Raw genomic sequence first — 72,089 nt, forward strand, 5'->3', positions numbered from 1 at the left:
GCTGACAGTATAGGGCTTCTCCATCTTTGGCTGCAAAGTATATAATCAATCCGATTTTAGTATTGACCATCTGGTGATGTCCATGTCAAGTCGTCCCTTGTGTTGTTGGAAGATAGTGTTTTCCATGAACAGTGCATTCTCTTGGTAAAACCTTGTTATCCTTTGCCCTACTTCATTTTGTACTCCAAGGCCAAATTTGCCTGTTATTCCAGATATCTCTTGACTCCTACTTTTGCATGCCAGTCCTCTATGATGAAAATGATATCTTTTTTTGGTGTTAGTTCTAGAAGGTCTTGTAGGTCTTCATAGAACTGTTCAACTTCAGCTTCTTTGACATTTCTAGCTGGGGCATAGACTTGGATTACTGTGATATTGAATAGAAATGAACAGAGATCATTCTGCCATTGTTGAGATTGCACCCAAGTACTACATTTAGTGGCCACAGCATTGGAAAAGGTCAGTTTTCACTCCAAACCCAAAGAAAGGTAATGCCAAAGAAGGCTCAAACTACCAGACAATTCCACTCATCTCACACACTAGTAAAGTAATGCTCAAAATTCTCCAAGCCAGGCTTCAGCATTACGTGAACCATGAACTTCCAGATGTTGAAGCTGGTTTTAGAAAAGGCAGTGGAACAAGAGATCAAATTGCCAACATCCACTGGATCATCTAAAGAGCAAGAGACTTCCAGAAAAACATCTATTTCTGCTTTATTGACTATGCCAAAGCCTTTGACTGTGTGGATCACAATAAACTGTGGAAAAATTCTGAAAGAGATAGGAATACTAGACCACTTGACCTGCCTGTTGAGAAACCTGTATGCAGGTCAGGAAGCAACAGTTAGAAATGGACATGGAACAACAGACTGGTTCCAAATAGGAAAAGGAGTATGTCAAGGTTGTATATTGTCACTCTGCTTGTTTAAATTATATTCAGAGTACATCATAAGAAATGCTGGGCTGGAGGAGCACAAGCTGGAATCAAGATTGCTGGGAGAAATATCAAGAACCTCAGATATGCAGATGACACCACCCTTATGGCAGAAACTGAAGAAGAACTAAACAACCTCTGATGAAAGTGAAAGAGGAGAGTGAAAAAGTTGGCTTAAATCTCAACATTCAGAAAATGAAGATCATGGCATCCGGTCCCATCACTTCATGGTAAATAGATGGGGAAAGAGTGGAAACAGTGGCTGATTTTGTTTTTTTGGGCTCCAAAATCACTGCAGATGGTGATTACAGCCATGACATTAAAAAACACTTACTCCTTGAAAGGAAAGTTATGACCAACCTAGAGAGCATATTAGAAAGCAGAGACATTACTTTGTCAACAAAGGTCCATCTAGTCAAGGCTATGGTTTTTCCAGTGGTCATGTATGGACCTGAGAGTTGGGCTATAAAGAAAGCTCAGGGCAGAAGAATTGATGCTTTTGAACTGTGGTGTTGGAGAAGAGTTTTGAGAGTCCCATGGACTGCAAGGAGATCCAACCAGTCCATCCTAAAGGAAATCAGTCCTGGGTGTTCATTGGTGGGACTGATGTTGAAGCTGAAACTCCAACACTTTGGCCACCTGATGCAAAGAACTGACTCTTTTGAAAAGACCCTGATGCTAGGAGGGATTGGGGGCAGGAGGAGAAGGGGATGACAGAGGATGAGAGGGCTGGATGGCATCACCAACTCAATGGACATGGGTTTGGGTGGACTCCGAGAGTTGGTGATGAACAGGGAGGCCTGGCATGCTGCAATTCATGGGGTCGCAAATAGTCGGACATGACTGCATGACTTAACCGAACTGAATTCAGACTCTTTTGTTGACTGTGAGGGTTACTCCATTTCTTTTATGGGATTATTGCCCACCGTAGTATAAATAATGGTCCTCTGAATTAAACTCACCCATCAGGTCCAATTTAGTTCACTGATTCTTAAAATGTCGACGTTTATTCTTGCCATTTCCTGTTTCACCACTTTCAATTCACCTTGATTCATGGATCTAAGGTTCCAGGTTCCTATGTAATATTGTTCTTTATAGCGTCAGACTTACTTCCATCACCAGTCACATCCACAACTGGGTGCTGTTTTGGTCTGGCTCCATCTCTTCATTCTTTCTGGAGTTATTTTCCCACTCTTCTCTAGTAGTATATTGGGCATCTACCAACCTGGAGAGTTCATCTTTCAGTGTCTTATCTTTTTGACTTTTCATAATATTCATGGGGTTCTCAAGGCAAGAGTATGAAGTGGTTTGCCTTTGCTAGGAAACTTGGAAGACCACAAATCAAACTGCTAAGACTTGTTACAACTAAAAGACTGAGGTGTGGAAAAACTGATCATTTTTATGTTAGTGTCTCTGTAATTCTTATAGTTTTAATATAGAGTACAAGAAAAACAATTGCATAGACCTTGTTGGAGAGGACTCTTGAGAGTCCCTTGGACTGCAAGGAGATCCAACCAGTCCATTCTGAAGGAGATCAACCCTGGGATTTCTTTGGAAGGAATGATGCTAAAGCTGAAATTCCAGTACTTGGGCCACCTCATGTGAAGAGTTGACTCATTGGAAAAGACTCTGATGCTGGGAGGGATTGGAGGCAGGAGGAGAGGGGGACGACGGAGGGTGAGATGGCTGGATGGCATCACTGACTCGATGGACATGAGTCTGAGTGAACTCCAGGAGTTGGTGATGGACAGGGAGGCCTGGCATGCTGCAATTCATGGGGTCGCAAAGAGTCGGACATGACTGAGTGACTGAACTGAACTGAACTGAAGATGAGTATTATGCTGTCCAAATTGAAAATGAGGTGACTTTTTCTGGGATAGTAAGAGCAACTTTAAGCAATAAGAGATTAGAATAACAGACATAATATAGTTTTCAAACCTAAATTGTACTACTTTGAGAATTAAGAAATGATTCTTTGATGCCATATAATATACTTCATCAGCAATTCATAATTGCCTTTGGTTTCATCCAAAACAAGTAATTATGAATCTCTTGAATATACATTCCCCCCAAATATACATACTTATAAACCATTTCCTCAAGGTGTCACAACTGCTTGGTTTTATCAGACTTTAAATCTTTAACAGTCTGAGGGATGAAAAGTTGAGATATCATTGTTGATTAAAATTTTATTCCCTTATTAATAAGGTTGGACACATTTGCTATTTACTGACTGGGCAATATGATGCTAAGTCACTTCAGTCGTGTCTGACTCTGTGCGACCCCATAGATGGCAGCCCACCAGGCTCCCCCATCCCTGGGATTCTCCAGGCAAGAACACTGGAGTGGGCTGCCATTGCATTCTCCAATGCATGAAAGTCAAAAGTGAAAGAGAAGTTGCTCAGTCGCATCCGACTCAGCATGGACTGCAGCTTACCAGGCTCCTCCATCAATGGGATTTTCCAGGCAAGAGTACTGGAGTGGGGTGCCATTGCCTTCTCCTGACTGGGCAATATAATAGTGGGTAATTAAAAGTGGGAGTTATAAAGCAGTAGTCTTCAATCATTTTGGCTCTAATACTCCCTAAAATTTTTGAAAACAGCTTTGTATTATTTATATTTTATGTTGTCATTTATATTTTTCATTGCACATCTAAATGGATATAAAATATGTTATTTTGTAATATTTTATTGCATATGTGATTTAAATATATTTCTGCTAAATCTTTGGATCTGCAGTGGAAAAATGCTAAATGCATACCCATTTTACAGCATTTAGTTCTCATTGTAGAAACCAGATTGACATTGTCAGAAAAAGTCTGAATTTATTCTTTAAGTCAAACATGTTGATATGCCCTCGAGATTTATGACCACTTTACAATTTTTTAAATTTTTTAATTGAAAGATAATTGCTTTACAGAATTTTGCTGTTTTCTATCAACATATGTCCTCTCCCTCTTGAAGCTCCCTTCCATCTCCCTCCCCATCCCACTCCCAGGTTGGTACAGAGCCCCTGTTTGAATTCCTTGAGACATATAGCAAATTCCCATTGGCTATCCTAAAGGTAATCAGTTCTGAATATTCACTGGAAGGACTGATGCTAAAGCTGAAGCTCCAATTCTTTGGCCACCTGATGTGAAGAACTGACTCATTTGAAAAGACCCTGATGCTGGGAAAGATTGAGGGCAGGAGGAGAGGGGCCAAAAAGGATGAAATGGTTGGATGGCATCAGTGAATTGATGCACGTGAGTTTGAGCAAGCTCCAGGAGTTGGTGATGGACAGGAAGGCCTGTTGTGGTACAGTCTATGGAGTCACAAAGGGTCAGACACGACTAGGTGACTTACCTGAACTGTATTGAATCTGTTTTACATCAGTTCAGTTCAGGTCACTCAGTAGTGTCTGACTTTGCAACCACATGAACACGCCAGGCCTCCCTGTCCATCACCATCTCCCAGAGTTCACTCAAACTCACGTCCATCAAGTCAGTGATGCCATCCAGCCATCTCTTCCTCTGTTGTCCCCTTTTCCTCCTGCCCCCAATCCATCCCAGCATCAGGGTCTTTTCCAGTGAATCAACTTTTCACATGAGGTGGCCCAAGTACTGGAGTTTCAGCTTTAGCATCATTCCTTCCAAAGAAATCCCAAGGTTGATCTTCTTTAGAATGGACTGGTTGGGTCTCCTTGCAGCCCAAGGGACTCTCAAGAGTCTTCTCCAACACCACAGTTCAAAAGCATCAATTCTTTGGTGCTCAGCTTTCTTCATAGTCCAACTCTCACATCCATACATGACCACTGGAAAAACCATAGCCTTGACTAGACGGACCTTTGTTGGCAAAGTAATGTCTCTGCTTTTGAATATGCTATCTAGGTTGTGTTTTGCCCAGAGTCCGAGTCCCCAAAACTGAGAGAATAAGACGTCCACAGGAATGCAAAAGCATGAAGGGGTTTTATTTCTAGCTCGAGCTAGGGCTCCTGCCACATCCAACGCAATGGAGTGGAGCAAGAGCCCCGAGCCCAGATTTACAGCAGTATTTATAGGTTTTAGAACAAAGACAGAGAGTTGGCAAGGGCTGATTGGCTGCAGGAGTTTCCTAGTATTTACTAATTGGCTAATCTTTATTGGCTACAGGGGTTTCCTGGTATTTACTAATTGGCTATTGGCTGCAGGGGGATGTCTTTTACGTCCTGATAAACTCAAACCATGTTACGGGGAGTATGCTGATTAGACAAGTCCTGGCATCCGCGGGGATGACCTCACTGGGCAATGACTCAGCTTTTCCCGTGAGTCCTACCTTAGTCCCTGAAGCCTATCATGGCGTTTGTTAGGTCCCAGTAGGTTGGTCATAACTTTCCTTCCAAGGAGTAAGTGTCTTTTAATTTCATGGCTGCAATCACCATCTGCAGTGGTTTTGGAGCCCAAAAATATAGTCTGACACTGTTTCCACTGTTTCTCCATCTATTTCCCATGAAGTGATGGGACCAGTTGCCATGATCTTCGTTTCCTGAATGTTGAGCTTTAAGCCAACTTTTTCATTCTCCTCTTTCACTTTCATCAAGAGGCTCTTTAGTTCTTCAGTTTCTGCCATAAGGGTGGTGTCATCTGCATATCTGAGGTTATTGATATTTCCCTGCCAATCTTGATTCCAGCTTGTGCTTCCTCCAGCCCAGTGTTTCTCATAATGTATTCTGCATATAAGTTAAATAAGCAGAGTGACAATATACAGCCTTGACGTACTCCTTTTCCTATTTGGAACCAGTCTGTTATTCCATGTCCAGTTCTAACTGTTGCTTCCTGACCTGCACACAGATTTCTCAGGAGGCAGGTCAGGTGGTCTGGTATTCCGATCTCTTTCAGAATTTTCCACAGTTTATTGTGATCCACACAGTCAAAGGCTTTGGCATAGTCAATAAAGCAGAAACAGATGATATTTTTCTGAAACTCTCTTGCTTTTTTGATGATTCAGTGGATGTTGGCAATTAGATCTCTGGTTCCTCTGCTTTTTCTAAAACCAGCTTGAACATCTGGAAGTTCATGGTTCACGTATTGCTGAAGCCTGGCTTGGAGAATTTTGAGCATTACTTTACTAGTGTGTGAGATGAGTGGAATTGTCTGGTAGTTTGAGCCTTCTTTGGCATTGCCTTTCTTTGGGATTGGAATGAAAACTGACCTTTTCCCATCCCATGGCCACTGTTGAGTTTTCCAAATTTGCTGGCATATTAAGTGCTGCACTTTCACAGCATCATCTTTCAGGATTTGAAATAGCTCAACTGGAGTTCCATCACCTCCACTGGCTTTGTTCATAGTGATGCTTCCTAAAGTCAACTTGACTTTGCATTCCAGGATGTCTGGCTCTAGGTAAGTGATTACACCAGCATGATTATCTGGGTCGTGAAGATTTTATTTTGTAAAGTTCTTCTGTCTATTCATGCCACCTCTTCTTAATATCTTCTGCTTCTGTTAGGTCAATACCATTTCTGTCCTTTACTGAGCCCATCTTTGCATGAAGTATTCCCTTGGTATCTCTTATTTTCTTGAGGAGATTTCCAGTCTTTCCCATTCTCTTTTTTTCCTCTATTTATTTGCACTGATCACTGAGGAAAGCTTTCTTATCTCTCTTTGCTGTTCTTTGGAACTCTGCATTCAAATTGGTATATCTTTCCTTTTCCCCTTTGATTTTTGCTTCTCTTCTTTTCACAGCTATTTGTAAGGCATCCCTGGGCAGCCATTTTGCTTTTTTGGATTTCTTTTCCTTGGGGATGCTCTTGATCCCTATCTCCTATACAATGTCATGAATCTCCATCCATAGTTCATGAGACACTCTATCAGATCTAGTCCCTTAAATCTATTTCTCACTTCTACTACATAATAAAAGGGATTTGATTTAAGTCATACCTGAATTGTTTAGTGATTTTCCCTACTTTCTTCAATTTAGTTCTGAATTTGGTAACAAGGAGTTCATGATCTGAGCCACAGTCAGCTCCTGTCCTTGTTTTTGCTGACTATATAGTTTCTCCATCTTTGGCTGCAAAGAATATAATCAATCTGATTTTGGTGTTGATCATCTGGTGATGTCCACGTGTAGAGTTTTCTCTTGTGTTGTTGGAAGAGGGTGTTTGCTATGACCAGTGTGTTCTCCTGGCAAAACTCTATTAGCCTATGCTCTGCTTCATTCTGTACTCCAAGGCCAAATTTGCCTGTTACTCTTGGTATTTCCTGACTTCCTACTTTTGCATTCCAGTCCCCTATAATAAAAAGGACATCTTTTGGGGGTGTTAGTTCTAGAAGGTCTTGTAGGTCTTCATAAAACCGTTCAACTTCAGCTTCTTCAGAATTATGGGGGCATAGACTTGGATTATCATGATATTGAATGTTTTGCCTTGGAAATGAACAGAGATCATTCTGTCGTTTCTGAGACTGCATCCAAGTACTGCATTTTGGATTCTTTGGTTGACTATGATGGCTACTTTATTTCTTCTAAGGGATTCTTTCCCACAGGAGTAGATATATTGGTCATCTGATTTAAATTTACCCATTCCAGTCCATTTTAGTTCACTGATTCCTAGAATGTCGACGTTCACTCTTGCCATCTCTTGTTTGACCACTTCCAATTTTCCTTGATTCATGGACCTAACATTCCAGGTTCCTATAAAATATTGTTCTTTACAGCACCGGGCTTCACTTCCGTCACCAGTCACATCCACAACTGGGTGTTGTTTTTGCTTTGGCTCCATCTCTTATTCTTTCTGGAGTTATTTCTCCACTGATCTCCAGTACCATATTGGGCACCTACTGACCTGTGGAATTCTTCTTTCAGTGCCTCCTCTTTTTGCCTTTTCATACTGTTCATGGGGTTCTCAATGCAAGAATACTGAAGTTGTTTGCCATTCCCTTCTCTAGTAGGCCGTATTTTGTCAGAACACTTCACCATTACCCATCCATCTTGGGTGGCCCTACACAGCATAGCTCATAGTTTCATTGAGTTAGACAAGGCTGTGATCCATGTGATTACATTGGTTAGTTTTCTGTGATTGTGGTTTACATTATAGTTATATATGCATTAGTATACAATATTTATCTTTCTCTTTCTATGTCCACTTTTAATTCTTAGATAGAAATAAGGAATGCAAGAAGAAGAGAGAAATGAGGGTTATGAATTAGGGAAAGAGAAATAAGGCAAGAAGGATATTAGTTTATGAGCAGAGCTTTGCTGAAAGCCCAACACTTTCTATCATCTTTTTCCTAATCTTGCCATCAGAGAAGAGATCCATGTTCATGAATTGTGCCTTTGTTAAGCATACTAGAGATTTTCACAACCTGGGACAATGTGCCATGATCTTGTTAAGAAGAAGAAGGATACTGGGATATTGTGTAGAGAGGAAGCAAAAGTGGTTGTAACATATGGATGACAATATCACCCTACCACATTGGATCTTTGTAGGGACTGAACATAAAAATACTTTAAGTGTCTGGCACATAATAAAAATTTATAACATGTCTAAAAATATGTTAAAATTTTGCCTTTATATATATATTATTTTGGGGCTTCCCAGGTGGTGCTAGTGGCAAAGAACTCACTTGCCAATTCAGTAAACATAAGAGACACAGGTTTGATCCCTTGGTAAGGTAGATCCCTTGGGGAAGGAAATGGCAACCCACTCCATTATTCTTGCCTGGAGAATCCCATGGACAGAGGAGCCTGGTAGATTATAGTCTATAGGGTCACAAAGCACAGATACTCACTCATGTGATGTTTTATGGTTTCAAATTTGCTATTTGTCAACAATCGCAGAGGGAAGCAAATCTGACTCATCTGCATAAGAAACACTACAATCAATTCCTGCCTGGTTATATTGAGAGAAACTTCTTTGATCAGGCTCTATGAGATGGAATCAGTCAATGCTGAAGAATGAGAGTAGTCAATACACACCGGAACAGAGCTCAAAGTAAATCACATTCTACCTGATTATCTGAGTACTGCCCGTGAATAATAAATATTTTATCCGAATAAATAAAATCTTATATACTGAGAGAATTTATTGTGTTCAGAGTCAAAGTCTGAGTTAATAGTCCATCTCAATCCCATATCAACTCTGTGAATTTAAGGAAGTAGCAGGACTTTCAGAGCCTTTGTGAAATCATTCCTTAAACAGTGTCTCTTGATAATTATGAGGGTAATAGATTACAGTACAAATGCACTTCTTGCCTTTTTTAAAAGATTACCATTGATGTTTACATTACATTCTTCTATTAATAGCATTAGGATCCATGCTGTGCTGTGCTCAGCTGTGTCCAATTCCTTGTGACCCCATGGATGGTAACCTGCAAGGTTCCTCTGTCCATGAAATTTCCCCAGGCAAGCATACTGGAGGTGCCACCATTTCCTTCTCCAGGGGATCTTCCTAACCCAGGAATTAAACCCTTGTCTTTTGTGCCTCTTGTATTGCAGATGGGTTCTTTACCACTAAGCCACCTGGGAAGCCCAAATAGCATATGTTAAATGACTTTCATTCAAATTTAATCACTTGTAAAGAGGACAACAATTATGAATAAATGTGAAAAAATTAGGTATGTGCCATGCATAATGAAAAGGTCATTAAGAATCTGTATGTTCTCCATACAGTTCCACCTGATCCTTTGAATGAAGGGGTGGAGGAGACTAATTTCTTCCTAATTTCTGAGGCCCCATCCTTCCAACACTATGGCTGCTCCTTTCATAATGGCCGACAGTCTGTCATGTCTCTCTATTGCCTGACCCCCTCCTTCCATATTCTTTCTGCTTTATAAACCTCTTCTAGATTCAAACAAAAAGGCCCAGTTATCTCAATTTTTAGCATAGACTAGCCTTGCTAATTGGAAAGTCCATTCCTAGTCTAACATGTAATAGTCTGTGATCAAACACCAAATAAACAGTAGAGTTTTCCAGGCCTTGCTGTTTTCTGATAAATATGGTTTAACCCATTTTATTTTTCAATTCCCAGAGCAGTCACACTGAAGCCAACAACTCTAGTAACAGTAAAGGGCAGTAACACCAGACTCAGATATACTGACAGGGATGAAGCAATATACACAAATTTTTCACAACTGACACATTAAAAAAAAATCACCACAGTATACAACCAAAACAAAACTCATCTCAAACTATGAGTGACATATTCTGTGATCAATCTGTGTCTCCTCATAAGTCATATATAGAAGCCTTACCTCCCAATATGATGGTCATTGGAGATGGGACCTTTGATAATTAATTAGGTTTAGTTGATGTCATAAGGGTGAGGTCTGAATGACAGAATTAGTGACCTCATGAGAAGAAAAACCAGAAAGGTTAAAGTAAAAATTTAAAAATTACTACTACATTTTAATAAAAAATTCACAGTAGAATACATGATCAGAAACAAACAAACAAAAAAAAAAAAAACCATAAAATTGGAAGAGGGAAAGGATGGAAATCATACAGGCTAATGAAGATAAGATGCTATCACAGAAAATAGTACTAATTTACCAAAGAGACATTTTATACAGATCTCATGGTTTAAACAAATTACAAATCTAGAAAAGAGACACAAAATTGAAAAAAAAAAAAAAGAAAGAAAGAAAGAAAAGAAACAGAAACATTAAAGAAAACCATGAATCTGTAGTGGCAGAGAAAAAACAAGGAAAAAAAATGTAGATCTAGAGCAACCAGAAAACAAAAATGATAAAATGGCATTACTAAGTCCTCATTTGTCAATTTTCACCATAAATAAAAGTGGATTGAATTCAGTCAAGAGATGCAGCCTGGTTGGATGGACTAAATATAGGATGGAATTATATATTTCTGACAGGAAACTTAGCTCTAAAGACAGAAGTTGGCTAAAGTGAAGGGATGGAAGATGATACTCCAAAGAAATGGCAGTCTAAAGAAAACAGCTTTTATTATACTCACATCGGACAATATAGACTTCAAACCAAAAAAGGTAACAAGAGCAAAAGATAGACATTATATACAGGGTAAAATTCATCACAATAACCTGAGTTAATAATACCTAATGTGGGAGCACCAAAATATATAAAGGAATTATTAAAAGACCTAAAGAGAAAAAACAATATCACCACATAATAGTAGAGGTCTTTATCACTTATAGCAATGGATATGTCACATTGACAGAGAATCACAAAGACAGGAAATAATGGCCTTAAATAAAACTTTAGACCAGATGGATTTATTAGGTTTGAGCAAATTATGCTCTCCAAAAGTAACAGAACACATTCTCAAGTGCATGAGCAATTTTCTCAAGCATAGAACATAATTTGAGATGCAAAATAAGGCTCCATCATTTTATGAAGATTTAAACCAACCATATCAAGCATCCTTTCTCACCATAATCATATGAAACCAGAAACAAAAATAAGCTACAAGAAAACTGGAAAAAATACTTGGAGACTAAACAACATGCTATTGAACAGCTAATCTATTAATGAAGAAGTCAAAAGAAAAATTTCAAAAATACCTGAAGATAAATGAGGCTGAAAAGATAAATGATAAAAGTCTGTGGGATGCAGCAGAAATAGTACTAAAATGGAAGTTTATAGCAACACAGGTCCACTTCAGGAAACAGGAAAGTATAAAAGATCAACAAAAAGACAATATAAAAGGTCAACAAAACTGAGAATAGATACTTTAAAAAGATAAACAAAATTAACAAACCATTACCTAGACTCACTAAGAAGGAAAGAAAGCTTAGATAAATGAAATAAGAAAGAAAAGAGGTGAAATTATAATGACATCACAGAAATACTATAAACAGCTATATGCCATCAAATTGACAACCTAGAAGAAATGAATCCATTTTCAGAACCATTCAGTTTGAAGACTGTATCATGAAGAAATAGAAAATCTGAATAGATTGATCACTAGTAAAGAGTTAGAAATGTTAATTAAAAATCCACACCTCCTCCCCAACAGAAGTTCAGGACCAGAGAACTTCACAGTTGAATTCTATCAAAACATTCAAAGTCAATTTAACAGCTATCTTTAGCAAGCTTTTCTAAAATATTAGAGGAGAAAATGGTTTCTAAATTATTTTATTATTGCCAATATTTCCCTGAAACCAAATATTAATAGAAAAGGGTACTAAAATAAAGAAAAATTAAAAGCCAAAAACTCATGAATTTGAATGGAAAATCCTCAAAACAAAATATAATCAAACTAAATGATATGTTGAAAATATCATATATCATGATCAAAAGGAGCCTCCTGCCTACCTTCCCACTATATCCTTCTAGGTTATTGGAGAGCATGGATCTGAGCTCCCTGGGTTATATAGCAGCTTCCCTCTAGCTATCTAATTTACTCATGGTAGTGTATATGTCTGGCAAAGGCAATGACACCCCACTCCAGTACTCTTGCCTGGAAAATCCCATGGATGGAGGAGCCTGGTAGGCTGCAGTCCATGGGGTCACTAAGAGTCAGATACAACTGAGCGACTTCACTTTCACTTTTCACTTTCATGCATTGGAGAAGGAAATGGCAACCCACTCCAGTGTTCCTGCCTGGAGAATCCCAGGGACAGGGGAGCCTGGTGGGCTGGCGTCTATGGGGTCACACAGAGTCGGACACGACTGAAGCAACTTAGCAGCAGCAGCAGTGTATATGCCAGTGGCGGTGGTTGTTTAGTTGCTAACTCATGTCTGCCTCTTGCAACCGTATGGACTGTAGCCCATCAGTCTCTGTCCATGGAATTCTCCAAGCAAGAATACTGGAGTGGGAAGCCACTCCCTTCTCCAGGGGATCCTCCTGACCCAGGGATTGAACCTGGGTCTCCTGCCTTGCAGGCAGATTCTTTACTATCTGAGTCACCAAGGAAGCCCATTTATGTCAATATCACTGTCTCAATTTGCCCCACTTTATTCTTCCACCCTGTGTCCACAAGTCCATTTTATACATCAGCATCTCTATTCCTATCTCTCAAATAGGTTCATCAGTACCATTTCTCCAGGTTCAGAAACTAACACAAGACTGTAAAGCAATTATTTTTTAATTGAAAATGAAATAATGAAAAATAAATAAAAGAGAGGAACACAAAAATTAAAAAGAAGAGAATAAAAGAGAAACTAGGAAATACTGGTAAACAGTGGCAACATCTAACACAAGTGTAGACAATCTGCTGTGTTTTCATCAGAGTACATCCCGAGAAGAATGAATCTTCTGAACATTATGTGACATTTCAAGCTACATTTATTGTCACCTCTGTTCTATCACCCATTCACTCAGTATTCTTCTTCCTATGAAATTGATGTGTGACAATTTAATAGTCTCTCAGTTCAGTTCAGTTCAGTCGTGTCCGACTCTTTGCGACCCCATGAAGTGCAGCACATCAGGCCTCCCTTTCCATCACCATCTCCCAGAGTTCACTCAAACTCATGTCCATCGAGTCTGTGATGCCATCCAGCCATCTCATCCTCTGTTGTCCCCTTTTTCTCCTGTCCCCAATCCCTCCCAGCATCAGAGTCTTTTCCAATGAGTCAACTCTTTGCATGAGTTGGCCATAGTACTGGAGTTTCAGCTTTAGCATCATTCCTTCCAAAGAACACTTGGGGCTGATGTCCTCCAGAATGGACTGGCTGGATCTCCCTGCAGTCCAAGGGACTCTCAAGAGTCTTCTCCAACACCACATTCAAAAGCATCAATTCTTCAGCGCTCAGCTGTCTTCACAGTCCAACTCTGGACATGGAACAACAGACTGGTTCCAAATAGAAATGTATCCATACATGACCACTGGAAAAACCATAGCCTTGACTAGACGGACATTTGTTGGCAAAGTAATGTCTCTGCTTTTCAATAGTCTCTACTTGCCTGGAAAATCCCATGGACAGAGAAGCCTAGTAGGCTACAGTCCATGGGGTTGCAAAGAGTCAGACACGACTGAATGACTTCACATCTCTTATTTACTGATTAACCTATGTGTGTGTGTGTGTTCAGTCAATTCAGTTGTGTACAACTCTTTGCGACCCTATGGACTGTAGCCCACTAGATTCCTTTCTCCATGAGGTTCTCCAGGCAAGAATACTGGAGTGAGTTGCCATTCCCTTCTTCAGGGGATTATCCCAACCTAGGGATTGTACCCCTGTCTCCTGTGTCTCTTGCATCTCTGGTGCATTCTTTACTCACTGAGTCACCTGAGAGCCTCCTTCAATTTCTAACAGGAAAAGAGGAAATACTCTGTCAAAAGTTTATTAAACTTGATTTCAATATGAGATGCTATATCTGGCACAGAGAAAACATGATGCCAAAATTATGCTTTTCCTCCGAATCTGAAATAATTAAAATACTTATTAGGGTAGAAATGTTATAGAAACAAAAGAGACTAAATATAGAACAGTAGAGACTAGGGAAGCCTGAGCAATGGAAGAGTTTTCCTGTACAAAAAAGGCAGAAACTTGGCTGTTCCAGCCAACTCTTAGCTTTCAGGAATAAAAGTCCTGTGTTAACGTGTTTTCAAACAAAACTACATATGTAAAATTTTAGGCTATTAAGAATAATAACAATATGATTATTTGAATAAATCTCTAGCATATGCTAACATTCTTATTCTTCTTGTGGAAATACTAAAAATGGGAATGCTGGGGCTTTATTGACTATGCCAAAGCCTTTGACTGTGTGGATCACAATAAACTGTGGAAAATTCTGAAAGAGATCGGAATACCAGACCACCTGACCTGCCTCCTGAGAAATCTGTATGCAGGTCAGGAAGCAACAGTTAGAAGTGGACACAGAACAACAGACTGGTTCCAAATAGAAAAGGAGTACGTCAAGGCTGTATATTGTCACCCTGCTTATTTAACTTCTATGCAGTGTACATCATGAGAAACACTGGACTGGAAGAAACACAAGCTGGATTCAAGATTGCCGGGAGAAATATCAATAACCTCAGATATGCAGATGAAACCACCCTTATGGCATAAAATGAAGAGGAACTAACAAGCCTCTTGATGAAAGTGAAAGAGGAGAGTGAAAAAGTTGGCTTAAATCTAAACATTCAGAAAATGAAGATCATAGCATCTGATCCCATCACTTCATGGGAAATAGATGGCAAAACAGTGGAAACAGTGTCAGAATTTTTTTTTTTGGGGGGGGGCTCCAAAATCACTGCGGATGGTGACTGCAGCCATGAAATTAAAAGACACTTACTCCTTGGAAGAAAAGTTATGACCAACCTAGATAGTATGTTCAAAAGCAGAGACATTACTTTGCCGACTAAGGTCGGTCTAGTCAAGGCTATGGTTTTTCCTGTGGTCATGTATGGATGTGAGAGTTGGACTGCGAAGAAGGCTGAGTGCCAAAGAATTGATGCATTTGAACTGTGGTGTTGGAAAAGACTCTTGAGAGTCCCTTGGACTGCAAGGAGATCCAATCAGTCCATTCTGAAGGAGATCAGCCCTGGGATTTCTTTGGAAGGAATGATGCTAATGCTGAAACTCCAGTACTTTGGCCACCTCATGCAAAGAGTTGACTCATTGGAAAAGACTCTGATGCTGGGAGGGATTGGGGGCAGGAGGAGAAGTGGATGACAGAGAATGAGATGGCTGGATGGCATCATGGACTCGATGGCCGTGAGTCTGAGTGAACTCCGGGAGTTGGTGATGGACAGGGAGGCCTGGCGTGCTGCGATTCATGGGGTTGCAAAGAGTCGAACACAACTGAGCGACTGAACTGAACTGAACTGAAGGTTAAATTTAAAACAAATTTCAAACTTCTCTCACTAATGGCCAAACAATTTTACACTCCCATCAGCAGTGTATGAGAGTTCTGGATGTTCCTCATTATCCCCAGGGATTGACAATGTCAATCTTTCAATCTTCATTTATTGTAGTTGATGAGTAATTATATCTGATCGTAATTTTAATTTACATCATCTAACAGATGCTGTGATTCTTTACATGTGCTTATGTGCTATATGTATCTTTTTGTGTATTTATGTGAAGTAACTTAAAAATCTCTGTAACATATTTTTAGAAATATTCCCCAATATTTCTTAATGTACTAATATTTCTGAGTCTATATGTATTTTAGTTAGTTTTCTATCTAATAATGATTATAACTTTACACTCTACTGTCTTCTGTGCTGCTGCCATCATCTCACGAAGGGTGAAACCTTTAAGAGTTACTAAAAAGAATTATTTTTAATGAGTTTTTTATTGTTGTGAATGTTTGTGCATTTCCTAAATAAAAAAATTTTGGCAATGTATTTTGCAAATATTTCCTCCCAGTAGCTGGTTTTAACTTAATCTAATAGCATGTTAACAGATATTTTTGATTTTCATGAAGCCTGCTGCTGCTTAGTCACTTCAGTTGTGTCTGACTCTGTGTGACCCCATAGACAGCAGCCCACCAGGCTCCCCCAACCCTAGGATTCTCCAGGCAAGAACACTGGAGTGGGTTGCCATTTTCCTTCTCCAACGCATGGAAGTGAAAAGTGAAAGTGAAGTTGCTCAATCATGTCCAACTCTTAGCGACCCTAATTTATCTCTTTATGTTCTCAGATTATGCTTTTTCATCCTTTCTAGGAAATCTTTGCCTAATATGGTAACAAAAGTGTTCTTATGTTTAGCTTTATAATCCATTTCAAGTTATTTTATTATCATTTGTTAAAAACAAAGCTAATTTTTTTAAATGGCTATCCTGTTGTTTAAATATTATTTGTATAAAAGACCTATTTTCCATTGAATTATCTCAACATTGTTTTTGAGAATCAATTGATTTTTTATGTAGCAATTAATACTGACCTCATATTTTGTATGTTTTTTGGCAGTTTAACAGATTTTGGAGATAGAAGTCATTCAATGACTCATATTATTAAAATAAGAGATGGACAGAAAACAGTTCTTAGGTCTTACTCTGCTAATGACCTAGATTGCAAGACTGACGTTTGCTTCATAATGAGTACATATCTGTAATCATGGTAAACAAATTAAAATTGATGATGTTCTATGTTAAACAATATTTAATAACTTTTCTAAAAAAATGAACAAGAAAAATAGAAGGGAAAAAGAAAGAAAGGAAGGAAAATCCAACAAGCATAAGGATTGATTTAGGTATGAAGGTATTTTTAAATGTTAAAATAAAGAAAAAGTAAATTTATCCTTCTGGGAGCAAAATTAACTGGGGACAGTTTTGCAAATATATTCACATGAACTGAAATCTGAATAAGATATGCTAGCCTTCTATAATAGAGAAGGCGATGGCACCCCACTCCAGTACTCTTGCATGGAAAATCCCATGGACAGAGGAGCCTGGTAGGCTGCAGTCCATAGGGTTTCGAAGAGTCGGACACGACTGAGTGACTTCACTTTCACTTTTCACTTCCATGCGTTGGAGAAGGAAATGGCAACCCACTCCAGTGTTCTTGCCTGGAGAACCCCAGGGATGGGGGAGCCTGGTGGGCTGCTGTCTATGGGGTCGCACAGAACTGGACACAACTGAAGTGACAACAGCAGTAGCAGCAGAAGCAGCCTTCTTTAATGGGAACAGAGTGAAGAAAATGAAAAAAAAAATTGTGTTGGAGTATTGTTCTAGTAGATGACATGTTGAAGGTAACTGATTTATTTTAAGTAGATTAAAATTGCCAACATATTTGTATAATTTGAGCAAAAGGACTCAGGTAAGAACTTGGGGAAACATCAAAATTTATACTCAATTGACTGCAAGGAGATCCAATCAGTCCATTCTAAAGGATATCAGTCCTGGGTGTTCTTTGGAAAGAATGATGCTAAAACTGAAACTCCAGTACTTTGGCCAACTCATGCGAAGAGTTGACTCATTGGAAAAGACTCTGATGCTGGGAGGGATTAGGGGCAGGAGAAAAAGGGGACGACAGAGAATGAGATGGCTGGATGGCATCACGGACTCAATGGAGGTGAGTTTGAGTGAACTCCAGGAGATGGTGATGGACAGCGAGGCCTGGTGTGCTGCAATTCATGGGGTCGCAAAGAGTTGGACACGACTGAGCAACCGAACTGAACTGAACTGAACTGAATTGAGAGAGAACAGGTGATAAATGAAATGGTATATCAGCAAATAAAAGATAGGCTGAAGAGAAGTACAGATGTCCGTTGGACCTCTGAATCAATTCCATTCAACATGAATCAGTATAATGTTTTTGTTCTCCTCCACAGAAGAATTTCTGGAAAGAAAATTTAGGATCTTTTTCTTTTCATCATATCTCTTAATCACCCTGAAATCCATTGGAAATAACCTCCTTCAGCCCACAGAAAAGATTTCTCCTAAATTTGCCAACATGTCTAAGCTACATCAAGTATATCTAAAATTTAGTTACATTTAAGAAAGTCTAAAAACTGGGTAAAATGTCAAAGAGAAAGGTATCATGTGTCTAAAACTTTCTTAGAATTTATTTGCACTCATGATAAAAGATATCTTAATTTGTCTCTCTTTATTTCCCAAAACTTGAAGATATATTTTCTTAATTAAAAGCACATGGAATGATACCGTCATATATCTGACACACATAATACCTTCTTTATGAAGGAAGAGAGGAAGAAAAGAGGGAAAATTGTAAAGTGAGCGATGGAAAATTTTATTCATGTGTACAATTTAGTCAGAACTCTCTCTAGTAGGATTTATAAATGTCAACCACTATTGGTCACTCTAAGAAATAAACAAAAAAAGTACTGAATATACAAAAATAGCCTCAATAAAATACAAATCAAAGGAGTGAAATGAGGAAATGAGAAGTGCATAATAAAATAGCATATGGATACAGATTTTTCCTCTAAAAATGCTTCATTGAAAGAAAGTGTCACAGGTTATTTATTCAAGTAGAAATCATTGGCAAAGAAATTTCTATATTTAAGTAGAGCTTAGATTTTTTGGCAAATTAGGAGATCCAGAAAAACAACTGAGATATAAAAAGAACACTGGTATATATAAATATCTCTTATTCATTTTATGCAAGAGAAAAATAGCAGAGAAGGGATGTGTCTCTAAGTATAATAATAATTTCAGGGATATTAGGTGTGGATGAACCCAAGGGGACATAATTATAATTTGCTGGGTCCCTTGTGGTTTAACTGATGGCTAATAAACCCCTCACTTTATGTTTATAAATCCTCCTTCTCCACACATTCATTATAGAACATAAACTGATGGGTAGCAGCTTTCTTATTCAATTCAAACTAAATAAATTGGTGTTATGCCTCCAAGTAATATAGATCTTGCCCTGGCTTTTATTAGAAAATGAACACCAATATATGATTTAAAACAGACTTACAAAATATGTAGAATGTCTGTTATAGAGACCAGAGAAAAGCATGAAAGGCTGTCCCAGAGATGTTTCCCCATTGCAGATGACTCCATACAAAATGGATTCGTGTTCCTGATGTTGAATGAGTGTTGTTACAGAGGGTCCAAATAGAATGAAGAGGAACTGAGAACATGTAACACAAACAAGAAGGGGCAGTGTGTTATAAGAGCTGAGTGATGTTAATATGAAGAACTGACAATACTTTTCTGACAATCTAGTGAAAGCAGAACCAGCACCCAACAATTAGCAAGTAAGTTTCACTATTCCCAAGTTTACCTCCATAATGTTTCATTGCCATATTTTTCAATAATAATCATTCTATTCCATCAACCCTGTGCTTAATTATGTATTTTCCACCTGACATTCCACTGTCTGTACTTATCAGATCAAACTCAAATATTGCTCCTACATCTTAAAAAACTCAGAAACTGTGGTTGTTTTTAAAGGATTTCTATTTTAATTCTTATTATGTTTTAGAAAGAAAAATGATTATTATTTGCCAGTGAGGTATGGATTGATCATAAAATTAGTCATTGAGGAGCAAACCTATGGATATCTAACTGCTTCTTTTAGTGACTAGTCTATCATAGGTAATTGTCAACTGATACAGGCTACAGAATTAAAATGACTTATTGATTCCTTCATTTGTGGTTTAGCAACAGGAACCATAGCGGCTTCCTGTGTTACTGCCCTATTTGTTGACATTCATTGTAGGGCTAGCTGATCATCAGTTTACTCATATGAAGCAACTTTATCAAAGAATCTATAAAAAAAAACTTATCCCTATTTTGACAGAATTACAAATATCTCTCTAATGTATGGTTTGAGGATTTTTTTTTTTTTGCTTCAAAATATGCAATGTATGCAATGCAAAATATGCAATAGGAAATGCTTTTGATCAGATAACAGCTTTCATATAATGGATAAGCTCCAAAGTTTTCACAAAAAGTCAATGAATTGAGTAATGATTACTTTTTTTAAGTTGTTCTAAATTTCTCATCTTAAATATTTCTGAAATTCCAAGGTCAGTTCTCTGTCTTCTCTGTTTAGTTCTATATTTGAATTCTTTTAGGGAACACATCCTTCCACCACTTCATTTTCTAATAATTTCTTAAGCCTCAGCTCAGAAAAAATGACTAAAGTGTTACAGACTTTCTGTTTTTCATGAAAAATTAATGAGCCTAAATTAGTCAAATCTTATGCTAATGATAGCTCTGAAAATTTTAAACCCAAGAATCAGTCATTCATGCCCGACTCTTTGTGAACCAATGGATAGCAGCAGCCCAGGCTCCCCTGTCCATCACCAACTCCTGGAGTTTACTCAAAGAATGTCCATTGAGTCGGTGATGCCATCCAACCATCTCATCTTCTGTTGTCCCCTTCTTCTCCCACCTTCAATCTCTCCCAGCATCTGGGTCTTTTCAAATGAGTCAGACCTTCACATCAGGTGGCTAAAGTGTTGGAGTTTCAGATTCAACATTAGTCCTTCCAGTGAATATTCAGGACTGATTTCCTTTAGGATGGACTGGTGGGATCTCCTTGCTGTCCAAGGGACTCTCAAGAGTCTTCTCCAACAACACAGTTCAAAAGCATCAATTCTTCGGTGCTCAGCTTTGTTCACAGTCCAACTCTCGCATCCATACATGACCACTGGACAAACCATAGCCTTGACTAGATGGACCTTTGTTGGCAAAGTAATGTTTCTGCATTTTAATATGCTGTCTAAGTTGGTCATAGCTTTTCTTCCAAGGACCAAGTGTCTTTTAATTTCATGGCTTCAGTCACCATCTGCAGTGATTTTGGAGCCCCAAAAAATTTGCCTTGAAGTGATGGATGCCATGATCTCAGTTTTCGGAATGTTGAGTTTTAAGCCAACATTTTCACTCTCCTTTTTCACTTTCAACATGAGGCTCTTTAGTTCTTCTTCACTTTCTGCCATAAGAGTGGTGTCATCTGCATATCTGAGGTTATTGATATTTCTCCCAGCAATCTTGATTACAGCTTGTGCTTCATCCATTCCAGGATTTCTCATGAGGTATCCTGCATATAAGCTAAAATAAGCAGGGTGACCATATACAGCCTTGACGTACTCCTTTCCCAATTTGGAACCAGTCTGTTGTTCCATGTCCAGTTCTAACTGTTTCTTCTTGACCCGCATACAGATTTCTCAAGAGGCAAGTCAGGTGGTCCGGTATTACCATCTCTTTCAAAATTTTCCACAGTTGGTGATCCACACAGTCAAAGGCTTTGGCATAGTCAATAAAGCAGAAATAGATGTTTTTCTGGAACTCTCTTGCTTTTCAATGATCCAGCAAATGTTGGCAATTCAATCTCTGGTTCCTCTGTCTTTCTGAAAATGAGTTTGAACATCTGGAAGTTCACAGTTCACGTACTGCTGAAGCTTGGCTTGGAGCATGTTGAGCATTACTTTACTAGCATATGAGATGAGTGCAATTGTGCAGTCATTTTAACATTCTTTGGCATTACTTGTCTTTGGGACTGGAATGAAAACTGACCTTTTCCAGTCCTGTGGCCACTGCTGAGTTTTCCAAATTTGCTGGCATATTGAGTATAGCATTTTCACAGAATCATCTTTCAGGATTTGAAATAGCTCAACTGGAATTCCATAACCTTCTCTAGCTTTGTTCCTGGTGATGCTTCCTAAGGCCCACTTGACCTCACATTCCCGGATGTCTTGCTCTAGGTGAGTAGTCAAACCATCGTGATTATCTGGGCCATGAAGATCTTTTTTGTATAGTTATATTGTGTATTCTTGTCACCTCTTCTTAATATCTTCTGCTTCTGTTAGGTTCATACCATCTCTGTCCTTTATTGTGCCCATCTTGGCATGAATTGTTCCCTTGGTATCTCTAATTTTCTTGAAGAGATCTCCAGTCTTTCCCATTCTATTGTTTTCCTCTATTTCTTTGCATTTTTCACTTAGGAAGGCTTTTTTATCTCTACTTGCTATTCTTTGGAACTATGCATTCAAATGGGTATATCTTTCCTTTTCTCCTTTGCTTTTTCTCTTCTCTTCTTTTCACAGCAACCAAGACGGATGGGTCATGGTGGAGAGTTCTGACAAACTGTGGTCCACTGGAGAAGGGAAGAGCAAACCACTTCAGTATTCTTGCCTTGAGAACCCCGTGAACAGTATGAACAGGCAAAAAGATAAGACACTGAAAGATGAACTCTCTGCTACTGGAGATCAGTGGAGAAATAACTCCAGAAAGAATGAAGAGATGGAGCCAAACCAAAAACAACACCCAATTGTGGATGTGACTGGTGATGAAAGTAAAGTCTGATGCTGTTAGAGCAATATTGTGTAGGAACCTGGAATGTTATGTTCATGAATCAAGGCAAATTAGAAATGGTCAAAGAGGAAATGGCAAGAGTGAACATTGACATTTTAGGAATCAGCAAACTAAGATGGACTGGAATGGGTGAATTTACAAATGACAATTATATCTACTACTGTGGGAAAGAATCCCTTAGAAGAAATGAAGTAGCCATCATAGTCAACAAAAGACCCAAAATGCAGTACTTGGATGCACTTCAAAAATGACAGAATGATCTCTGTTCCTTTCCAAGGCAAACCATTCAATATCACAGAATCCAAGTTTTTCCCAGACCAGTAATGATGAACAAGCTGAAGGTGACCGATTCTATGAAGACCTTCTAGAACTAACACCCAAAAAAGATGTCCTTTTCATTGTAGGGGACTGTAATGCAAAAGTAGGAAGTCAAGAAACACCTGGAGTAACAGGCAAATTTGGCCTTGGAGTACTGAATGAAACAGGGCATAGGCTAATAGAGTTTTGCCAAAAGAACCCACTGGTCATGGCAAACACCTGCTTCCAACAACACAAGAGAAGACTCTACACATAGATATCACCAGATGGTCAACACCAAAATCAGATTGATTATATTCTTTGAAGCCAAAGATGGAGAAGTTTTATATAGTCAGAAAAAAACAAGACTGGGAGCTGGCTGTGGCTCAGATCATGAACTCCTTATTGCCAAATTCAGACTTAAATTGAAGAAAGTAGGGAAAAACACTAGACCATTCAGGTATGATCTGAATCAAATCCCTTATGATTATACAGTGGAAGTGACAAATCAATTCAAGGAATTAGATCTGATAGACAGAGTGCCTAAAGAACTATGGACAGAGGTTCGTGACATTGTACAGGAGGCAGTGATCAAGCCCATCCCCGAGAAAAAGAAATTCAAAAAGGCAAAATGGTTGTCTGAGGAGGCCTTACTAGTAGTTGTGAAAGGAAGAGAAACAAAAGGTGAAAACCCAAGAGTGAAGCCTCTATTTCAATTACCCATGTTCCTATATCCATCAGTCATTAAGAATGAGTCCTCATACCTACATATTTTGCTACTGTTGCCAACATTGCTTTCTTGAGTTTTCTTGACTCTAACATTTTGTAATGTGTATTACAGAATATATTTTATTTTAAGCAGGAAAATGAAGCATTTCAGCTATTAGAAATATAGGCAAAACAGTTCAGTTTTACTAGGAACATAAAACAGTACCCAGAAACTTTGGTCCAGACTTACCAAATGTACACAGATTTGAATGATCTTTTCTAAAACTCTTCCTTCAAGTTCTTCTGAAAAGACATCTAGTTTTATACAGAGATAGATAATATATGTCATCAATACATGGACAAATATATTTTGCTTTTAGGTGACAAGTGTTCCTGTGTTTATTCTCTTTTTTAGAGAGCAACCTGCACTAATATATTATCAGACTCTCAATGTCCAAACCGAATGGCTTTGACTGAGAGACAACTGAGAATAATGAGAATGCTGAAGCAGTAAATGAAATGTGGAATATGAAGAGAATCATTAACTTCCGATTAAAATATAATTGCCAACCAAAATAAACAACTTTTTTGTTTTCACAGCTTTGAAGTGAAATGACAGACACATGAGCAGTTGAGTAAGCAGTCCTTGTGTGTTCTTGTGCGTATGTACTAAGCCACTTCAGTCGTGTCCGACTTTTTGCAACCCCATGGACTGTAGTCCACCAGGCTCCTCTGTCTGTGGGATTTTCCAAGCAAGAATACTGGAGTGAGTTGCCCTGTCCTCCTCCAGGGTACTGTCCCAACCCAGGGATTGAACCTGTGTCTCTTATGACTCCTGCATGGGCAGGTGGGTTCTTTACCACTAGTGCCGTCTGGGAACTCAGGTATTTGGTTGGCTCCAATGCAGTCGCACTGCCATGCCAATACAATTTTTATGATGGTACAGGACTTATGCATGCCATTGTTAAAAACACAATGTGTCCTTGTGGATCTTTCACCTTTTATATGATATGGATGATATGATATTTTATATGATATTATATGAGGTGGATGATATGATCTGAGAGATGACTCAATATGATGACTCAATATGAACACTCAATATGATGACTTTGGATGAAAATAAGAAGTCAAAGAGGAAGTAGCATGGACTGAGATATGTCTTTTGTTTGATTCATGAGACCCAAGGACACTATGTCCATTTAGAACACCACAGTCTTCATGCCTTCTGAGTTCACACTAATAGGGATCCCAGGCCTAGAGTCTGTGCATTGCTGGGTTGGGATTCCATTTTGTGCCATGTATCTCATGGCTATGATTGGAAACTCCTTGCTTCTCATCATCATCAAATCAGAACACAGTCTCCATCAGCCCATGTACATTTTTCTAGGCATGCTAGGAGTCACAGATATTGCTCTCAGCACAAGCACTGTGCCCAAGATGCTTGGAATCTTCTGGTTTCATGTACCAGAAATACATTTTGATTGTTGCCTGCTTCAAATGTGGCTCATCCACACATTTCAGGGCATAGAGTCAGGCATCTTGCTGGCCATGGCCTTGGACCGCTATGTAGCCATCTGTCATCCACTCAGACATGCTGCCATCTTCTCTCACCAGTTAGTCACTCAAATAGCAGTAATGGTAACACTCAGGGCTGCCATTCTTGTAGCACCATGCCTAATACTGATAAAGATTCGATTACAATTTTACCATACAACAGTCATCTCTCATTCCTACTGTGAACATATGGCTGTTGTGAAACTAGCTGCAGAAGATATCAGGGTCAACAAAATCTATGGTTTGTTTGTGGCCTTCACTGTTGCTGGGCTTGACATTGTGTTAATCACGTTGTCCTACATACAGATATTCGTCACAGTTTTTCGTTTGCCTCAGAAGGAGGCTAGGTTGAAAGCATTCAACACTTGTGTCGCTCACATCTGTGTCTTCCTGCAGTTCTACTCCCTTGGTTTCTTCTCCTTCTTTGCACATAGATTTGGTTCCCACATCCCTCCTTATATTCACATCCTCTTTTCTAGCACTTATCTGCTGGTCCCTCCATTTCTCAATCCACTTGTTTATGGTGCAAAGACCAAGCAGATCCGTGTCCATATGGTAAAAATATTTTGTTCAAAAAATTTACTGTGAGAAAAACTTTTATGTTTACATTTTGTGAGTAGTAACACTTTTCCCCAACATGATAAAACAGCAGATTCATTGTTATTGGAAATGTTTTTTTCCAATAACAAGTTTTGCTCAAGTTTTCTATTTAATTTTTTTTTTTCAATTTGCAAGCATGTTAGCTATTGCCTATTAGCCCATGACAGCAGTCAATAGGATTGTGGATCCTAGATGGGTAATGAGAATGATAAGCATAAAGGGGGAAAATACTGAATGTTTCTCCTTTACATTTCTCTTTAATGTTTTTAGTACCTGCATGAGTGTATACTAGTGTAAACATCTAGCTCTGGAAAGATTCACAAATTGTGCATCTCTCAGTGAATTAGATATGCCTAAGGCTTAATGTTCTGCAGTATCCAAGTACTCAATAAATCTAGTTCTTGATTTTGTTTCTTGGTCCTCTGGGTCTTCTTTTAAAAAATGGAGGAAGTATATGTTAACTGTTCTTATCAAAAACAAAACAAACAGAAATTATATCTCTATGATCAGAAAATAAAGTCTAAAAAATTCAGTATATTTGCAGGGTCATCCATAAAGTTATAGGCACAAAACTCATAAGCAGTAAAATTATTCATTTTAATTAATTCATCAAGTGTTATCAAATTCCTAAGCCATTATAAATACTATGCTACAGAATAGTAGCATAGAGGTAAATTTGACACAGTGATCAATTTTCATGAGTTTGTAAACTTTTTATCCTTTTTATTTCCTAGTGAACAAGAGGGAAACAGAGACATGGTAATGAGAGAGAAGTGGTAATAGCATGCACAAATTAATCTCCAGATTTTGTAGGAAATTAAATATTTAAAGGACAAGAGTGTCAGTCTTTCATTTTTTTCGAGAAATGTCCAATCTTCATGGTAATTTTTTGAATCTGACTCCCTTGGGTCCAGGTGTGGAAAATGACAACTGTCTGCTCTCCCAAGAGCAGGGAATAAAGAAGCTCCAGGACAAATCATGAATGCCCTCACTCTCTCAAGTGCTGAGGTTTGAGCAGGAAATGGGAAAATGGTAGGCAGTAGACATGGTAATCAGTAGCAGCAATAGAGACAAATACAGTTTATAAACCATGTCAACTATTCATAACTTAGGAATACTTAGTGACTTTTTTCTTCAACTTTGGATTTTAATACAACTCTGGGACAACAGGAAAAAAAAAATCTAAGTTTATATTCTCTTCTCTGTGAAATAGATACTAAAATCAACCTTAAATTTATGGCCTAAAATTTTTATCTTATCATAGCAAAGGAGGTTTCAGCAATTTGGGGGAATATTCCAGAACAGTTTTCAGTTAACAATAAGGGAAATTGTACATTTGGGTAGGTAATTTGATAATATCAATTACAATTTAAAATGGGTAGAACCTTTAGTGCCAGTCAACCTGGAAGACTATAAATCAAATGTTGAAAATTGTTACAACTAAATGGGTGAGATTTGGAAAAAATTATTGTTTTTAAGTTAATATTTCTGTAATCTGTGAAGTTTTTAAAATAAGGTACAAGAATAAAATGTTGCATACTGAAGGTAAGTATCATGATGGCTAAATACAAAATGAAGTGAGTTTTTCTGGGATAGTAAGGAAATTTAAGCAAAAAATGATTAGAAAAAATGTCATGTGATACTGTTTTCAACCCTAAATTTTACAACTTTGAGAATTAAGAAATGATTCTTAAATGTCTTACAATATACTCCTTTAGCATTCATAATTTCCTTTATAACATCTAAAACAAGTAATTATAAACCTTTTGAATATACAGTTCCCAATAATAAAATTACCTATGAAAATATACATTCTTATAAACTATTTACTCATGACTTCACAACTGCTGGACTTTATCAGACTTTAAATCTTTAAAGTCTGAGAAATGAAAAGATGAAATCTCATTGTTGATTAAATTTGTATTCTCCTATTAATAAGTTTGGGCATGTTTTGCTGTTTCCTGAATGGGCAGTATAATGGGGGTCAATTAAGAGTGGGGGTTGTACCACGCACCAATGTATACCTTATCTTTGATAAAGGAGGCAAGAACATACAATGGGGAAAAGACAATTTCTTTAACAAGTGGTGCTGGGAAAACTGGTCAACCACTTGTAAAAGAATAAAACTAGAACACTTTCTAATACCACACACAAAAATAAACTCAAAATGGATTAAAGATCTAAATGTAAGACCAGAACCTATAAAACTCCTAGAGGAAAACATAGACAAAATACTCTGACATAAATCACAGCAGGATCCTCTATGACCCACTTCCTGAGTAATGGAAATAAAACAAAAATAAACAAATGGGACCTAATTAAACTTAAAAGCTTTTGCACAATGAAGGAAACTATAAGCAAGGTGAAAAGATAGCCTTCAGAATGGGAGAAAATAATAGCAAACAAAGCAACTGACAAAGAATTAATCTCAAAAATATACAAGCAGCTCATGCAGCTCAATTCCAGAAAAATAAACAATGCAATCAAAAAATGGGCCAAAGAACTAAATAGATATTTCTTCAAAAAAGATATATGGAAGGGTAACAAACACATGAAAAGATGCTCAACATCACTCATTATCAGAGAAATGCAAATCAAAGCCACAATGTGATACCATCTCACGCCAGTCAGAATGGCTGCCATCAAAAAACCTACAAACAATAAATGCTGGATAGGGTGTGGAGAAAAGGGAACCCTCTTATACTGTTGGTGGGAATGCAAACTAGTACAGCCACTATGGAGAACAGTGTGGAGATTCCTTAAACAACTGGAAATAGAACTGCCATCAGTTCACTTAGTTCAGTTGCTCAGTTGTGTCTGACTCTGTGACCCAATGAATTGCAACATGCCAGGCCCCCTGTCCATCACCAACTCCCGGAGTTCACTCAAACTCATGTCCATCAAGTTGGTGATGCCATCCAGCCATCTCATCCTCTGTCGGCCCCTTCTCCTCCTGCCTCCAATCCCTCCCAGCATTAGAGTCTTTTCCAATGAGTCAGCTCTTCGCATGAGGTGGCCAAAGTATTGGAGTTTCAGCTTTAGCATCATTCCTTCCAAAGAACACCCAGGACTGATCTCCTTTAGAATGGCCATACTACCTAGCAATCCGACTGCTGGGAATACACATCAAGGAAACCAGAATTGAAAGAGATCCATGTACCCCAATGTTCATCACAGCAGTGTTTACAATAACTAGGACGTGGAAGCAACCTAGATGTCTATCAGCAGATGAATGGATAAGAAAGCTGTGGTACATATATACAATGGAATATTACTCAGCTATTAAAAAGAACACATTTGAATCAGTTCTAATGAAGTGGATGAAACTGGAGCTTATGATACAGAGTGAAGTAAGTCAGAGAGAAAAACACCAATACAGTATATTAATACATATATATGGAATTTAGAAAGACAGTAACTATGACCCTATATGCGAGAGAGCAAAAGAGACACAGATATAAAGAACAGACTTTTGTACTCTGTGGGAGAAGGCAAGGGTGGGATGGTTTGAGAGAATAGCACTGAAACATGTATATGACCATATGTGAAATAGATCACCAGTCCAGGTTTGATGCATGAGACAGGGCACTCAGGACTGGGGCGCTGGGACGACCCTGAGGGATGGGATGGGGAGGGACGAGGGAGGGGTTTCAAGATAGGGGACACACGTACACTCATGGCTGATTCATGTCAATGTATGGCAAAAACCGCTACAATATTGTAAAGAATTAGCCTCCAATTAAAATAAATTCATTAATTTAAAAAAAATGCTAAGATTGTGGCATCCAGTCCCATCAGTTCATGGCAAATAGAAGGGGTGACAGATTTCCTTTTCTTTAGCTCTACAATCACTGTGAATGGTGACTACAGCCAGGAAATTAGAAGACCATTGCTTCTTCACAGGAAAGACAAACTTAGTGTATTAAAAACCAAAGACATCACTTTGCCAACAAAGGTCCATATAGTCAAGGCTATGGTTTTCCAGTAGTCATGTTTGGATGTGAGAGCCTGACAACAAAGGCAGAATTGGTGCTTTTAAACTGTAGTGCTGGAGAAGACTCTTGAGAGTTCCCTGGAAAGCAAGAAGATCAAACCAGCCAATTTTAAAGGAAATTAACACTGAATACTCTTTGGAAAGACTGAAACTGAAACTGAAATTCCAATACTTGGGCCACCTTATGGGAACAGCTGACTTATTGGAAAAGACCCTGATGGTGGGAAAGATTGAAGGCAGAAAGAGAAAAGGGCAACAGAGGATGAAATGGTGGGATGGCTTCACCAGTTCAATGGATATGAACTTGGGCAAACTCTGGGAGATGATGAGAGACAGGGAGGCCTGGCGTGCTGCAGTCCATGGGCTTGTAAAGAGTCAGACACAACTTGGTCACTGAACAACAAAATAACTTTTATTTGAACAAGTACACATTGATACCTCTTCCTTATTAAAAATAATATTTTGTGGCCTATTCATGTTGATGTATGGCAAAAATCATCACAATATTATAAAGTAATTATTCTTCAACTAAAATAAATAAATAACTGAAAAAAAGTGGGAATTCTAGAGCAGTAGTCTTTAACCATTTTCACTCTAATACTCCTTAAATTTTTAAAACCAATTATGTATCAATTATTATATTTTAATGTTAACATCTAATATTTTTCACCTTAACTCTAAATAGATTTAAAATATATTATTTTATAATATTTTATTGCAATGTGATTTAAACATATTTCTGCTAAGTCTTTGGATCTGCAATATATCTTTTCTGTGTAAAAATGATAAATGTGTACCAGTTTTACAAAAATCAGTTCTCATTGTTTAAATCAGATTGACATTGTCAGAAAAAGTCCAAATTTATTCTTTAAGTCAAACATGTTACTATGCCCTCCACATTTATGTCTACTTTTAATTCTTAGAAGCAAAGAGAATAAGAATGAGGAGAAGAGGGAAAAGAAGGTGGGGTGTGAGGGAAAGAAAGAAAGAAGGCAAGAAGGAGGTTAGTTCAAGAGCAGAGCTCTGCTGAAAGTCTGATACTCTCTGCCAGCACTTTCCTAACCCTGCCATCAGAGAAGAGAGACATAGTCTTGAAATAGTCTCCTGGCACAGAGAGAACATTATGTCAAAATTATGCTTTTCATCTGAATCTGAAATAATTAAAATACTTATTGGGGCAGAAATATTACAGAAACGAAAGAGACTAAATATGAAACAGTAGAGACGAATGAAGACTGAGCAATGGAAGAGACTTTTCCCTGAACAAAAAAGGCAGAAGCTATGCAGTTCCAGCCAATTCTTAGCGTTCAGGAATAAAAGTCTTATGTTAATGTATTTTCAAACAAAACTACATATTTAAAATTTTAGACCATTAAGAACAATACTGATATGATTATTTGAGTAAATCTCTCACATACATTAACATCTTTATTCTTCTTGTATAAATACTAAGCATGGAAATGCTGGGGCATTTGTTATGTGCAAGATTAACTTTTGAAACAAATTTCAATCTGCTCTCACTAATGGCCATACAATTTTAAGCTCTCATCAGCTGTGTATGAGAGTTCTGGATGTTCCTCATTATCTCCAGTGATTGGCAATATCAGTCTTTAAATCTTCATCTATTGTGATTGATGACTAATTACATCTGACCATGATTTTAATTTGCATCCTCTAAAAGATAAAGATGCTGTGGTTCTGTTCATGTGCTTAAATGCCATTATGTGTATTTTTGTGTGCCTCTGTTAAGTAATTTAAAAATCTCTGTGATGTACTTTTAGAAATATTCCTAAATATTTCTTAATATTTTAATATATCTGGGCTTCCCTGGTGGCCCAGTGATAAAGAATCCACCTGCCAATACAGGAGAAGTGGTTTGATCCCTGAGTGGGGAAGATCCCCTGGAGAAGGAAACGGCAATCCACGCCAGTATTCTTCTTTGGAAAATACCATGGACAGAGGAGCTTGGTGAGCCATAGTCCATGGAGTCACAAAGATTTGGGCATGACTGAGCACAGCACAGCCATCTAGTAAGGGTTCATTTCTGGGTTTATGTGTATTTTAGTTAGTTTTCTATCTCTAGCTTCTTCAATTGTGATAATAATTGTAACTTTACACTATACTCTCTTCTGTATTACAATACCATCTCATGAGGAGAAAACTTTTGAAGAGTTATTAAATAAAGCTATTTTTAATGAATTTATCTTTTTAAATGTTGTGAATGTTTGAGCATATCCTGGATTAAAAAAAAAAATGACTATGTATTTTGCTTCCCTGGTAGCTCATATGGTAAAGAATCTGCCTGTAATGCAGGAGATGCAGGTTCAATCCCTGGGTTGGGAGGATTCCCTGGAGAAGGGAATGGCACCCTACTCCAGTATTCTGGCCTGGAGAATTCCATGGACAGAGGAGCCTGATGGGCTACAGTCCATGGGGTCACAGAGTTGGACACAACTGAGTGACTAATACATTCACATTCATGTTTTTTGCAAATATTGCCTCCCAGTCTCTGGTTTTATTTTACTCTTTCTATAGCATGGTAGGGCTTCCCTGGTGGCTCAGAGGGTAAAGCATCTGCCTGCAATGCGGGAGACCTGGGTTTAATCCCTGGGTTGGGAAGATCCCCTGGAGAAGGGCATGTCAACCTACTCCGGTACTCTTGCCTGGAAAATCCCATGGACGGAGAAGCGTGGTAGGCTACAGTCCATAGTGTTGCAAAGAGTAGGACATGAGTGAGTGACTTCACTTTCACTTTCACTTTTTGTAGCATGTTAACCAATATTTTTTATTTTTATGGACTCTAATATTAATTAGTTTATACTCTTGTTTTATGTTTTTTGGTCCTTTCTAAGAAATCTTTGCCTAACATGATCACAAAAATGCTGTTTTCTCCTAGCAACTGTACATTTAGGTTTATAGTCAATTTGTATAATCAATTTGTACAATCAATTTGTATAATCAATTGTACATTTAGGTTTATAATCAATTTCAAGTTATTATTATTTGTTAAAAAGAAAATTAATTTTTTAAAATGACTACCCTGTTGTTTAAACATTATTTGTATAAAAGACTATTTTCCATTGAATTATCTCAGCATTGTTTTTGAGACTCAATTGATTTTTTAATATAGGGATTAATAATGACTTAATATTTTATGGATTTTGGCACTTTAGCAGATTTTAGAGATACAAGTCACTCAATGACTAGCTTTTTTAAAATAAGAAATGGACAGAAAATAGGTCTTAAGTCTTACTCTTCTAAGGACCTAGTTTGCAAGATTGATGCATGCTTCATAATGAATACATACCTACAATTTTGGTAAAAAAGTTAAAATTTATGGCACTTTATATTAAAGAATATTGAATTTCTTTTAAAAAGTAAACAAGAAAAAAGAAGAAAGAAAGAAAGAAAGAAAGTGAAAGCCAACAAACATAAGGATTGACAGGCATGAATGTATTTCCAAATGTTAAAGGAAAAAACCTGTTATCCTTCTGGGAGTAAAATTAACTGGGGACAGTTGTTCAAAGAATATTCAGCATGAACTGAAATCTGGATAAGATATTCTAGCCTTCTCTAATGGGAACAAAGTGAAGAAAATGAAAAAAATTGTGTGCAATATTGTTCTAGTAGATGACATATTGGAGATAACAGAATTCTTTTGAGTAGATAAAATAACTGTTGTATTTGTATAGCTTGAATGTCAGGACACAGGAAGGAACTTTCGGAGTTACCAAAATTTAAACATAATTATTAGAAGAGACTATATGGGACACAAAATGGTAAATTAGGAAATAAAACATAGGCTGAAGAGAAGTATGAAAGTGAAATCGCTCAGTTGTTTCTGACTCTTTGCAACCCCGTGGGCTGTAGCCTACTAAACTCCTCCATCCACGGGATTCTTCAGGCAATAGTATTGGAGTGGGTTGCCATTTCCTTCTCCAAGGGATCTTCCTGACCCAGGGACTGAACCAAGGTTTCCTGCCTTGCAGGCAGACGCTTTACCCTCTGAGCCACCAGGGAAGCCACCAGGAAGAGAAGTATAGATGTCAGTAAAATCTCTGAATCAGTTCCATTCAGCATGAGTCAGCATAATGTTTTCATTCTCCTTCACAGAAGAATTCCTGCAAAGAGAATTTAGATCTTTCACTTTTCATCATTATCTCTCATTCACCCTGAAATCCATTGTCAGTACTTTCCTCCAGCCCATAGAAAAGATTCATCCTAAATTTGACAACATATCCAAATTACATCAAGTATGTCAAAAGGTTAGTTACATATAATAAAGTCTAGAAACTGGGTAAAATACATCAAACAGAAAGGTATCATATGCATAAGACTTTCTAAGAATTTATTATTTGCACACATGATAAAAGTTATACTAATTCATTTCTCTGCATTTCCAAAAATTTGAAGAAATATTTTTCTTCATTAACAGAACATGAAATGATTCCTTCATATATCTGACACACATAACAACTTCTTTTGAAGAAAGAGATGAGCAACAGAAGGGAAGGTATAAATGGAGGGGTGGAAAAAATATAGTCATGTGTGCAACCAGTTACTCAGAACTCCAATCAGTAGGATTTAGAAATGTCCACCACAAGTGGTCACTCTGAGAAATTCACCAAAAAAAATTTACTGAATGTACAAAAATAGTCTCAATAAAATACAAATCAAAGGAGTGAGACTGCAGGAAATAAGTGCATAATAAAAGAACATTATGGATACATATTTTTCTTTCCAAATTGTCTGATTGAAAGGAAGTATTCCAGGTTATTTACTTAAGTAGAATTCATTGGCAAAGAAATATGTCTATAATAGTAGTAGACTTTATGTTTGCTTTTTTCCTTTGAGAAGTGAGGAAGGCAGAAAAAGATCTCAGCTTATTAAATGAACACTGGTGTATATAAATATCTCTTATTTAGAATTTTATGCAAGAGAAAAAAAGAGCAAGGAGATATCTGTAAGTTGTAGTAATAATTTCAAGGATATTAAGTGTGGATGCACCCAAGAGGATATAACTGAAATTTTGTGGGTCCCTTGTGGTTTAACTGGTGGCTAATAAACCCCTCATTTTATGTTTATAAATCCTCTTTCTCAACACATTTATTAGAGAATGTTAAACTAATGTTTAGCAGCTTTCTTCTTCAATTCAATCTGAATAAATTGATGCTATGCCTCCAAGTATTACAGATATTGCCTTTGGTTTTATTAGAGAATGAATGCAAAAACATGATCTCAGACAAACTTACAAAAGATGGAATATGTCTATTACAGAGACAAGAGAAAAAACATGAAAGTCTGTCCCAGAGATAGCTACTCATTGCAGACGGCCACAGCACCAAATGGATTCGCGTTCCTGACATTGACTCTGTGCTGTTACAGGGAGTCCAAATAGAATGAAGGACTGAGAAGACATAACACACAGGAATAAGCAGAGTCAGTGTGTTATAAATGTTGAGAGATGTCAATATGAAGAACTGACAATACTTTTCAGATATCTGCTAAAAGCAGAATGGACACTCAACAGTTAGCAAGTAAGTCTCACTGTTCCCAAGTTTACCTCTGTAATGTTTCATTGTCAGCTTTTTCAATAGTAATCACTTCATCCAGTCAACTCTGCACTCAATTATGTACTTTCCACCTGCCATTCCACTATCTGTAATTATCAGATCATGCTTAAATATTGCTCCTACTTCTTCAGAAAGTTAAATACTGTGGATTTCCATTCTCATTCTGAAAATGTTTTAGAAAGAACAACTTGACTATTGTTAGAGTCAAGTATACATGGATTGATATATGATTAGTCATTGGGGAGCAGACCCATGGATATCCAATTGTTTATTTTAATGACTAGTCTATCATAAATGTATGTCAACTGATACAAGCTATAGCATTAGAATGACCCTCTTGAGTCTTCCATTTGTGGTTTGGCAGCAGGAACCACAGCTGCTTCCTGCATTGCTGCTGCTGCTGCTGCTGCTAAGTCGCTTCAGTCGTGTCCGACTCTGTGCGACCCCAGAGACGGCAGCCCACCAGGCTCCCCCGTCCCTGGGATTCTCCAGGCAAGAACACTGGAGTGGGTTGCATTTCCTTCTCCAATGCATGAAAAGTGAAAAGTGAAAGTGAAGTCGCTCAGTTGTGTCCGACTCTTCGCGACCCCATGGACTGCAGCCCACCAGGCTCCTCGGTCCATGGGATCCTCCAGGCGAGAGTCCTGGAGTGGGGCTCCATCGCCGTCTCCAGCTTCCTGCATTGCTGCCCCATTTGTTGACATTTAGTGTAGGGTTAACTGATCATGAGTTGACTTACATGAAGCAACATTATTGGAGGGTCTATGAAAGGATGAAAAAAACCTAACCCTATTTTCACAAAGTTACAAACATTTCTCTAATACTCAGTTTGATAATTTCTTGGTTTAAAATATGCAGTGATTAACAGGGAATGATTTTGATCAGGTTCAGTTCAGTTCAGTTCAGTTCATTTCAGTCACTCAGTCATGTCCGACTCTTTGATCAGGTTAGCAAATTTGATATAATGGGTAAAAAATTTTCAAAAAAATCATTTATCAGTAAATTGAGTAATGATTACATTTTTTTCTCTTGTTCTAAATTTCTCTTTTTAAACATTTCTGAAATCCTGAGGTGAGCTTTCTGTCTCCTGTGTGTAGTTCTATATTTGACATCTTTTAAGGAGCATATCCTTCCATCCCTTCATTTTCTATTGAATTTTTTAAAATATAAATTTATTTATTTTAATTGAGGGCTAATTACTTTACAATATTGTATTGGTTTTGCCATACATCAATATGAATCTGCCACAGGTATACCTGAGCTCAGAAAAAATGGCTCAAGTGTTTCAGACTATCTGTTTTTAATGAAAAATCAATGAGCTTACATTAGTCAAATCTCATGCTAATGACAGCTCTGAAAGGTTTAAACTCAAAAGAGAAGACTCTATTAAATTTATATTTACTCATGTTCTTGTATCCTTTAGACCATTAAGAATGAGTCCTCTTAGCTCTCTATTCAGTTGCTACTGAGTTTCTTGTTTCCTAAAGGTCCTTCCACTCTACTTATTTTGTATGTGTATTCAGTAATGTATTTTATTCATTTTAAACACAAAAACTTAGTTATTTCAGCTGTTGGAAATATAGGCAAATCTAATGCAGTTTTACTAGAAATGTAAAAATGTGGCAAGAAACTTTGGATTTGAGTGATCTTTTCTAAAACTCTTCCTTCACAGTTATTTCAGCTGTTGGAAATATAGGCAAATCTAATGCAGTTTTACTAGAAATGTAAAAAGGTGGCAAGAAACTTTGGATTTGAGTGATCTTTTCTAAAACTCTTCCTTCACATTCTTCTGAAAGATATCTAGTCTTCAATACAGATATATAATATAGATCACTACATAAACAAATATATTTTTGTTTCAGGTGACAAGCTTATCTAGGTCTATTCTCTTTTGTGGATAGCATTCTGCACGAATAATGGTCAAGTCTGAGTTTATGCCAGTCCAAACTGACTGTTTTAGACTGAGAAACAACTGAGAATAACAGAATACTAAAGCAGAAATTGAAATGTGGAATATGGAGTGAATTATCAACCTCTGCCTAAAATGTAACTGACAGCAAAAGAAACAGCGTATTATTTTTGTCCACAGGTCTGAAGTGAAATAACAGACGAGTCAGTAGTTGATCCCCTTACTCAGGAATTTGACTGGTTCTATCTAATGCGGTGGCAAATCACATTTTTAGGGCTTGCGGATGTCTGTCTTTAAAAAATGATGTATCATTATGGATCTTTCTTTTACCTCCTATATTTGAATGAGGCGGATGACATGATCTTAGTGTTCTAGAGAAAATCATGCATTCAATATTGTGACTTTGGATGAAAATAGGAATTAAAAGAGGAAGCAGCACTGGCTGAGATATTCTTTTGTTTGCATCAGGAGACCCTAGGACACTATGTACATTTCCAACATCACAGTCTTCATGCCTTCTGTGTTGACACTAATAGGGATCCCAGGCCTAGAGTCTGTGCAGTGTTGGATTGGGATTCCATTCTGTATTATGTATCTCATTGCTGTAATTGGAAATTCTTTGCTTTTGATCATCATCAAATCAGAACCCAGCCTCCATGAGCCCATGTACATTTTCCTAGGCATGCTAGCAGTAACTGATATTGCACTTCTTACCAGTGTTGTACCCAAGATGCTTGGAATCTTCTGGTTTCACACACCAGAAATATATTTTGACTCCTGCTTACTTCAAATGTGGCTCATTCACACATTTCAGGGCATAGAGTCAGGCATCTTGCTGGCCATGGCCCTGGACCGCTATGTAGCCATCTGTTATCCACTCAGACATGCTGCCATCTTCACTCCCCACCTAATTTCTCAAATAGCAAGTGCAGTAACACTCAGGGCTGCCCTTCTTGTAGCCCCTTGCCTAGTACTGATAAAATTCCGATTACAATTTTACTACAAAACAGTCATCTCCCACTCCTACTGTGAGCATATGGCCATTGTGAAACTGGCTACAGGAAATATCCGGGTCAACAAAATCTATGGTTTATTTGTGGCTTTCAACATTGCTGTGCTTGATCTCTCTTTCATTACATTGTCCTATATACAAATATTTATCACAGTTTTTCGTTTGCCCCAGAAGGAGGCTAGGTTGAAAGCATTCAACACTTGTATTGCTCACATCTGTGTCTTCCTCCAGTTCTACATCCTTGCCTTCTTCTCTTTCTTTGCACATAGGTTTGGTTCTCACATCCCCACTTTTATCCATATTCTCATTTCTAGCATTTACTTGCTGGTCCCTCCATTTCTCAATCCACTTGTCTATGGTGCAAAGACAAAGCAGATCCGTATCCAAATGGTAAAAATGTTCTGTTATAAAATTTACCATAAATAATACTTTGCTGTTTTACTTTTTGTGAATGGTAACGGTATTTTACAATATAATAAAACAACATGTTAGTTGAGATTCTTGAGTTTTCTGTTTGCTATATTTGTTGTTGTTTTTAATCTGCCAGCATGTTAGCTGGTTTTAGGATCCTATTAGAACATGTCAATTCTCTGTTAATAGGATTATGGACTCTACCTTTGTAATGAGAGTAAGAATCATAAAAGAGGGAAATTGTGAGCATACGTCTTTCCCTTTACTTGCAGAAATGGTGATATAATGAACAATTCAGAAAGGGGCTTCTAGGTGCAAGTAATGTATTCTCTTCTTCAATTGGGTTGTTACATATGTATGCCTACTTTGTGAAAAATTATTTAAGCTGTACAACATATTTCTATGCATACATTAGACTTCAACATGAAGTTTTAAAATATTAAGTTAATGAATTCTCAGAAATGAAACAAAACAAAGGAGAAAATGTATCAAGTCAGAGAAATTGCTATAGGTTAAAGAAGTCTAAAAGGACATGAATATTAAATGCACTGTGTATCTGATTTGGATTTAGGGCAAGAAAATAAAGATATAGAAGTCTTTGAACTATTTTCAAATTTGGAATATGGACTACTACTTAGGCTGTAATATGTCTTTAGTACTAAATGTCCCGATAATGGCAATACTACTATAGCTATGCAATAGATTACCCTTTTCCTAGGGAAATATATAACAAAATAGTTAGGTGTAAAGCAATATGTCTCTTAAAAAAACACTTCAGAAAAATAATCTATACAATTATCTACCTATCAATCCATCTATCTAGTCATTTGTTGAGTGATAAAGCAAAATGGGGCAAAGTGAAAAATCATTTGTGACCCTGGGTAAATTTTATAAGGGGGTTTATTGTACTATTCTTGAAAAATATTGCACATCAGGATAAATTGTATTTTTATCAAGTACTTTTGAAAAATATTCTCAATTTAGAAATGGTTACCATTATTTACTCACTCAACCTAGGCAGAAACATCATGTGCTTTTGCTGTTGTCCTCAGTTCTACAAAATGTACAGGTCTCAGTGATTATTTCTAAAATAAATTCTCAAATAAATTACCTTCTCTCTATTGTGTGTGTGAGCGTGTTCAGTTGTGTCTGACTCTTTGCAACCCCCTAAACTGTGGTCTACTAACTCCCTCTGTCCGTGAAATTCTCCAGGCAAGCATATAGGATTGGGTAGCCATTTCCTCCTCTAAGGGATCATCTTATTCCTTTTTTTCAACGTTACATAAGAGCCTATGAAGAAGAAAATAGTATCTTTTTCATCTTTTATTTACTGGCATTTTTCATACAAATGCTGTGGATTTTTCAATGGAAATTACTTGATGAATCTGTGTCTTATTCCTGATCTTATGTATATCAATATGTGTAGTTCTTTTACATGCTGAGTGCTCTCCTGTTTTAGAACTTAGACATTTCCTTTAAGGAATTTAGACCATTTTCCTTTCTGTCTCTATCCCTTCTAATAGCTCTCATAGCATGTATCACAACATTTTCTCTGTATGTAACTTCTTTTTTCATATAGATCTCATGTGTAATTTATATGTATACTCCTGACCTACTCATATATGAAACATTATTAAATATGAACAAATACATATTGCTGAAGATTTAGAAAATGAACGCACAAAAATTCTACTGCAACTTTCATAATGAGAATTTACTTTCACAATAGGATAATCTGCATGATTTCCTAAAGAAGACAAAGTCTTTTCAGGTGGCACAATGGTAAAGAATTCCCTTGCCAGTGCAGGAGACACAAGAGATGCAGGTTCAATCCCAAGTCAGGGAGATTCCCTGGAGTAGGAAATATCGACCCACTCCAGTATTATTTCTTGGAAAATTCCACAGACAGAGGAGCTAGGCAGTCTACAGTCCAAGGGGTTGCAAAGAGTTGGACATGACTGAATGACTAAGCAGGCATATACTAAAAAACATGTGGAAGAAGAGGTGTATCAAACACAAATAATTTAATAAGATAATATTTTCATAGTTGTAGAATAATTATTCCTACTCTTAAATTATCTTTAATTTCTACACTTTATTTTTAGAAGTCAGATTCCCATATAACCTTTTTCCCCTGAATAAATATTTAACAATTACATTTAAGCTTAGCTGCCTTTTTGATCATCAATTCATGTCACCACTTTTATTTGGTATATCCTAAATTTAAAAACATGCATCTAGTAATTTTTATAGTATGTTCTTTCTATAACATACTGACTCAATTTTTTTTTAAAAATTCATTGAGATGCAATTCACATACCATGTAACTCACCCTTTAAAAAGTACAAGTCTCTGGTTTTTGATATGTTCAAAAAATTGCACAACCAACACTACTATCAAATTCCAGAACATTTTCACCATCCTAATAAAGATATTCCATTCACCTTAGCAGGTACTCCTCATTCTCCTGCCCCATTACAGGGCAACCATTCATTGACTTTCTGTGTCTGTGCTTTCACTACCTTGGACATCTCATATAAGTGTAATGAAACAATATTTGGCTTTGTATGTCTGGCTTTCTTCTTAGAAAGAAAGAATAATGAATAAGATAAGATAAGAAATGAAGATAAGAAAGATGTCTACCTATCAATTAATGTACAGTTCTAGCAAGATAATTAAAGATAAGAAAGAAAGAATAATGAACTAAGAGAACACTTAGAATAATATTCTCAAGGTTTCTTTGGATTGTACATAAATAAGCATGTCATTTACATTTATGCTTAAATGATATTCTATTGTATGATGTACCTGAATATGCTCTTGCACCAAGTAAGCAGATATCTGGCCAAATGAGCTCTTTCATGATCCTTCTCTCTCTGAATGGTAAGGATCACCATCTTCATTAAGACAATTCTACAAAAACTATAGGCATGTTCAGACTTTTCTCATTTTTATTTTTATTTTTCATATTTCATTTAATCATATTTCTTCTTATTCGATGAGTTTTATTAGCCATCTGTAGTAAAGCTATTTGATTTCAATTTCTAACTGGTTATGTTTTTAAACTGTTTTCTCTGTTTTTTTTTTTTTTTTTAAACATTGGGAAATAAGTGCCTTTTCTGAAAATTTGCTGTTTCATATTTTATTTCATAAAGGCATACATTTCTATTAAAAATGCTTTGGAAAATTTCTTATTGATAGTCAGGGTTCAAAGGAACTATAATACATGTGTGAACAAAACAAAAAAACCACTTCATTTAGAAAACATATTTTCCCCCACTGTTCTAACAGATTTTAACTAAGTAATATATAAGAATATATATGCCTCTAACATTCTACAGCATTTTGATGGCTTTAGGTTCAAACAGTTTTTGCATATTTTCTAAAAGTATATTGGGAGTCATTCAATAGGTCTTTATTAGCCATTGCAATATATATAAAGAGTAGTGCATAGACTTCAGACTCTGTGGTCCTCACCTCCATCCACTTCATGTACCATCTCAAAAGCAGTATCTTGATTTTCCTGAAAATATTTCATTTAACCATGGGTTCGCCTGTCACTTCAGTGGGCTATTGGCATTCTGATAAGTACTGGTTTTGTGTTTTATTTTTTCTGGTGCAGATTCTCAGCTACAGCTGATTCCAATCTGCTCATGCGAATCACTGAGTGCCCAGTGGCGAAGGCACACACACACTCTAATCCATGCTGAGCTGGTTACCTGTATATCTGCTCACAATCCTATACCATTGCTTTTTCTGAAAGTGAAAGTTGCTCAGTCGTGACTGACTCTGCGACCCCATGAACTGTAGCCCACCAGGTTCCTCTGTCCATGGAATTCTCCAGGCCAGAATACTGGACTGGTTTGCCATTCCCTTCTCCAGGGAATCTTCCAGACCCAGGGATCAAAACCGGGTCTCTTGCTTTGCAGGCAGATTCTTTACAGTCTGAGCCACCAGGGAAGCCCATTGCTTTTTCTAGGATGATGATAATTTTATGGCAGTTTAATAGAGGATAAAGTCAGAGAGTCTTTTAATTCAAAAGGAACACGACTAATAAATAGTGCCTAACCCAATGATACAGGACAAAACCAGTGTGACTTCAAGTATGGTCATCTGGTAATCCACTCTCTTTTGTTCTTTTCAGTGAATCAGTTTATTCCTTTCTCTTCTTGATACTGAAACTTAAAAACACTATTGTGAAGCACAAACCTTTCTTTCAACCAAGTAAATAACTCTCATGTGGAAACTGACATCAATTTTAGACACTAAAATTTTTTAAAATATATACCATCCTTTCATAACAATTCTGAATATAACTGGGCTAATTTGGTGAGAGCTGGTTTGGATATGGGATTGATTTGTGTCCCAAATTTTACATAGAAGAAGCTCAGAAAATGACTGGTAGCTGAGGCTCTGAGGTGAATGTTCCCAGGTCCACCCCAGTCATGGGACTAAACAAGAAGTCAGTGCTTTTCTGACTAAAATTAGATTACAAAAATATATATATTTTTTTACTTTTCTGTCAGCATGTCTTGGATGGTTATTTTGAACATTTCAAGATATTTGTTTTACCTTTATTGTTTCATTATTTTTGTAAATAAATATCACTGACTTGTTTTGTATTGTCTTGAGGCACTATCCTCTTAGGAATTTTTAGAAGGAGGTTCATTTTGGTTCCCAGTCCTAAAGTGAAACCAAAGTTTGAGAATTTTTTTTAGATGCAGAACCAGCTATTAGAGATAAATCTTACATGCTCTGAATGTGCCTTCTTTTCCATTCCTGTCTCCAGTGACCCTGAAAGCTCACCAGGGGTTGGTGAAAACCAATCCCCAGGTGCATCCTATAGTATAAAGCATTCACTCTTCACTATCTGAAATGTCAGAACATTTTCTACTTTATAGTTTCTATTTGTATTACCACAGATGATCCCTGGTAAGTCTTTGGGTTTGAGATTCTCCTCTGAGTGTGGGAAATTGGAGGATTGGTTTAGAAAAGATGTATATGGTATGGGGAAGGAGGTGGGGGGGCGGGGTTCAGGATTGGGAACATGTGTACACCCGTGGTGGATTCATGTTGATGTATGGAAAAACCAATACAATATTGTAAAGTAAAAACAAAAAAATAAAAATAAAAAATAAAACCTCCAGAAGGAGGCAACTGCCAAAAAATTAATTACTTAAAAAATTAAAAAAAATAAAAGATGTATATGTCATACAATCCAATTCCAGGATGTAAAAAAAAAAAAAAGTAATACAATCTTACAGTAGCTGAGTGTTTAGTCACCAGAGAGATGTGTCTCATGCTTTTCACAACATTTCTGAATCACTTAGCCATACTTGGTAACAAATTTTAAAATGAAGTTGAAAAAGAAGGATATTTAGAGATTGGTATCTGTGCTGATAGATTGATGGAAAACTTATTTGTTAAAAGGTCAGGAAATTATACATGTTTACTTCCCTGATAGCTCAGTTGGTAAAGAATTCGCCTGCAATGCAGGAGATCCTGGTTCAATTCCTGGGTCGGGAAGATCCGCTGGAGAAGGGATAGGTTACCCACTCCAGTATTCTTGGGCTTCCCTTGTGGTTCCGCTGGTAAAGAACCCACCTGCATTGCGGGAGACCTGGGTTTGATCTCTGGGTTGGAAAGATTCCCCTAGAGAAGGGAAAGGCTACCCACTCAAATATTCTAGCCTGGAGAATCCCATGAACTATATAGTCCATGGGGTCACAAAGAGTTGGACACGACTAAGCGACATTCACTTTCACATTCACACTGGGAAAAATGGAGGAAAAACCTCCATTTAAGTAATTCAGTAGAAACACTTATTTAGATAAAGTGTTCATTAAATATCACAAGTTATTTGTGAGAAGATAAATGTCCATTGATTAATAACTGGCATTTATTGACAGATCAATACATTTTATGTTTCCTTTCAACTATTTAGATGGATTTTGTCATTAATAATCAAAGTCACATGGTAATTAGTTTCTATCTGTGAATATTGCTTTAGAAATAAAGAAATTGATACAAATCAAAGTTTTATAACTGGGTGCAGAGAAGGCAAACGTAAGTAGTAGCATGCAGATTTTAAACTTTCTTGGCTGACTGCAAATCTTGGGCAATTAACTGCCATGACCCGTGGCTATTATATATCATTGAATTGCAGATTTAGGACTTTAAGAAGAAATTAACAAGGAAGCCATTTAAGACTCATTATAAAGAATATCTATTTGACATTTGGAGCTGTCCTGAAATGTGGCACGCTATCTCAGAAACAAACAGTCCTCTATATTCATGAGGACTTGAGACAGAGACAGGTGGGTGAATGTCAGAGAGTTCATAGAGGAAAGATTCCTGAGATTGTAGAAAGTGTGGAATTAGGGCCCTGAGTTCCTTAAACCTTTTACATCTTGAAATTCAGCTGATTCAAAATTGGAGATGTAATACTAATAATTCATGTTTTATGCTATAAAAATGACCCAGGTATATCTACCCTGGCTTATCAATTTCAAGAGCTTAAGATACCTTTCCCCAGTCTTCTAAATCTACTTACATTTGTATACACAGAGTTCCTTTCAGTTTTTCTTTTGTCATCCATAGCTGAAATTCTCAAGGAAAAAGCTCCTTTAGCCTCATCTCTCCTTAATTTCTGCTACATAAAGTCAGAATTCCTTGTTATTCCTTGTTATTCTTTTGCTATACCATAATACTTCACAATGCAATGTATGGACTATCACAAGTATTATTCTGACTGGGTCTCTTTACACTTAGCTGCCACATCTTACAAGCCATTCATCAAACTGCCAACAGAGTGAATTCTTTACCTTCCAAAAAAAGAGTCCTTCCACCAAAAATATAAAATCATTTGGTTTAAAACACTTTACATTTGTATTATTTCCTTTTATTAGCCATTATTTCTCCTTATGAAATGATTTGTATGTGAAAAATATTTATATGGAGACAATGTCACCATATATCACATGCTCTTGTGATTTTTGTACAAACTATTTTCTCTTACCGTGCCTGTCTCAGTCTCTTTTATCTAGTAATTTTTACTGCAAATGTATTCCCCTTCATAGGCAATTTATTCTGCCCATTTTGATTACAAGTACATAATCATTCATTCTTATTAATTGAAAAGTGCTTTTTCTATATAACTGTATAATAATGTTTAGCAACCAGGGTGATGTGATTTTCCCTGTACATCTATGGGCTATTTGGTGACATCTAAATACCTTTTGAGTGCAAGATGAGAGAGAGCTACTGACATCTAACGTGTAAGAAATAGGGATGTTGTAAACCTCTACTATGCAGAGAATTACCCCAAAACAAAAATTTATCTGACCTATACCTTGGTGGGCTCCCCTGGTGGTTCAACCCCTGGGTCAGGAAGATCTGACCCACTGGAGAAGGAAATGGCAACCCAACTCCAGTATTCTTCCCTGGGAAATTCTGTGGACAGAAGAGCATAATGGGTCATAGTCTACGAGGTCACAAGGAGTCAGATACTACTTAGCAACTAAACATCAACATATCTTGGTAATTGTACCATGCTTAGGAAACAGTGCCCCAGGAAATTGTCATTAGGACTCATGAAGTTAGAGTCAATGAAACAATTAATCTAAGAAGCAAGTTTAAAATTTCATTTGGGCCAAATTTAAGATTATAAGTCAGGAACAACATCTCAGAAAAATCTGTGGACTGTTCCCCCTATTAGAAATGAAACCACAGTTATATAAATTTTAGGGCGAAGAAAGTTGTACTTTGAATGATGTATTGTTGACAGTTTATATAATCCAGATCTCCAAGAACAAGATGGTGGGTCATTGCAACCCCTTATAAGATTGAGAAGGAATGTTACATTTTAAGGAGTTGTGGTGTCAGGAGAGTATTGCTCTTTCTAATGAAGCAGGTATTTCTGCCCATGGGCTAGTTTGGTCCGATGCTTAAGACAGATAACGCAATCTAGGGGGAGAGAAGAGGTCAAAGGGCAGAGAAAATAATTTCATGTTTAAATTATTTGTCTTCTCCATAAAACAAGAATTTTCTTTCTCTTTAGGAATATAAAACTATCATCTGGAAAGGTAACTACATTTTTCATAAGAGATATTGTCTTTTAGATTGAAGGCACACTTTTCTATTTCTGTATCTGCTCATTTGTTTACTGCTCTCTTCTCTTTTGCTCACTTTCCTTTCTGCAGTTATTCACAATATTAACTTACCTAGAGCTATGGCTTCCATGTTTTATGGATTCTCTGGGTCAAGTATTCCTTATACAGCCATGTTAAATCTCTCAAATATTCTGGATAAAGAGAGTAGCCTGTATTTTTGAGTCAAACCATAGAGATTGTTAGCAAGTATATGGATACCATGATGTTCCAAGCGGGGTCCTATGCCAGACAAGTAGCATCTAATAAACATGTACTATAATGTATATAGTAAAACTATTTGGTAAATTAAGAAGCTAACCTAAGAGTTGTCTTCTTTCAGATCCTGAGAGGAACAATCTCATTGAAATCTTTAGTGTATTTTAATACAATCTATCCTGATTTAGCTGTACTCTGAATGTATCTCCTATTATTTACTAAATTATAGCTGTAAACTCTCAGAAGACACAAATTACTTTTTTTTGTTTGTTTGTTTTACCTAGATCAATATCCCATATAATTTAGAACAAAGTACATTCACTTATGGGTTTCCCTGGTGGCTCACTGGCAAAGAATTTGTCTCTCAGTGCAAGAGATGAGGGTTCAATTCCTGGCTTGGAAGATCCGCTGAAGGAGGAAATGGCAACCCACTCCATGGCAACTTCCCTGGGAAATCCCATGGACAGAGGAGGGCTACAGTTCATGGGGTAGCAAAAGAGTCAGTCATGACTTAGTGACTGAACAACAACAAATATTTATTTATAAATTAACAAGTCTTAGCTTTTCATTAATAAAATAGGGTAATGATGCCAATATAATAGAGGAAATTTTAAAAAATTAAAAATTTACAAACTAAAAAAAATAATATAATACTTATTTAACAATGTTTGACACTACTTTTTGAGTTTCAAGCACTCAGCACAATGTAAGTACTTCATAGTTATATGATAAATACATTGATACTTGTTCTATAGTTGGTGTAAATAATACTTTGATTATAGTGAATGCTTAATTAATATGTATTTAATAAAATCATTAGGAAATAAACTTCTCAAATGTTAATTTCTGATTTGAAAAACATCTGCTTTGGTATATCATGTATTTACTCCAAGAAGAATTCTTAAACATGAATGTCCAAAAGGAAAGCCTTGTTCATAGAGGAATAAGTTTTAAGAAAAATAAGCAACAAATGCCCTTGCAATTGACCTCAGGTAGGATAGATATATCTTTTGTCTGTGACAAAATCTAAGCTTATCAGGGGAGACAACTTGAAGGATGATGGAAAGAATATGAGCAGAGATTTTCCTTATTCCAAATCTGTTGTTTTAGGACTTTCTCATAGTCTTTGTTTTATATTTGCTTTAATGGTTTCAAAAAGGAGCTTTACAATTAGTCAAAAAAATATTTACTAATTAGTAAATTAATATTTTGCTTTTCCTGGGGTTAAACACACACATATCAGTATACATGTATTCACAGAAGAAATAGTAAGGAATTGGCAGCCTGGAAAAACCTCAAAGAGTTTGGAAAATGATAAGACAAAGTCACTTATAGGAGGTCCTGAAAGCGAATAGTGTATGAATGAAGTAACTACTGAAGGGCAGAGACAAATAAAGAGCTGAATCTGGTCCTATGAAACACAATTGTGTAAAAGAAAAATGTTAACTACAGAAATTGTATTTTGAGTGGCTATTAGACGCATAGGGCTCTAAGTAAAGGAAACATTACATTTAAAACAAGTTCTTATGTTATTGCAAATAATTAAGAAAAATAAAATAACTTTTCAGACCTAATGGTTATTGGTAAAGAGGGAGAAGAACAGAAGACTTAGGTTGACACTTGAAATTGAATACAAGTGATATGTATATAGCAGGGCATAGTGAGAATAAATCTTAAAAGAACTACCAAGGATAAGGGGATAACATCCATGACTTTTCAAAGTAATGGGTTTATTTTATGAGAGCTTAAGTAGAGGAAGGTAAAGATGTGTGGCTCATTTTTGAGAAAACACTGAAAGTTTGAATAATTAGTTTGAAGCACTTGGAGAGTGTATATTTCAGAGGGATCTGGCCAAGAAGAAACCAATTTAAGAGAATAAAAAAAATAGCGAGCTGCAAAACTGAAAAATATTCTAATCAAACTTGCTTTCTGATTATGACCAAACAGAATGATTTACCACTACTATAGATCCTTCATGCTGGAGCTAGGTACAGTCTAGTCTTCAAATTCATTATTTTGAATTAGATGAATTTTCCCCTCAATTCCAATTGGTAGGTGACCAAAAAAAGAAAGAAGGCGCTGATGATTAGTATGCACAAAAGCACAAGCTAAGGAGAATTTCTTTCAGTAGTCATGGACCAGAAAGAAGCCATACAGTCCATTTAATTTTTCTCACTGAAAAAAATAAAGGCATGCAGAAACATAGAATCTGATAATTGGTTACTTAAAGACATTGAGAAAAGAGATGGAAAATTAGAGAGGAGTCACTGGGCAGAGAAAGTAAGATGGTATCCTCCTAATCTAATTAAAGTATGTTTTGGCAAAATAACTCATTCTAATTTTTAATTTTGCAGTTGTAACAGGAATTAAAAGATGACATAGAAGTAGCACGTCTTGATTCTACTACTCAGATCACCATGCTCAGACCCAATGGCTCGGTCTTCATGCCCTCTGTACTAACACTCATGGGGATTCCTGGCCTGCAGTCAGTGCAGTGTTGGATCGGAATTCCATTCTGTTTCATGTACGTTATGGCAGTAATTGGGAATACATTAATTTTAGTGATAATCAAATATGAAAACAGTCTTCATAGTCCAATGTACATTTTTCTGGCCATGTTGGGAGCCACAGACATTGCACTTAGCACATGTATTCTCCCCAAAATGTTAGGCATCTTTTGGTTTCGTTTGACAGAGATTTCCTTTGATGCGTGTCTTCTACAAATGTGGCTTATTCACTCATTCCAGGCAACCGAATCAGGTGTTTTACTGGCCATGGCCCTAGATCGCTATGTGGCCATCTGTAATCCCTTGAGACATGCCAGGATCTTCTCTCAAAAACTCTTGACTCACATTGGAATTGGTGTGATACTCAGGGCTGTCGTTCTTGTAGCACCATGCATAGTGCTTATCAAATATCGTCTTAAATTCTACCGAACGGCAGTCGTCTCCCACTCTTACTGTGAGCATATGGCCATTGTGAAGCTGGCTACTGAAGATATACGGATCAACAAGATATTAGGTCTGTTTGTTGCCTTCACTATCTTAGGATTTGACATCAGCTTTATCACTTTGTCCTATGTTCAGATCTTTGTCACTGTCTTTCAACTACGCCATAAGGAAGCAAGATTGAAAGCCTTTAATACCTGCATCGCTCATATTTGTGTCTTCCTGCAGTTCTACCTCCTTGGCTTCTTCTCTTTCTTCACACACAGATTTGGTTCTCACATACCACCATACATTCATATCCTTTTATCTAGCCTTTACCTTTTAGTCCCACCTTTTCTCAACCCAATCGTCTATGGAGTGAAGACCAAACAAATCCGTGACCAAGTCCTGAAAATGATCTTCTCCAAAAGCCATCCTGATCGTTAGTGGCTCCTTCCGTAGAGATTTTAGGTTAGTTTAAAGTAGCAACTTTAATATGGTGAAAAGTTACATCATGAACGAATATCTACATCTGAAAACAATCTTTAAAGCTCAAATGCTGATAATTTAACAAATCCTCAAATAGTTAAAAATTTTGATTTGCTACTCACATAAAGAACAAGCTCCCTTATGCTGAGATTTCAAATTTTTTCTGTTACTCTTGTTTGGTCCTGTTTATTTAAACCTAGAATTTCCCTTCTAGCAGCACATATTGACAGCAAAATTGAAGAAAACAGTACTTCATTTCCAGTAATTTTTAAGCACCATGAAATATATAAATATTTTCAGGCTGCTAAACCAATTCAAAGATGTAATTCTAGCTATGTTTTACTTTCTAATATTTGTTTATGAATCTATATTTTGATATTTTGAAAACACTTATCTATTTTTGTCTACTTTCTCTGAATAACTGATGAATATATAAACTATCTAAAATTAGTAATATCAATATCAGAAATATAAAATCTGTATGATGCTATCCAAAGTCTATAAACACTGAGGAGTTTTCACAGGAAAGCATGCATTTAAAAATGTTAATAGAAATTTTAAGCATATTCAAAAATGTACCTTTTTTATCCAAAAAATCCAATCAGTATCCAAATAGAAAACATCTTTTCAGGCAGAAATATTTGAATGATTTTACCCAATTTGAGTTTTGCTTGAAACTGGAGCTTTAGTTCTAGCATTGAACACATATACAAATACATTTTCACTGCATTTAGAAATTTCATACTGCAAGTATCTTGAGTAGAGGAACTGTGTCTAACTGGTGCTTTTATCAACAGTAAGGTAATGCTTGAGGAGTCTTCAAACTTCAGAAAAATGACATTGAATAATGAACAATTAAGACATTTTCTTGCTGTTGATCAATGGTATTCAAAGCCAACAAATATAGAGACTTTAGGGTAATAAGAAAACTTTGAAGAAAAATGTAGTAAACAAAGAGAGATACCTGAATATGTAGTTGTAAACTAACGCATAGTCAAAGAAAGAAATAACCCAACATTTCACTACAAAAGAAAGAAAAAGGAATCATGTCATGTAAAAGGCAGAAGCAGATAATTATTTTGGAATAAATAATTATGTTGAATAAAGCAGAATGAACTTGTGTCATAATGTACTTTTACAACTGACCTCAGTTAGGTTAGATACTGAGCAGCAAGTGGAATCTTTGGAATGTTTGCTCTGGACCAAGGATTGAACCTGTGCCCCCTGTATGGGCGGAGTCTTAACCACTGGACTGCCAGGGAAGTTCTGCACTAAGTTTTTAATAAGATTTTTATAAACCTGAGGTATATGAAGAAAGGAAAAATACACCAAGGGAAGTAATAAAGCAATATGTTAGTGAATCTCAGATGTACAAAAATTTCTTTAATAAAGTAACAAAAACTTAACTAATTTTAAATCTGTTACAGAATTAAATGTTTCAAAAAGCTGTGGCAACCATAGTGCATAATGAATAACTGGTGAAGACATCCACCTCTCAAAAGAAGTAAAATAGCAAATATATGAATTCTCTCCGAGGTTATATATAGCATCTAATGTGCACAGAATGAAGATAAAAAGTTGTGATATCCCTGAATAAGAAACCAAGGCAAACAGAATGTGATGACAATAACCAATTAATTATGCAGGAATTGGGAAAACCATATTCCAAAATATAAAGTGCAAAAATGTGCCAAAGTGCATAAATTATACTAGAAAAAGCACATACATTTGAAAAGCTCAATAAGAAAAACCAACCTAGCTGTATCAACCAACAAAACCAAACACATTTCATATGCATCAGTATGCCTGGCTTTATTTATCTTCTGGAGTATGAGAAAAGACAAACAACATAAACCACAAAAGTACATCATCATACATAAAAAGTAATTTTCAAATGAGGTATGTAGGGTATAATATGACTGTGGGTTCACAGTCAAGTTTTTTAAGCCTATAATTAGCTAACGAGACCAATAACAAGGTGTAATAATTGAGCAACTATTTTTTGGTCTCTTAAATAGGAGATTAGAAATAGGTCAAGTATTGACACTTCTGGAGAAAATACAAGAAAAGTAATTACCTTACCTTTTATAAGAATAAATAGTTAGAATTTAAACATTGATTCAGGTGATTAGAAGCGAGTAATATAACCAAAGATATGTTTTCTGTGTAGAAAATAGTAGTGGAGTGCAGATATATTTTCTTTGATTTTTGAAATATAATTCTCATACAGAAAAGTGAAAATAACCAGTTTTGTAAAGTTCATGAAAATAACTTCTAGATGAAGAAACAATTTCTCATTCCTTACAAGTCTTGTGTTGTGTTCCTTCACCATTACATTACAGTCTCTCATTCTTCCTAAAGATAATCTCTATATTAATAGCTAAAGTAATTATACATTTTTTATATATATGTTTATAACCTAAGCATGCATTCTTAAACCTTATAGTTTAGTTTTGCTGATTTTTCAATTTTATATAATTGGAAGCACATAGTATTGATTTTTTTCTGTTTTTCTTCTTGTGAATTTTTGACTAGAATATTTTTTGTACATCTATCATGTTCATGTTCTTTGCTGCATAATGTACTATGGTATGAATATACTACAGCTTTTTTACCCATCCTCTGTTTATGGGCATTGAGAAGATTTGATTTTGAAGAACACAATTTTAAACATTCTTGTATATGTATCTTGGTGCACTTAGAGTGATGATTTCTGCATCTAAAAGTCTTATTGCTAATTCATAGGGTACTGCCAATGTTAGTAAGTGGTTTAATGCATTTCTAAAATATTGGTTCAATTATATTCACTGGCAGAATATAAGAATCTTTATTACTGGACATCTTTACTAATATTTGATACACTTATCATCATTTTAGCCATATGGTACATTTATAATAGTAGTTCTTTGTGATTTTAGTTATCATTTTCAAATAAATAATCAGATTAAATCAAATATTTACATATTTATGTCATGATACATTTGGATTTTTTCTATTATTTTTATTATATTATGAGGTATTTATATATTTTGATGTAACCTTTTTCTAGATTATACACGTTAAAAATATTTTCTGCTTTTTGTAGAATACTTGAAATATTTTTGAAGAATAGGTATCTTAAATAATCAAAATTATCAAATATTTAATTAAATGCTAGTTGCTTCTGTTGCAGAAATTCAGGGAGGGGAGGGGCTCCCAGGACCTAAGATTGAGCTCTTGCTTAATAGTCAGAAATGAATTATCTGAACAGAGGCACATGTGTTGACAAAGAAGAAACTTTATTGGAGAGGGAAAGGGGCACTGGGGCAGGAGAGCTGGGGCAGAAAGGGTAAGGGAACCTGAAAGAACTGCTCTATTATGTGGCTCAAAATTTCAGGTTTTATGGTAATGGGCCTAGTTTCTGGGTTGGCCCCAGCCAACCATCTTTCTTGGCCCATGTTTGCTCTAACTCAGGGATCATCATGGTGGCTCACACATCTCGTAGCCAAGATGGATTCTAGCATTATGGATAATTGGCTGTACATATCATCTCCTTTCTCCTCCTTTTGGCCCCTCTCTAGATTTCCTAGGTTTTGTTTGTTTGTCTGTTTGTTTGTTTTCAGCTAGCACCATTTCCTTTATCAGCAACTCTCTTTGTGAGATAATTCATGAAACTGGTTATCATTGTGCCTGGCCAAAGTAGGTGGTTTCAGTCAACAGTTTCAAACATTTCCATGTTGATCTAAGAAATCTTTTCCTCTCATGTGTTTATGACATAGTCATCTTATACAATGACATTCTTTCATATTTAGACTAAAATTCATTTAAAATTGCTTTTCAGTTGCAGGTGAAATAGAGAGTATTACATATTTTTAAGTTTCATTATTAAAAATGGCATGTAATTAACTGTATATATTTAAAATGCACTATCCAGTGAATCTTGGCATATGCACAAGCTCATAAAACCATTACCATTATCAACCTGTGACTCTCCTAAATTTCCTCATGTGCATTTATAATGCTGTACTTGGGTAGATACCCGTCTTCTGCTGCTGCTAAGTCACTTCAGTCATGTCCGACTCTGTGCGACCCCATAGGTGGCAACCCACCAGATTCCACTGTCCCTGGGATTCTCCAGGCAAGAACACTGGAGTGGGTTGCCATTTCTTTCTCCAATGCATGAAAGTGAAAAGTGAAAGTGAAGCCACTCAGTCATGTCCGACCCTCAGCAACCCCATGGACTGCAGCCTTCTAGGCCCCTCTGTCCATAGCATTTTCCAGGCAAGAGTACTGGAGTGGGGTGCCATTGCCTGCTCCGAGATACCCGTCTTCAGGCAACCACATATCTATTTGAAATCACTAAATGTCAGTGTGAATTTTTAGAATTTTACGTAAATGTGAGACAAGAGGGAAGGGAGCAGGCACAACTTTTGAAAGAATTACATAGTCTGAGGACATGAAATAAACTGATAGAATCAAATGGGTCCAAGATGATTAATGACTTGACTTCCACTAGAACTTGAGCCTCACTATACGCTCATTGTACCACATCAGTAAGCTAAATGACACACTGACAGGCACCATGACAATTTCAAGGCCATCAAAAACTAAAACTTGGGTAGTGGCTCAGTTCCTGGAAATCTCCACCCCTTACCCCAAATGGTTAGAATAATCCTCCCACTCAGCCTATGAAATTATCTATCCAATAAAAATTAGCCACAACATATTTTGAGGCTGCTCTCACCTTCTGAGATGGTGCACACTCTGTCTGCGAAGTGTATTTCTCTCTAAATAATTCTACTTCTTATCTGTCAGTTTGTCTCTCACTGAATTCATTGACAAGACATCAACAATCTGAGCTTCATTAAGTCCCAAGATCAGGTGGGACTTCAATTTAAAGACCATGAATTCAAGTCTCTGTAAGGTCGGACCCCAGGGCCATGATGGGCCACCCCTCCTCTCCCTCCCGACAGTGAGAAAGTCCCTAACGGAGGATCCTCCCGGATCCTGGGGACCAATGACAGCACACTTCGCTGGTTGCCATGATGAGCCGCCCCTCCTCTCCCCACCGGCGGGGGAAGTCCCTAACGGAGGGAGCCTCCCGGATTCCGGGGACCAATGACAGCACACTCGGCCAGCTAAAGCCACCCCGCCCCAGCTGCATGAACGCTCCCCCTCAGCTGCATAGAGAAACCTATCAGCTCACGATGCTGCGAACCGGCAACCTATCCAAACCCCCATCCGCTAGCCCAGCCATCCCTCGCAGCGTGCGTATATAAACAAACTTTCAACATGGCCTGTGTGCGCGGATTTCCTCGACCTGCCCGGTTTGGGTCTGGGAACCCCGCCCCGGAGCGCTTCGCCATTAAAGCCTGTTAGACACTTTTTTTGGTGTACCTGGTCGTCTTTTACCTAAGAGTCTCAATATGGGTTTTGGCTGAGTTCAAGTCCCAGTCAGAGACACATGGTTTCAAATGCAGTAATACCATATGTAATTTCATTTTTTTTTCCCCTTCTCACTTACCTCAGTTATTTTCCAAGGCATTCATCAATAGTTCTCTTTTTTTAATGTTAAAGAGTGTTTTGTTTTATGGATATACCACAATTCATCTATCCTTTCACTTATGGATATTTGGGTTCTTTACAGTATGTATATTTTTTATTCAGTCATGTTCATTTGCAGGGGAGAAGGAATGAACCTCAGGGATATTTTGACTCTGTCACATATTGGATGAGCTCTAATGAAGCCAGAGAAGAGTAAAGGAATTGAAAACATAACAGATAACCATAGTAAGATGAGATGTGAAAGAGATAATAGACAGTTGAAATATGATAATATCACCAGATTAGATGTACCTCATTGTGTTAAAACTATTGTTGAAAATAGACCGAGAGAGAGTGTGCTGTTAAAAATGCAGGAAAGCACATTGGAAATAATCATCAGGTATAGAATATCTAGGAATTATGAAAAGAGGGTGGGGAAATGCAGTGGAGGTGGTATAAAAATGTAATTCAAATCTATTGATACATCTCTCAGTAGACAACTGCTGAGTTACATAGGTTTTCAGTTATTGTGCTTAATTTCTTTAGTGTATCCTTTATTCATCATAACATTTTTGAGGGGGAAAAAAAGATATATGAATTTTTTCCTGCTGCAGTACTTGGCAAACAAGTTGAAATGGAGCAGGACCTTGTGGGGGCTGCCCTGGGAACAAAAGCACTCTCAAGTCTCCTATGCCTTATTTGCAGGGGAAGGCTTCAGTCTTCTAGACCTTTCTGAATTCCAAAGGGCTGATTCAAATAGCTACTAACAAAGGAAGTGGAAGAATGCAAAAATAAAGCAGTCAAGAAAAAGTGTGGAGATAAGGCAGAGCCCTCTTGCTAGTAACTCTTCAAGGGATACATGTAACAATCTGATACATAGCTTGAGTTCTACTATGGGAACTAAGGCCCCTACTCAGGTGGAGGATGGTAACCTTTTATTGACATGGACATAGACTCCAGACTGGCCAGAAGCAGAAGGCTGCTAATTGAAATTCCTAGAACAATATCCTGTTACCACACCACCAAACAATCAGAAGAAAGTCACACACTCTGTAGCCTTCCCCACAAATTTGCCTTTCAAAACTCTTCCTCAAGGCCAGAGGGAGTTTGGACTTTTTGAACATGTTCTGTTCGGTTCAGTTCAGTCACTCAGTCATGTCCTACTCTTTGCAACCCCATGAACAGCAGCACACCAGGCCTCCCTGTCCATCACCAACTCCCAGAGTTTACCCAAACTCATGTCCATTGAGTCGGTGATGCCATCTAACCATCTCATCCTCTGTTGTCCCCTTCTCCTCGTGCCTTCAAACTTCCCAACATCAGGATCTTTTCAAATGAGTCAGTTCTTTGCATCAGGTGGCCAAAATATTAGAGTTTCAGTTTCAACATCAGTCCCTCCATGAACACCCAGGATTGATTTCCTTTAGGATGGACTGGTAGGATCTCCTTGAAGTCCAAGGGACTCTCAAGAGTCTTCTTCAACACCACAGTTCAAAAGCATCAATTCTTCTGCATTCAGCTTTCTTTATATTCCAAATCTCACATTCATACATGACTACTGGAAAAACCATAGCCTTGACTAGATGAACCTTTGTTGACAAAGTAATGTTTCTGCTTTTTAATATTCTGTCTAGGTTGGTCATAATTTTCCTTCCAAGGAGTAAGTGTCTTTTAATTTCATGGCTGCAATCACCATCTGCAGTCATTTTGGAACCCAAAAAAATAAGGTCAGCCACTGTTTCCACTGTTTCCCCATCTATTTCCCATAAAGTGATGGGACCGGATGCCATGATTTTAATTTTCTGAATGTTGGGCTTTAAGCCAACTTTTTCACTCTCCTCTTTCACTTTCATCAAGAGGCTCTTTATTTCTTCACTTTCTGCTGTAAGGGTGGTGTCATCTGCATATCTGAGGTTCTTGATATTTCTTCTGGTAATCTTGATTCTAGCTTGTGCTTCATCCAGCCCAGCATTTCTCATGATGTACTCTGCATATAAGTTAAATAAGCAGGGTGACAATATACAGCCTTGACGTTTTTACTGTTGCTTCTAGACCTGCATACAGGTTTCTCAAGAGGCAGGTCAGATGGTCTGGTATTCCCATCTCTTTCAGAATTTTCCACAGTTTATTGTGATCCACACAGTCAAAGGCTTTGGCATAGTCAATAAAGCAGAAATAGATGTTCTTCTGGAACTCTCTTGCTTTTTCGATGATCCAGCAAATGTTGGCAATTTGATCTCTGGTTCCTCTGCCTTTTCTAAAACCAGCTTGAACATCTGGAAGTGCATACTTCATGTACTGTTGAAGCCTGGCTTGGAGAGTTTTGAGCATTACTTTACTATCACGTGAGATAAGTGCAATTGTGTGGTAGTTTGAGCATTCTTTGTCATTGCATTTCTTTGGGATTGAAATGAAAACTGATCTTTTCCAGTCCTGTGGCCACTGCGGAGTTGTTTTTTGTTTTGTTTTTGTTTTTTCTTTTTAAAGAAATGCAAAAAGCAAAATGGTTGTCTGAGGAGGCCTTACAAATAGCTGTGAAAAGAAGAGAAGTGAAAAGCAAAGGAGAAAAAGGAAAGATATACCCATTTGAATGCAGAGTTCCAAAGAACAGCAAAAAGAGATAAAGCCTTTCTCAATGATCAATGCAAAGAAATAGAGGAAAACAATAGAACGGGAAAGACCATAGAGCTCTTCAAGAAAATTAGAAATACCAAGGGAACATTTCATGCAAAGATGGGCACAATAAAGGACAGAAATGGTATGGACCTAACAGAGGCAGAAGATATTAAGAAGAGGTGACAAGAATACACAGAAGAACTATACAGAAAAGATCTTCATGAGCCGGATAATCATGATGGTCTGATCACTCACCTAGAGCCAGACATCCTCTAATGTGAAGTCAAGTGGGCCTTAGGAAGTATCACTATGAACAAAGCTAGTGGAAGCGATGGAATTCCAGTTTGAGCATGAGTTGCTCACATTCCTTGTTTTATCCTTGAAATAAAACAGTTCCTGCTCTAAATCCCAACTTTTCAGTTTCCTTGTCCTCCTGTGCTTTGCTCATAAGGGTTTGACAAGAAAGTTGTTTTCAAATAGGATATAAGTACTATTGTATTCAGTGTTAAATTACTCCATAATATTAGACCATCTGGAATTAACACCGAAAAAAAATTTTTTTTTTCATCATAGGGGACTGGAGTGCAAAAGTAGGAAGTCAGGAAATACCTGGAGGAATAGTCAAGTTTGGCCTTGGAGTACAAAATAAAGCAGGGCAGATTCTAACAAAGTTTTGCCTGGAGAATACACTGGTTATAGCAAACACTGTTATAGCAAAGACCTTCTTCCAACAACACAGGAGACAACTCTACACATGGACATTACCAGATGGTCAATATCAAAATCAGATTAATCATATTCTTTGTAGCTAAAGATGAGAAGCACTATACAGTCAGCAAAAACCAGAGTGGGAGCTGACATTCAAAAATTGAAGATCATGGCCTCCAGTCCCCTCACTTCATGGCAAATAAATGGGGAAGCAATGAAAACAGTGACAGACTTTATTTTCTTGAGCTCCAGATCACTGCAGATGGTGTCTGCAGCCATGAGATTAAAAGATACTTGCCCCTTGGAAGAATAGCTATGGCAAACTTAGACAGCTATTAAAAAGCAGAGACATTACTTATTGACAAAGGTCTGTACAGTCAAAGCTGTTTTTTGCAATAGTCATGTATGGATGTGAGAGTTGGACCATAAAAAAGGCTGAGTGCCAAATAAGAATCCATGCTTTTGAACTCTGGTTTTGGAGAAGACTTTTGAGTGTCTCTTGGACTATAAGGAGATAAAATCATTCAATCCTAAAGGAAATCAGTCTTGAATATTCATTGGAAGGACTGATGCTGAAGCTGAAGCTCCAATACTTTGGCTACCTGATGAAAAGAGCCAACTTATTAAAAACAAACAAACAAAAAAAAAAAACACCTGATCCTGGGAAAGATTGAGGGCAGGAGGAGAAAGGGACAACAGAAGAAGAGATTGTTAGATGGGATCACAAAATTAATGGACATGAGCTTGAGCAAACCCTGGGGGACGGTGAAGGATAGGGAAGCCTGGTGTGCTGCAGTTCATGGGGTTACAGAGAGACACAACTGAGTGACTGGGCAATGAAATATATTTAAGCATATAGAAGTTCCTGTGATCAAGATGTTGTGGGAAAAGTATAGATCTCCTTTTCTGATAAGACCTATCTCTTTAACCTTCGATCTCTTGAGACAGGAAGTACACAATCCGTGCATTGCTGACTTCTTTTTCCCTTTATCTTTGCAAGTCTTACTTCTACAGAGCTTGCATGCTTGCTAAGAGACTTCAGTCATGTCTGACTCTTTGTGACCCTATGGACTCTAGCCTGCAGGTCTCCTCTGTCCATAGCATTCTCCAGGCAAGAATACTGGAGTAGGTTGCCATGCCCTTCTCCAGGGGATCTTTCTGACCCAGGGTTCAAACCCATATTTCTTACGTCTGTCTTCTGTATTGTCAGGTGGGTTCTTTACCACTAGTGCCACCTAGGAAGCTCCTTACAGAACTCGCTAAGCAACAAGGCCCCATCTGTCCTACCATTTGCAAACACACTCCTGCCTAGATCACTGATATGCACTGGGAAATCTTTGGAATGATGCTGAATGGTCAAGAGTAAATAAGTAGAGTGAATAAAAAGAGGCAGTTCTTTGCTTTATTTCCAATTGCATTTCCTTAAAAAGCATGAGATAAAGTAGGCCAATTTACTCAGTCATTGATTGGAGTCCTACTCTATGAAACTTTGCAACTTGGTGTTTCTTTTCTATGTCACCTATGTGAGAATAAGAGGAACACCAACTTCTAGTGCTCCGAGAAGCACAATTGCTCTCTTTGATGAAGACAACATTGTCATCTCTTTCTGGACTAGATACATCCAGTCTCCTGGAAATTGAGTGAGAAGAGTATCCCAAGAAATGTTAATTTCCTTCTAGCCCCTCCTTCTTTGTCTCATGGAGTAAAATAATAATAATAACTCTCTGAAATTGAAAAAGTTTAATGAATTTGGTCAGCAGGGAAAATGATATTCCAAGCAAATTTTTCATAACTAAGATCAGCAAAGAACAACCTTCTCTTGCAAAGAATAACTTCTTTTCATAGCTAGGACTAGCAAAGAACATCTGGCCACTTCTCACTCTTGCTTATGGAAACTAAGCGGATAGTTAGGAATGTGTCCTAGGTCAAGTGGAGATGTCATTAAATCTTGAAGTACAAACACAAGTACAAAACAATGAATGGAAACTGCAGAAAAATAAAAGCCCAAGTCATAAAAATAAGTGTTAAAACTTTTTGGTATAGTCTGACTTTGAAGTTCTAGGAACTACAATTCAAAAACAGTAATAATAAATTTGAGAGTCTCCTTTAGAAGATCAAGAAGTTAAGGGCAGTGAGCATCAGGCTATTGGAGATGCTGAGTAGACCTGCAGATGTTTTAGTTGAATGAGAGAGGATCTTAAATGACTTGAAAACTATGTATCTTCAGCTGTTGTATCTGGAGAGACACAGTTCAAAAAGAAAGACAGTGGTTACAGAGTAGACATTAGCTCTATATAAGCTCAACTTCTTGTAAGAGTTGTACAGTAATTACGCACATAGTTGTGGAAAGTATCAACATATACATAGTCAGCTGTCAGGAAGCTATACTGGATTCTGCATGAAAGGGTGATTTGATAGAACAATTTACAATACATCCCAAATTTAAATATTATGAGTAGAAATAAGGGTTGTCTGGGCCTAGGGAAGCACTCAGAAAACTATTTGGAAGAGATGACTTGATTTATGCAGAAATATTTTGGAAAGTTTAGAAAAACTACACTTTAAAAGCTATCAACCAGCTTGATTTAGACTTCAATAACTAATTGCTATGCTTTAAATTAAAAAAAATATATATATATATATATATTCATTAACCAACGTTCTTGTTATCCTTATAGCTGAACTTTATCGTTCATTACCAGTGTTCAGTTACTGGAAAGTGTCAAGTGTTCCCAGCAACAGCCTTTGTATTGCAATGAGATATCATTTCAGGTATTTCTTTTTTTATTATTTTACTTTACAATACTGTATTGGTTTTGCCATACATCAGCATGAATCCACCACAGGTGTACATGAGTTCCCAATCCTGAACCCCTCCTCCCACCTCCCTCCCCATACCATCTCTCTGGGTCATCCCAGTGCACCAGTTCCAAGCATCCTCTATCTTGCATCGAACCTAGACTGGAGATTCGTTTCTTACATGATAGTATACATGTTTCAATGCCATTCTCCCAAATCATCCCACCCTCTCCCTCTCCCACAGAGTCCAAAAGTCTGTTCTATACATCTGTGTCTCTTTTGCTGTCTCGCATACAGGGTCATCATTACCATCTTTCTAAACTCCATATGTATGTATTAGTATACTGTATTGGTGTTTTTCTTTCTGGCTTACTTCACTCTGTATAGTCAGCTCCAGTTTCATCCACCTCATTAGAAATGATTCAAATGTATTCTTTTTCATGGCTGAGTAATACTCCATTGTGTATATGTACCACAGCTTTCTTATCCATTCATCTGCTGATGGACATCTAGGTTGCTTCCATGTCCTGGCTATTACAAACAGTGCTGCGATGAACATTGGAGTACACATGTCTTTTTCAATTCTGGTTGCCTCAGTGTGTATGCCCAGCAGTGGCATTCTTTTTCTGTTCCTGCTGACTCCCAAGACACTTCCACCTGAATGTGCCTGTGTGTTTTTTAGTTATTCTCCAGAGAACATATTGAACAATTCTCCAAGAGGACCACTCTATATTTTTTGTGTTTCAGCCTTCATAGAAGAAACATTATTCACTCAAGCTTATCCCAAACCTCATCAGCATCTTCTCATTGCTCTCCTGGTGAAACATCCAAGGACTCTCTTCTCCTCCATCACGAACTTTCTAACCCTATCAATTTTATTAACTAATATTTTCAAACTGCAGAATATGTGGTAGAGAGACAGATCGAAGACTGTAGGCACGAAAAAGCCTGAGTAGTGGAGATATAAGACTTGTGTCCTATGTCAGAATTTCCAAGGTCATAAAAAAATATGCAGTTGCCATTGTCTATCTGATGCCGGGGCACTTAAGCAAGTTCATATTTGAAAATTCTCTGCTGAGAAGGAATTTCATGGTAAGGAGACATCTTGTTATTTGCAGTACTGGATTGTTCTGTAGAAACAAGACCTGCTACAGTGAAAGGACAGCAAAGAGTTGGGAGAAAGTTGAGAGGAAAGAAAAATGGGGCCCAAGGACTTTGATGTCTTTCTGTATAATGTAGTATTCCATTTTTCCTTTTTTCTTTTTCATTTTTCTTCTGATTTTAATGAAACATTAAAAAACAAAAGAGAAGATGGAGTGCGATAGGAAGAGGAGAATGACAAAAAAGCCTGATCACATGGGCTCCATCATAGGCCTGGAGTCCAAATATTCAGTTTTTATGCTATGGTAGTCACTGAACATGAGGGGATAACTGTGCTAAAGTGAATACTGGTGAAACTTTCCATAGATCTCAATATTGTCATTTTCTCATTATTGGAAAAAAAAGATAAATAAGCTAATGAAGCTGTTCTCTTATTTCTGTCATTCAGTAGTTGAGTGACTGGCTGAAAATAGCATAGGTATATGAGAGTAGAGAGATTCAGAATTTGACCAGTGTTGCCCCTTCACTAAGATGACCCCTAAACTGCCATGTCTATTATGAATGACACTGTGTTTATGCCCTCTGTGCTGACCTGTACAGTGTTGGATTGGGATTCCATTTTGTGCAATGTACATCATTGCCTTGATGGGAAATTCTCTACTTTTGATCATCATCAAATCTGAACCCAGTCTCCATGAGCCTCTGTATATCTTCCTGGCCATGCTGGGAGCCACGGACATTGCACTTAGCACGAGCATTGTCCCCAAGATGCTTGGAATTTTTTGGTTTCACTTGTCAGTGATCTAATTTGATGCTTGCCTCTTTCAGATGTGGCTCATCCACACATGTCAGGACATTGAAATGGGAGTCCTGCTGGCCATGGTTCTGGGCCACTATGTAGCAATCTGTTATTCTCTGAGGCATGCTACCATATTCACTCAACAGATAGTCACTGACATTGCTGTTGGAGTGACATTGCAGGCAACCTTTCTCTTCATCCCATGCATATTGCTCCTAAAGTGCCATCTTACCTTTTACAGAACTCAGTTAATATCCCATGCTTACTGTGAATACATGACCCTTGTAGGGATTGCCACTACAGATGTTGCTAAGTTCTATGGTCTCCTTGAAGCTATTGTTGTTGGTGACTTTGACTTCATTTTTATCACTCTCTCCTATACACAAATATTTATCACTGTCTTACACCTTCCCCAGAAAGAGGCATGCCTTAAGGCATTTAATACATGTATTCCCCACATACGTATCTTCTTCCAGCTCCAGTTCCAGAACTGGAAGAACTGCTTTTCTCTCCTTTTGTACTCATAGGTTTACCACATATATCTCATCTTACATATGTATCACTTTGTCCATTCTTTAGCAGCTGGTTCCACATTTCCTCAACACTTTTGTCTATGGGGTGAAGACCAAGAACATTCGAGATAAGGTAGTAAAAATTGTTGTTTCAAAGGTCAGGCTTGACATTTGATACAACTAGTTGATCCTATGGATTTAATGTGTCACCTTTTGAGCATATGTGATCTGCAAATCCAGTTAGTGGTTTGGAGTATCATCTTACTTGATGAATACATTAATAAAATGTGAAATATAAGGGATGATATGGTGTTCACAGACTAAATAATAGTCTGAAGGAAGAATCAGAACTCATGACTCTCCTTATCACCAAGGCCATGTTTGAGTGAAATAACAAAATGCAGAGACCCTCTTCAGATCATAGTGGAACATAACTGAATTTTTCCTTATACTTAAAATCACAGGACCCACCTCCTTTGTTTGGTATATAAGTCCCTTTACATTCTTTCTCCAGCTATTAAAAAATCTTTAATGATTACTTTGTCTCATCAAAATCCACCCCTTGAATGTCTCCTTCTGGTCTACTGTAGACATAACTATCTATAAATATATCCTTCTTCATGAAGTTGTATTTACTAAGTATTTTATGCTACCAAATTGGTGAGTCTTATGCCATAAAATGTTTTTTCTGACAAATTTAGGACTGTAGCATACAATGTTATCCTTATATTTTTTATTGTTCTTAAGTGTCTACTTAATTTCTTTATAAAAAGAGCAATTTGAAAAAAATCTTTGGTATTTGGGGTTTCTATGAATGTTCTGAACATAAAGGCAACTTTTAAACTTACTGTAGACCACATTGTTCTAAAGTTCATTCAATTATTTGATTCAACAAACAATTTTGACCTAGCAAGGATGGAAGTCTAAGAAACCTGGACAGAAATTATGAATTTTTAAATTATTATGAATTTTAAAATTTATTTATTTTTGTCTATGCTTGGTCTTCATTGCTGTGAGGACTTTCCTCTAGTTAAGGAAGCAGGGGTTACTCTCTAGTTGTGCACAGGCTTCTTATTATAGTGACTTCTCTTGTTGCAGAGAACACACCCCAAGGTGCCAGGGCTTTAAAAGCTGTGGCTCTTAGGATCTAGAGTGCAGTCTCTGTAGTTGTGGTGCATGGACTTAGTTGCTTCATGGTATGTGGGATTTTCATGGATCAGGGATCCAGTTTGTGTCCCCTGCATTGGCAGGCAGATTCTTTACCACTGAGCCACAAAGAAGCCCTGGAATTCTTATTATATTGGTTTCTAAATGTCTTTTCTTCTTCTTTGTTTTTTATTAAGATTTTCATATCCTAATGATAATATTTCATAGGATATTGAAGTGAAATATTCATTTTCCAAGATCATCACCATTGAGTGCAAGCAATCAAATGTTTGCCAAGTATATTTAATAGAAAAAGCAGATTTCAATTTGGTATGAAAAAAATGGTCAAAATTGGTTACATGTGAGAGTTCTGGAGTCAAATGAACTTGGTTCAAAACTTTAGTCACTTCCTAAATGTATGCATTGGAAAAACATTTATTGTCACAAATTAAGCTATCTAACTTTTAATTATGAATAAAAATAAGTCTTTTGGGGAATGAAGGATGGTGGTTGTCATAGTATAATATAACGGATATCTTTATATAATGGTCTTTATATGGGACTTAGCAACTATTAAGGACTCAGTTATGGCTTTCATCTTTGTTATCATCATTCTTTTTTTTTAATCTTGCAAATCTTCATCATACCTGTCTTATTATTAACTTTTCAGATAGTTATCATTAATAATATTCCACTAAAGTGTATTTTAAAAATACAAATTTAAACTTTTTTCATGACCCATTCTGTTGTCACTCATTGTTGATGTACATGTTGAGTGCAGTATTATTTATATCTGTAACTATTTCCATATCTATATATTTATGTGTCTACAATCAAAATTTTTAATGTTATATGATTTTGTTATTTATAATTTTACAGTTCCTTGGTTGTATTTTTAGCATTTAATAGAATTAAAGTTTCCCACTGTGAATATGGATTACTGTGTAGTTTATTTCTCCTGTTAGAACTACTGAATTTTTATTTTTAAGCTATGAGTAGTTAGACACTTCCATTTATTAAGTAAATATTAAAGCAAATATAATTTATTGCTTGATTGACCTTTTAATCATGGTGAAGTGTTTCTTTTTCTCTAGCAATATATCTTGACCTATTGACTTAGTTTTGTTATTTTCAACTAACTTTTTTTTCTAATTCACTAACCCTACCTTCCACTTCTGTAACTCTGCCTTCCTGATTTATTGAGTTTAGTTTTTGTGGCTCATAGTTTTTATAATATCCATCTAATTCATTCTTCCTATCTCTTTGTCTCACTATTTAATTTTAATTTTGGTATATTTTGGTGAAATTCCCAATTTTCTCATTTATTTACTATTTGTTTCACTGTTTCCTTGAGCATATTAAACACCATTACTTGAAAATTCTTGACTAATAATTACAATAGAAAACAACTGTGTATTTGTTTCAAATTATTTGTTTTTCTCCTTGTTTCTGAACTCATGTTCCTGTCTCTTGCCAAATCTAGTAATTTTTCTACGGTGTCAGATTTGATATATAAAATTTTCTGACCCCATGGACTGTAGCCCACCAGGCTCATATATCCATGGAGCTTTCCAGGCAAGAACACTGGAGTGGTTTGCCATTTCCTTCTCCAGGGGATCTTTCTCACCCAAGGATCGAACCTGCATCTCTTGCATCTCCAGCATTGGCAGGAAGGTTCTTTACCAGCCAGGATTTATTACATTTATCTAGTCAAGATTCTGACTCAACAGAGATTCCTCTCCCTCTTTATTGTCTACATTTCTGCATATAAGGTTTTGCTTGCTAGAGCTTTCAACTGTGAGCTAAGTATACAATCCATAACCCAGTTTAATAATCCTGTGAGTCAAGCACGGCAAGACTGCCAAAAACTCTTTCCCTCTTCCCCCAAAGTTCTTTTCATTTTTGGTCTCCAATTCAGCCAATGTGTGTGTGTGTGTGTGTGTGTGTGCACGTGCACGTGTGTGTGTTAGTTGCTCAGTTGTGTCTGACTCTTTGCAACCCCATGAACTGTGGCTCATCAGACTCTTCTGTCCATGGAATTCTTCTCCAGCTGAGAAGACTGGAGTGGCTTGCCATTCCCTGTTCCAGAGGAGCTTCCCAACTCGGAGATTGTGGGAGAGATTGTCTCCTGCATTGTAAGCAGATTCTTTACTGTCTGAGTCACTGGAAAAGCTCCACTCAGCCAATATGTTATGTGAAAACTACTTCATTATCAGTCTTAGTTCTGGGTTATTCTTTCTCACCTGAATTTAGATACTTATATTGCCTGCTCTGTCTCTCTCTTTTTTTGTTGTTGCTGTTTTTTCCTGACTTTTAAAATTGGTTTTCTGCTAGCAAAAAAATTGTTCTTCTCCTCCTGCTTTATCCTCAGGAACAGCAGGTGACTCTACAAATGTAGCTTTAGACAGTCCACTTTCTCTGTTCTCTGAAATATTCCTCTGTCATTCCATTGCTTCAGATTGTCTGTAATGCATTTTAACTTTTTAAAAAGTTCATTGGTAAAGTGTTTCCTCTAGCTTCCATTATCTGCTTATCTTGACTGAGTTATAATTTAGATTTCATATATATAATATTTTATTTAGCTTGTTTTTACCTTTCAACACATTTAAAATTTATGCTTAGATAACTTTGCAAACACAAAATTATATAATCTTTAGTATATATGAAAACTTTTGTGACTTCTACATATATGAAAAATCAGGTCAAAATTAGGTCAAAATTACACTACATCTCATGAAAAACCCACAGAATATTCTTATTTAAACTGAAACAATGCATTTTCTTATATAAAACTCAAACAATGTAAATTGCTTCTTCTTTTTGCTCTCCTTACTTTCTTATCAGAGTTAATTAAAGAGTGTGATATTCAGGTAATATGTGGAATTATTTAAAATAAAAATGAGCTTCATATAATAAATATTGCTCCTCAGGAATTTTTCATCTACTGTCACGAAACAGACATCTCTGTAATTAAAACTTTTGGGCTTCCTTCATTTTTAAAATTCCTATAACATGGAATATTGTAGAAGTTTCATAATTTAGTTAACTTTTTCTTTAAGTAAACATTTTTTCAAACATATTAATGATGCCATAAACATGTATGTATGTATATATATGTAAACATGCATATATTTTCCTGTATATCTCAAAAGACTAGAATTTCAGAATATATATATATATATACATAATATACACATATATACATATACATACAGACAATCTGTCCTCATTATTTGCTGCAGTTATGTTCTGTGAAGTTATTGCAAACACTCCAGTAAATTCTGAACCATCTTTCCTTTGGAGAAATACAGCATGAAGTTCTTTTGGGCTTCTGGACACATTTTCATCAACCAATTAGCACGTAATCTTTTGTGTGTGTATTTCTGTTTAAAGATACATTTTAATATATGTTAAACACAATTAATACGTATTTCTTACAAATAAGGAATCACATGCAGTGTTTCATTATAATAAAACTAGTCATAAAGGGTTACACATTTTCCTCAACCCGGGTGATGTGTCTGTAAATTTATTTGGATTCTGCCCTCACAACCGGGTTGCCCACTACATGTTATTTAATTGACTACTATCTCATGATCTACAAATTTAGCCATTTTCCCATTTTTCCATAGCATCATCACACACTGTAAATGTTACTTAAGCACTTGTCTGAGCAGCCTCATATGCAGACTATAAATTTCCTCTTTCTTTACTGGATGCATAGTATTTTTGATTCACTAACATTGACCTCATGGACAACGGTGCTATACACATGCCTTACAGATGCTTATCCAGCATATTATTTCTTTCATAGAGTAAATCACAGCTTTGTATTTAGGAACAGAGGCAGCACTTCAGCCCTTTGCTTGGGGGCCATTTTATACAGAAAAATCACCACTGGAAGCACAAAAATGAGAAAAAAAAACACATTATAAAAAGACTGCAAGAAAGGGTACTCATTTATAGTATAAGATCTGAAACAAGAAGGCAGAACATCACCCTGTGGAGATGGGAATATGTGCATTGGACAATTCAAATATTTTGCTGATCTGTGCACAATTACCAATGACAATGAAGACACTCTTCAGTATTGATTTTGATATTTCAAATAAATTTTAACAAGTAGGTGAGTTTACAAATCTGCAAATTATAAGGATTTTATATGTATATATTTGCTGTTCAGTTGTCAAGTTGTATCCAACTCTGAGACACAACTGAAGCAACTTACCACAAGTGCATATATATATATACAGTTGTTGATTTACTAACTTATGTCCAACTTTTTGCTGCTTTATAGTCTGTAGCCCACCAAGCTCCTCTGTCCATGGGATTTCCCAGGCAAGAATACTGGAGTGGGTTGCTATTATCTTCTCCAGGGGATCTTCCCAATCCAGGGATTGAACCCACATCTTCTGCATTGGCAGTTGGGTTCTTTTCCACTGAGCCACCATGGAAGCGAATATGTATGTATGAAAAAACGGGAAGGTGTTAGTTGCTCAGTCATGTCCAACTCTTTGGAACTCAATGGACTACAGCCCACCAGGCTCTTCTGTCCCTGGAATTCTCCACGCAAGAATACTGGAGTGGGTAGCCATTCTCTTCTCCAGGGGATCTTCTTAACTCAAGGATCAAACCCGTGTTTCCTGCACTGCAAGCAGATTCTTTACCATTTAAGCCACCAGGGAAGCCCCATATATATGCATAAACATATACCATGTGTATATATATTCACACATATGCACATAATGCATTAATACTAAAGTGAAAGTGAAGTCGCTCAGCCGTGTCCGACTCTTTACGACTCCGTAAACTGTAGCCTACTGGTCTCCTCCATCCACGGGATTTTCCAGGCAAGAGTACTGGAGTGGGTTGCCATTTCCTTCTCTAGGGGATCTTCCAACCCAGGGATTGAAGCCGGGTCTCTCACATTGCAGGCAGATGTTTAACAGTCTGAGCCACCAAGGATTAATAACACATTTCTAATTATAAGTCATCTATATATTTTAATTTAATTAAAGACTGAATGTGTAAAAATAGCATTTGACTTCATTTCATGAATCACTTTTTTTTCAAGTTTTCTTTTTTCACTGTTATTTACATGGGTTCCTTTCAGTTTGTGTCTTCCAGTCAGTTTTTAGAATAAAGAAACTGAGAGGATAACTTACAATATGAGATTTTAAAGAGACCTGAATACTGGGAAACTTTTCTTAGAAATATTTATGGAGAAAAAAAAAAAAAAAACCCTCAACTTACATAAAATTTTAAATTCCCCAAACCTACTTTACTGTTGTATAAAATGGGGCATACTACTGCCCATGGCTAACTCTGCTAGTTATTCTTACTTCAGAATTTGACTTATGATATACATAAATGTATTTTGTTTAATGTCAACCTTAATGTATATATGATAGGGATCATTTACTTATCATCATTGATCAATATGATTATTGAATATGACATTTCTTCCCATCCTTATTTCTGAAATAATATACATTCTCCATTGTAACTAGAACAAGTTAATTAACAATAATTTGCAAATAAGACTGATGCAAAAGGCAGGGATTCTGCAATTTTAAAATTACCATCACAGGGAAATCAGAAGAAAGGCAGCATCAAGGAACTCATCTGACAAGGGCAGAGCTGTTTAGGCAGACTGAGCTATAGGGATGTGTGTGGGCATGAATGGTGACCATTCTGAAAGGCAAGAGTAAAAAACATAAACTCAGAGTCTTTTACGTAAAAAGAAAAAACAACCATTATTTTTCTCATAATAGTGTGCTAAAAGACAAACTGAAAACTAACAAAGCAAATAATAATTTTCAAAATTGAATATTTCCATATTCTCTAGAATATTATGGATGGAACATTATACTCATATTTTTCTTGAACTTTTTATTTTATATTGGAGTATATCTGATTAACAAAGTTGTGATAGTTTCAGCTGTGCAACAAAGTGATTCAGTTATACACATACATGTATCTATTGTTTTTGAAATTCTTTTCCCATTGAGGTTGTTACATGATACTGAGCAGACCTCCCTGTGCTATACAGGGAGTTTTGTATACTTCAAAGTAAATGTGCGGCAATTTACTTCCAAATTGTGTAGTTTAACTGCAGTTAGCTTCTGCTAGTAACCCTGCTGCCCCAGTCATGACGAGTACATAGCCATGATTAAGTTGCAATATTCAAAGTAAGAAAGAAAAAAAAAAGAAAAACAACAAATCTTGAGACACACCAGATTTTTCTTTGACTTTTTTTTGGGGGGGGGGCATTTTTTTAAGTGGAAACCTCCCCCAAAATATACACCTGCTTTTGATGATTGAATTAAATTATCTAATTTTACATATGAAGAGGATGAGAATTAGAAATGGGACATATACTCAAAAGATTCTCAAAAACACAGTTCTATCCTTGGATTAACCACTAATGTATTAGTAAAACATTAGTACCTCTGTACCTCATTCTCCTCTCCTAAAAATGAAGAGGCTGATCAAACTGTC

At 36.9% G+C, this 72,089-nt stretch overlaps 2 protein-coding genes, 1 long non-coding RNA gene and 2 pseudogenes across 3 annotated transcripts; 4 read left to right on the top strand and 1 right to left on the bottom strand.

The window, feature by feature from the left end:
• Window positions 1-1,796: 1,796 nt before the first annotated feature.
• LOC120876636 lies at window positions 1,797-7,515 on the bottom strand. Its single transcript, XR_005724193.1, has 3 exons — window positions 7,461-7,515; window positions 7,247-7,251; window positions 1,797-1,887 (listed from the first exon to the last, which is right to left on the bottom strand). It is a non-coding gene; the product is annotated as an uncharacterized LOC120876636 (long non-coding RNA).
• Window positions 7,516-24,740: 17,225 nt separating this feature from the next.
• LOC120876637 lies at window positions 24,741-25,691 on the top strand (annotated as a pseudogene).
• An 11,972-nt stretch (window positions 25,692-37,663) lies between these two features.
• On the top strand, window positions 37,664-38,617 carry LOC120875912 (olfactory receptor 52A1-like). Its single transcript, XM_040257665.1, has one exon. It carries the CDS (start codon window positions 37,664-37,666, stop codon window positions 38,615-38,617), a length of 954 nt encoding a protein of 317 aa, XP_040113599.1.
• Window positions 38,618-49,385: 10,768 nt separating this feature from the next.
• On the top strand, window positions 49,386-50,342 carry LOC120875913 (olfactory receptor 52A5-like). The gene has a single exon (XM_040257667.1). The coding sequence runs from the start codon at window positions 49,386-49,388 to the stop codon at window positions 50,340-50,342; it is 957 nt and encodes a 318-aa protein (XP_040113601.1).
• A 13,337-nt stretch (window positions 50,343-63,679) lies between these two features.
• On the top strand, window positions 63,680-64,617 carry LOC120875914 (annotated as a pseudogene).
• The last annotated feature ends 7,472 nt before the right edge of the window (window positions 64,618-72,089 follow it).

The sequence above is a fragment of the Oryx dammah genome, unplaced genomic scaffold, assembly GCF_014754425.2.
Source record: "Oryx dammah isolate SB20612 unplaced genomic scaffold, SCBI_Odam_1.1 HiC_scaffold_17, whole genome shotgun sequence".
NCBI classification, from domain to species: Eukaryota; Metazoa; Chordata; class Mammalia; order Artiodactyla; family Bovidae; genus Oryx; species Oryx dammah.

Bases quoted from the DNA above. Each gene is read 5' to 3' on its own strand.
- LOC120875912 (XM_040257665.1), top strand. From the start codon at position 37,664: ATGTACATTTCCAACATCACAGTCTTCATGCCTTCTGTGTTGACACTA.
- LOC120875913 (XM_040257667.1), top strand. From the start codon at position 49,386: ATGCTCAGACCCAATGGCTCGGTCTTCATGCCCTCTGTACTAACACTC.